General features: G+C 30.9%; 6 protein-coding genes across 13 annotated transcripts; 2 read left to right on the top strand and 4 right to left on the bottom strand.

Moving 5' to 3' along the window:
* Positions 1 to 365: 365 nt before the first annotated feature.
* LOC107416736 (heat shock cognate protein 80) lies at positions 366 to 3547 on the top strand. Its single transcript, XM_016025267.4, has 3 exons — positions 366 to 600; positions 1288 to 1429; positions 1540 to 3547. Exons 1-3 carry the CDS (start codon positions 478 to 480, stop codon positions 3372 to 3374), a joined length of 2100 nt encoding a protein of 699 aa, XP_015880753.2. The 5' UTR covers positions 366 to 477; the 3' UTR covers positions 3375 to 3547.
* Positions 3548 to 4600: 1053 nt separating this feature from the next.
* Positions 4601 to 8463, bottom strand: LOC107416677 (calcineurin B-like protein 3). Of its 2 annotated transcripts, XM_016025203.4 has the most exons (10): positions 8175 to 8461; positions 6913 to 6991; positions 6658 to 6815; positions 6398 to 6480; positions 6128 to 6187; positions 5870 to 5978; positions 5625 to 5677; positions 5431 to 5511; positions 5186 to 5298; positions 4601 to 4895 (listed from the first exon to the last, which is right to left on the bottom strand). In XM_016025203.4, the coding sequence occupies exons 3-10, from the start codon at positions 6782 to 6784 to the stop codon at positions 4838 to 4840; spliced, it is 684 nt and encodes a 227-aa protein (XP_015880689.1). In that variant the 5' UTR covers positions 6785 to 6815; positions 6913 to 6991; positions 8175 to 8461; the 3' UTR covers positions 4601 to 4837. The 2 variants fall into 2 exon arrangements, with proteins under 2 accessions (XP_015880689.1, XP_015880697.1); XM_016025211.4 differs by lacking the exon at positions 6913 to 6991 and having other exon boundaries at positions 8175 to 8463.
* An 8306-nt stretch (positions 8464 to 16769) lies between these two features.
* LOC107416703 (uncharacterized) lies at positions 16770 to 23540 on the top strand. 4 transcript variants are annotated; one of them, XM_048470422.2, is made up of 11 exons: positions 16964 to 17003; positions 18021 to 18113; positions 18251 to 18392; positions 18670 to 18794; positions 19015 to 19745; positions 19899 to 21250; positions 21819 to 21898; positions 22035 to 22127; positions 22202 to 22275; positions 22435 to 22567; positions 23054 to 23540. In XM_048470422.2, the coding sequence occupies exons 4-11, from the start codon at positions 18762 to 18764 to the stop codon at positions 23135 to 23137; spliced, it is 2580 nt and encodes an 859-aa protein (XP_048326379.2). In that variant the 5' UTR covers positions 16964 to 17003; positions 18021 to 18113; positions 18251 to 18392; positions 18670 to 18761; the 3' UTR covers positions 23138 to 23540. The 4 variants fall into 4 exon arrangements, with proteins under 4 accessions (XP_015880716.3, XP_015880735.3, XP_048326379.2 ...); XM_016025230.4 differs by lacking the exon at positions 18251 to 18392 and having other exon boundaries at positions 16770 to 17003; XM_016025249.4 differs by having other exon boundaries at positions 16948 to 17003; positions 18021 to 18392.
* Positions 23541 to 23769: 229 nt separating this feature from the next.
* LOC107416729 (uncharacterized) lies at positions 23770 to 27018 on the bottom strand. Of its 4 annotated transcripts, none has more exons than XR_003055163.3 (6): positions 26355 to 26425; positions 25935 to 26011; positions 25473 to 25672; positions 24895 to 24964; positions 23940 to 24193; positions 23770 to 23839 (listed from the first exon to the last, which is right to left on the bottom strand). XR_003055163.3 is itself a non-coding variant. In XM_048470436.2 (5 exons), the coding sequence occupies exons 2-5, from the start codon at positions 25984 to 25986 to the stop codon at positions 23997 to 23999; spliced, it is 519 nt and encodes a 172-aa protein (XP_048326393.1). In that variant the 5' UTR covers positions 25987 to 26027; positions 26860 to 27018; the 3' UTR covers positions 23770 to 23996. The 4 variants fall into 4 exon arrangements, 2 of the variants coding, with proteins under 2 accessions (XP_048326393.1, XP_024927456.1); XR_003055177.3 differs by having other exon boundaries at positions 23770 to 23833; XM_048470436.2 differs by lacking the exon at positions 26355 to 26425 and adding an exon at positions 26860 to 27018 and having other exon boundaries at positions 23770 to 24193; positions 25935 to 26027.
* A 3200-nt stretch (positions 27019 to 30218) lies between these two features.
* On the bottom strand, positions 30219 to 34136 carry LOC107416669 (farnesyl pyrophosphate synthase). Its single transcript, XM_048467316.2, has 12 exons — positions 33714 to 34136; positions 32764 to 32788; positions 32534 to 32646; positions 32343 to 32429; positions 32112 to 32228; positions 31946 to 32034; positions 31817 to 31868; positions 31563 to 31658; positions 31300 to 31344; positions 31114 to 31203; positions 30950 to 31021; positions 30219 to 30763 (listed from the first exon to the last, which is right to left on the bottom strand). Exons 1-12 carry the CDS (start codon positions 33822 to 33824, stop codon positions 30635 to 30637), a joined length of 1026 nt encoding a protein of 341 aa, XP_048323273.2. The 5' UTR covers positions 33825 to 34136; the 3' UTR covers positions 30219 to 30634.
* A 25162-nt stretch (positions 34137 to 59298) lies between these two features.
* LOC125423007 (uncharacterized) lies at positions 59299 to 59960 on the bottom strand. Its single transcript, XM_048475987.2, has 2 exons — positions 59852 to 59960; positions 59299 to 59771 (listed from the first exon to the last, which is right to left on the bottom strand). The coding sequence occupies exons 1-2, from the start codon at positions 59958 to 59960 to the stop codon at positions 59299 to 59301; spliced, it is 582 nt and encodes a 193-aa protein (XP_048331944.2).
* Positions 59961 to 60948: the final 988 nt, after the last annotated feature.

Raw genomic sequence — 60948 nt, 5'->3', positions numbered from 1 at the left:
ATGTAGTTTTATGCATTAATTTGTTAAAATTTGAGTCTATGTATACGTTTGGGAAATTTTTTTATTTTGGTAAATATGTACGTTTGGAAAATGGCAATAAAGGAAAAACGAAAACCAACGATGGAAGCTCCAAAGTCCATAGACTTGGGTCGTTTAATAGAGGATTCTAGATCCTGAAGCCGTTGGACGAAATCCTCTACAACCACACACGTGGCGGAGGGTAAAAAGGGGTTCAATACAAACCCTATTCCTTCATGGGTAAGACAACAACTCTTCAAATATGAATTTTCAAAATTCAGATCCAATTAATTAGCAATAGAAGGATCTAGAAACCCTAAAGAGCTTTCCTATATAAACCTTCTCTTCCACACACTCTGCGACGACTACCTCCTCTGTTTCAATACTTTGCAATTTCTTTCTTTTACTCTGCAAAACCCTAACAAAGAGCGAGTTAAAGGCTTTTGAGATCTAGTAGCTATGGCGGATACAGAGACGTTCGCATTCCAGGCTGAGATCAACCAGCTTCTTAGTTTGATCATCAACACTTTCTACAGCAACAAGGAGATCTTTCTCCGTGAGCTCATCAGCAATGCTTCTGACGTATGTTCTTCTTTGCCTTTTTTTTATCTTTTCCTTCTATTCTCGTTGGATTATTGTTGATTTTTTTTGTGTATATATATATTTGTGTATTTTAGTTGTTTTTTAATTGGTATTAGCTTTTTTCTGTTTTCTTTTCATTTAAGAAAACTAGATGAAAATTCGATCAATATTTTCTTCTTGTTGTTTATATTGTTTGTGTTGTTCATGGATGGTTATTGTGTTTATTCATACGTAATTTTTTTTGTTGTAACGTTGACTGTTGGTCGTCGATGTTCGATTACAATGTAAATGATAGATTATATGTAAATTAGTACTTAGGGCTTGGATTTACTGTATACTAACGTCTGAAAAATTGAGGATATCGCGTCTTGGTTCAGATTGTGAATATACTTCGATGTTGAATTTTATTGTTGTAATTTAAAAGCTGAATATGATTTGATGACCTTTTTTTTTTGTTTTAAATGTCCATGTGACGGTTCAATCTCTGCTGTTTGTGGTTTTAGTAATTTGTTTTTAACATGGAACCTCTTGGGCTGCCTACCAAGAAACGTTTGCGTTTGGTTATATCCTGCTCTATCTAATGGGTTTTTAATTAATTTTGTAGATTATTTATTGGTTTTCTGTAGTCGGCGATGAATAGAGTAAAATTTGTCATGATTCTTATCTAATCAAGCTTCTAATTTACAGGCTCTGGATAAGATCCGATTTGAGAGTTTAACTGACAAGAGCAAACTCGATGCTCAACCAGAGTTGTTCATTCACATTATTCCTGACAAGACCAACAATACTCTGTCCATCATTGACAGTGGTATTGGTATGACTAAAGCTGGTAAGCATCAAATTGTTTTATATGCTTTGGTACTTCAATTTCATTTTTATTTTTTATTTTTCAAATCATGATTGGGCGATTGTGCCTGACTTAAATGGTGTGTGCTGCAGACTTGGTCAACAACCTTGGTACTATTGCTAGGTCAGGGACAAAGGAGTTTATGGAAGCCCTTGCTGCAGGTGCTGATGTTAGCATGATTGGTCAATTTGGTGTTGGTTTCTATTCGGCTTACCTTGTTGCTGAGAAGGTCATTGTTACCACTAAGCACAACGATGATGAGCAGTATGTGTGGGAGTCCCAAGCAGGTGGTTCATTCACCGTGACCAGGGATACTACTGGTGAGCCCCTTGGGAGGGGTACTAAGATCACTCTCTACCTCAAGGAGGACCAGCTTGAGTACCTTGAGGAGCGCCGGCTCAAGGATTTGATCAAGAAGCATTCTGAGTTCATTAGCTATCCTATTTCTCTCTGGATTGAGAAAACCACTGAGAAAGAGATTTCTGATGATGAGGACGAGGAAGAGAAGAAGGATGAGGAAGGGAAGGTTGAGGATGTAGATGAGGAAAAGGAGAAAGACGAGAAGAAGAAGAAAAAGATCAAGGAAGTTTCGCATGAGTGGTCTTTGGTTAACAAGCAAAAGCCTATCTGGATGAGGAAGCCAGAGGAGATTACAAAGGAAGAGTACGCTGCTTTCTACAAGAGTCTTACCAATGATTGGGAGGAGCACCTTGCTGTGAAGCACTTCTCAGTTGAGGGCCAGCTGGAATTCAAGGCTATCCTCTATGTTCCGAAGAGGGCTCCATTTGATCTCTTTGATACAAGGAAGAAGCCCAACAACATCAAGTTGTATGTCCGCAGAGTCTTCATCATGGACAACTGCGAGGAGCTCATCCCTGAATACCTTAGCTTTGTGAAGGGTATTGTGGATTCCGAGGATCTTCCTCTCAACATTTCTAGAGAAATGTTGCAGCAGAACAAAATCTTGAAGGTCATTCGCAAGAACTTGGTTAAGAAGTGCATTGAGCTGTTTTTTGAGATTGCAGAGAACAAGGAGGACTACAACAAGTTTTATGAGGCATTCTCCAAGAACCTAAAGCTTGGCATCCATGAGGACTCCACCAACAAGTCAAAGCTTGCTGAATTGCTGCGATATCACTCAACCAAGAGTGGTGATGAGATGACCAGCTTGAAGGATTACGTGACCAGGATGAAGGAGGGTCAGAATGACATCTACTACATTACTGGTGAGAGCAAGAAGGCTGTTGAGAACTCCCCCTTTCTTGAGAAGTTGAAGAAGAAGGGGTACGAGGTCTTGTACATGGTTGATGCAATTGATGAGTATGCTGTTGGTCAGCTCAAGGAATTCGAAGGCAAGAAGCTTGTCTCAGCAACCAAGGAGGGTTTGAAGTTGGATGAGACCGAAGATGAGAAGAAGAAGCAAGAAACCTTGAAAGAGAAGTTCGAGGGTCTCTGCAAGGTGATTAAGGATGTCTTGGGTGACAAGGTTGAGAAGGTTGTGGTGTCTGACCGTGTTGTGGACTCTCCCTGCTGTTTGGTGACTGGTGAGTACGGATGGACTGCTAATATGGAGAGGATCATGAAGGCACAGGCATTGAGGGACAACAGCATGGCTGGCTACATGTCCAGCAAGAAGACCATGGAGATCAACCCGGAGAATCCCATCATGGAAGAGCTCAGGAAGAGGGCAGATGCTGATAAGAACGACAAGTCTGTGAAGGACCTTGTTCTCTTGTTGTTCGAGACTGCCCTCCTCACTTCTGGTTTCAGCCTCGATGACCCCAACACCTTTGGCAACAGAATTCACAGGATGTTGAAGCTTGGACTGAGCATCGATGAGGAAGCTGGTGATGGCGATGCTGACATGCCCCCACTGGAGGATGCTGATGCTGACGCTGAGGGAAGCAAGATGGAGGAAGTCGACTAAACGGGTCTCGATTCGTTTTCATTTTTATTTTTAATTTTTAATTTTCCTATTAAAAGTAGTGTTCTCTTAATGATGAAGCATCAGAAGGATTGTTTTGGAACTAAAACTTTTATATCTGTCTTTTTGGATATTATATTACTTGCGGTGAAGTTAGATATTTTCTGCTTTTCCTACATGTTTGTCTATATTGGTCTTCACGGTGAAAGTGAGCATGTTGATGTGTTTTACGCTAATATTGGTCTTTTACTCCTCGAGGTGTTGGGAGGTATGAGTTGGAACAGTTTTGATAGACCTTTCCATGAGTTAACCCTGGGCACAATATTTTATAATGACATTCCATCGGCTGCAGAATGGCACCTTGAAGCCTACAAACCAATGCGAGTTTTTATTTTATTAATTAGCCTTTCTGTTTTGCGGCAGAATGGTTTGACTCCTCGAAATGAGAAGTTAAATTTTCACTATATTTTTGGGTCTGTCTAGCTTGACGAAATTTTTATGATTTTCTCACAAGGGTTTACGAGGACGGGCGTTTCCTATTCTCTCTCGCCTCTATTTTTCCATCCTCTAGTTTCAATTTGTTTTTGATTTTCAATTTTAATTTTGTAGGTTTTTCACATTCAACTTTCAATAATGTATATTACTTAGTTAACCCTTGAAATAAACACCTTTTTTATTTTCTAAGTCGATGAATATTGGGATTTTACAAAAGATTATTTATTTTGATCAAACTTTTCATTATTATTATTATTATTTTTTATCCCCAATATGAAGGTCTCAATCGAAACGATTGAAAAAATTAAAATATAAGAAAGATTTAAACACAATTGAAAGCCAACAAATTGAAAATGGAAGCCAAATTAAAGGGCTTACTAATTTGTAACAGTCTCATTTCTCTTCACCCCATTATGGAATCGTTGCAATTGATGTTCGATCCCGGAAAGAAGGAAGAGATCTTGGGAAAGTGGGTTTTTATGATCTCATAATGGAATCAAACCTATTTAAATGTTTTTGCTACTCTATATTTCCTTTAAAAAACGGCTCAGCCTACAAGAATTGTTCATGATACTTCAAAGAAAGCGGGAAATAAGAGTGCAGATTAAAGGGCTTAAGAAAATAAAAATGGTCTCTTGCGTCGTATGACAATTGGAGGTTGTCTAAAATGGCAAAACTTTTCAGCTAATAAAAAATAATGACTAATTTTAACTCGGTAGAGAAGAATAATCAAATGGAAGACAAAACCATCACACCTTTCAATTTCAAATTCCAATCCAAAAAAGCCACAACATGCACTGAAAGTTCAGCCATTGAAAACAAATACACACAGCCAATAATCTTCTTCAATAAAATAACCAATATGACGAAAAAAATTTCTACGTGGCCGCGTGTATATGAGAGGGCAACATTGTCTAGAAATATACAAAACATAATTAAAATGCCAGTTCACTTAAAAGAAAATTGTAACTTCAGGTATCGTCCACCTGCGAGTGAAAAACAAAACTCGGGAATGTTGTGGTGATGTCCCTGTAGCGAAAAAACAACATATGTAGTCAGATCTTCCTTTTCGGCAAATAGCTCTATTATAACATTTTGGAAAAGAGATTTCAGTAGCATTCTAAACATTATGTTGATAAAGAGAATTCATTCACATGTTTCTATTGTATTTATATCCAAGAAGAGCCAATGAATGCAAGTCATGTTTGATTTTCTTTTCTGGCCTCGTCATTACATTATTGAATGGTTAAGGTACAAGGTCTAAAAATAAAAATAAAAAGGTCTGTTAAAACAAAAGAAATATCACAGTTCTAACTTACTTGAGATATTGAAGCGTCATATTTTTCAAAAGAGATGGGTGTCGCAGAACAAGGCTTCTCCACTCTTCCTTGTCAATCCTTCCATCGTGTTTTGTATCAGCTTCCTCAAAAGTCTAAAACAAAACATCAAAAAGAAGTTAAGCTCAAATAACTTTTTCTAAGGATTCAAACTTCTTGCATATGATATATGAAGGTAATCAAAGTGCCATACAGAAAATTTAATCACATCAGTTTTATAGGAGCACCTTGTCAATTATACTTTCAATCACATCATCTGATAGATTCATGCCAGATTCTGCAAGGGTAGCCACTACCATTTGCTTCACCTAGATACAGAACAAACAGTATATAATTTGAACCGTCTTAAGCATATAAAAAAGAAGCTTCAAAATCCAAATTGGAGATCACAAAATGTTGACCCAGAAACAAAGTATATTACCTCCTGCCTTTCAATAAAACCTTGCTGCTTGAGATCATACAGTTGAAAAGAAACTGGAACATGATAATAAGAAGGTTTAAATACGAAGCAAAGTCCACAGAAAAAGAATGATAAATATTCAGTAGTTAAGTTTAGTCACAAATAGGTGCACATATGCCACCAATCTATGTCTTTGAGAAACGCTTTTTGATAAAGAGGTAGACAGACAATCATATGGATATATCTATAAATTTCAATAAACATACACTCAATTTTATCGTCAATTGGAGCGTTGGGGTGAAAGACAGAAAGGGCACGGGCAAACTCTTCAAAACCTAGTATTCCATTGTGCTTTGTGTCAAACAAGTCAAATACCTGAAATTGACAAGAGAATACAGCTTATTGAGACACTTAACAGCCAAATTTAAAACTACAATGACAAGAGTATGCAACTGATGTGATCCTACAGCAAACTGTCAGATGTGCAATAAAGATATAACATGTCATAGAAGTGAAAAAGTTACCCGATCAGCAAACAGGCTCTCTTTTTTGTTTGTCTTGAATAATGCCAGTTGAAACTCCTCCTTAAAAGAAACGAGTTTTAAGAATAAAAAATGAATTACAGAATACTAGAATCTGTTTGATGGAAAAAGATTACATTAACAAAAAGTAGCACCAAAACAAACGAGATCGATGAAGTTTAGATGAGAATGCCAGTACAACAAAGAAATGCTAAAACTAAGATGTATAGAAAATAAGTAAATGCATAAAGTACAGGATTTCATAAGACAAACCTTGTTGATCAACCCGTCATCAATCACTGCACTGCTAATCTTCTTGAAAAGTTCATAAAGTGCCTCAATTTCACTTACGCTGACTGCACCAAAAAACACAACCGTTTTCAGTATCCGGTTTTGGAGGTTCTATGGGAAAAGTATTTGAATATGGAAAGGAAAAGTGAATTTTCATCTATCATGGCTAAAGAAGATCAATGAATGAAAGAACAGCTGCACATATTTCAAATATTATAAAATATCTTAAGTCAGTAACATACACACGGTCTCCCTAGCTAGAACTTCAGGATCCTCTAGGCCCCTTGGTTGATTAATATACAAGTCAAGATGACAGCACCGCAGTAGAGCAGCAAATAAATGCTTGAGTCCCTCTATGCACTGCAACATGATATTTTCTGCAAATCAAAACACTCCATGCCTGTTCCAAGACCAAGGTCAAAAGAAGAAAAGCAGAAATTATGTTACCATTTCCCTGTGAAATAATGAACCCCAAGGCAAGGAAACAAAGAATAAACCTTTTAACCATTTCTTGTTTCTTCTAATCAAGCCCAAATATTGAGATCCTTAAAAATTTGAGCTGCCAAAACTATCTTTCTGAAAAATGAATGAGGTGTGTTATTGCCAGACATGACATGAGATACTTAAGAAGCCTACGATGAGGGGGAACCTCCAGAAAAATAGAATACTTGACTCAAATAAACAATGTGCACATCATTTTTCATATCACAATGGCTACGTAATTCCAAGTCGCAAATGAAGGTAAAAGAAAGGCTTCCAATCATTCATAAAGTTTCCAGACAATAGGAGAGGTTATATGATATGATAATCACTATAAAATTTAATGACATGTACAAACAAGACTCTAATGTTTTAAAATGCAAAAGGTGGTTGGTTAATTTTAAAGTACATAGCCAAAAGGTTTCATTTCAATCCTCTAGCAGGAAGCCATGTGGCCAACAAATGACTGAAATAAACCTAGAAGAAAAACTAAAGCAACTTGTGAGGGAGGACAAGGGCAATAAAGTTAAGCTTGGGGGAACTCTGCCACAGATTGGCATCGCTTGAACCATACTATGTTAAATCACTTATTATAGCAGTCCATACTTCGAAGAACAAGCGGCAAATACAGTAGACGTCCAGAGCTACTGCTATAGCTAGCTACAAAGCTACTCATAAAGCCAGCAACAATTGCAATAGCGTTGGCAGCTGATATCAATCAAACAGCATTACATGATCAATTTTCGATTCAAACCATGGAATTCCCCCAAAAAAAAAAAAAAAAAAAAAAAAGGGGTTTTTTATTTTTTTATTTTTTTAATTTTCTAAATCGATACACCCAGCTTCCTTCCTAACTACCCTAAAAACCCATAATTCAGATACTATATCACCAGCAAATTTTACAAACTCAATTCGAATACGCAAAAATTCACATAAATTGGGATAAAAAAACTTATAATATCAACCGAAAAGATTGAATTTTGAAACAAACAATACAATCAGAATGCAGAATCATCGACAAACGATCCAAAACCATACACCTATTCAGCAGATTATGTATAAAACATCCATAACATCAATCCAAAATTCACTGATCTCCAAATCCAAAAGCCATAAACTGAAGCCAACCCAAGATCCCAGTAACAAAATCAGAAAGCCATACAGAAGTAGGAAAAATCCCAGACAACAAAAACCTCAGCAAGATTCAAATCATGAAGGATCATAAGATACAAGAAAGAAAGAAAGAAAGATAAATAAATAAATAAAGTTTAGACTTTACCTATAGAGGGAGAAAGAGGAGAAAAGGGTCCCAAAGTAGAGGGGTTAGAGAAGGTGTTTATGGGAGGTGTTTGGCAGTGGCAACACTGGAAGCTTTTGTGAAAGGTGACGAATCCGATGGAGTTGTGAGCATGAAGATGTTGATAGAAAGAAAGACAGAGAGAGCAAGAGGGAGAGAAACTCCTTTTGCCAAAGACGTCTTTCTCCTATCAAACCAATATCCAAAACGGCGCCGTTCCTTTCGTTGACAGATAACAATTATTGCTGCTTGTTATGCATCTGCTTTTTGTTTTGATTTTTCTCAATTGCCTGAGTTAGATAGTCATTTAAAAATACATTTTTTCTATGGGCAACAAACATTTAAAAATACTTTCTTGTCAATATATATCCATAGACATATATAAAATGTAAAAATATTTTTAAATATATACTTTTGCTAAAAGTTATTTTAATTTTAAAATTAAAATAATATTTTTTAGCACACATCCACCCAAAAACTATTGGCACGGAATCCTCCACAAAGTTACAAAAATGATTGATTGCTTAATCCGTATTTTCTTTGCAAACAATGATAGTTATTAAAATTTTTCTTGTGGTATTGTTTATACAGTTTACTATAAATTTAACAATAATATTAAAATTATTAATTTATTTATCATATACTATTTGATAAATATTTTAATATCTATACCGTCATTATAAATTTATAGAAATTTATAATTAAATAATTTTTAAAAATTTTTTATCCATACATGTTTTCATGTAAATAAAGTGTTTTCACTGGACTATTTAAAAGTTTTCTCTTATTTATTTTAAAAAATTATAATTCTTTTTTTCTTCAACTTTAATGGGCTATGGGTTCTTTAAAATGAAGAATTATAGTAAAAATTGGATTTTGACTCTCCAATTCAGAGCCAAAACCATATTTTATATAAAACTTTTAATGAATTTATTTATTGTTATACAATTTTCCATGTATAATTTTAATTAATTTACTAATTATATTTTTATATTTCAATTTTTGTAATATTATTTTTGTATAGGGAGGAAAAATGACAAAAAAAGAGAATATGAATCATAATTATTTAAATTTTAAAAATATATATTTCATGAGAATACGTATTCTTTCGGTCATTAAGAAATAGTTATGTCTTTCAAAAAGATAAAAATTGTTATTCTTTCATTTAAAAAATAAATATTCTTACCATAGGAACTATCTATTCATTTTTAATTTTTTAATTTCAATGAATAAATATTCCTATTTTATATTGATTTTTATTTTTTAAAATTCTTCCAGATCCATTTAATTCAGAAATTATATATATATATTTTTTAAAAAGAACACTGTTGAAGATACTTTAAACAAGTAATTAATCATTGTATTCCACATATAATTTCATACAGTTATATTACATGGGTAAGTGGTCTCCGCACTCTTCAAATTAATATAATATATACATCATGCGAACTTTATTGATTATTATGTTCTCTCCATCTTTTTCTATGTTCTTTTTACAGATCTAAACAAGTCAATAAAAGTTTCAAAGTATACTTATTTAGAATAAATAATTACATTTAAAAACCTACAATGCTGAGTCTACATATATATATATATATATGTTTTAACAAATAATAATAGAACAATTTAAAAAAAAAAAACAAAACAAAAACAAGATTTTAGTAATTATATTATAAAATGTAGTGAGAATAGATATGGAGGTCATGTATAAAGCGACACCAATCTTTAAACATTGACAATTTTGTAGGCTCGACAATATAATTTAACTATGAAGTAAAAGAAATTCTCAGTCCACTCTATGGGCCCTTAGCCCAAGGATAAGACAGGGCTAATGCTTCGGTCATTTTTTAATGCATTCAAACTCAAAGGCTGATATAGATGTTATGGGTCAATTTTTTTTTAATTTCATTGATATCTGGAAATGTATTTATTTTCCATAAAGAAGCCGGATGAATCAACGTCGACTATAACACCTAGCCTTCTAAGCTAACGATGTGGGTTCGATTCCTGCTATCTGCTTGTGCTTATTTTTTCTTATCTCTATTCGATATCTTTTAATATTTCTTTTTTATAGTCAAAACCTATAAATCTATATATCTAATAGATATTTATATCTAATATATATATTTATATATTTAATAAATACCAAAATATCAAATTTCTAATAAATATGTTTTATAGAAATATAAACAAAATGAATATAATTCAAAAATGAATATAAAGAGACACCAATCTTTAAACGTTGACAATTTTGTAGGGCTTGACAATATAATTTAACTCTGAACTAAAAGAAATTACATTTTTTTAAAAATTATATAATTCTTTTCAGACAATGGTTGTGGACCATATACCATTTTGAGCAAGGCATTGCATCGAAGCCCGAGAAACCACTGGAAAACTAGTAAAAAAACCAAGAAAATCACTGGAAAAACCTATTAGCACTTTGACACAATGGCTCAGCTTACAGCCATTATGGTCCATGTAGCATGTACCCAATCTTAACGTCACTAAAAACATCTATGAGGATATAAAAGAGGTCGCTGATGATGATGAAGACGATGGTATGAACGATGCAAATGATGATGCCGACGTTAATGAGAATATGGTAGTGGAACACGGTACAGAACATATATATATATATATATATATATATGAGAATATGGAAGATGGCATTGAGAATGAAAATGTTGTAGACAATGACAACATGGTGGTTGTTCACAAGGTCGCTCAAGAACCACCTAGTCTAGGAACACCTGGGATGGTTGATGCACATATAAGTCCTTCAGAGTCAAATCCCTCCTCCGAGCACGTGGAATATAATGCATGTCAATGAATGCCAAAGCTGTTGGACAGCATTAATTTGGTGGTCAACATAGGCACAACTTTAATATGATTCTTTGCGCTGCATATTTTCATTTGAATATATATGAGGTTGCATAATTTGCTAAAGGTAAATTACACTCTTTGGTGAGTTCAAGATGGACTTTCTTCGACGCTTTACAGACATAGATTGAATCTATTATATAGTCATGATCAGGGGCAGAGTTAGAAATTTTTATTAGTGAGGTACAAATATAAAAAATAAGTTTATAATGAAATTTATTAATTCTATCATGACAAATGTGTCTAGCAATATATTTTTAGTTTGTACGCAATATGCTCTTTAAAATTTCACAAGAAAGTTTAAGTTTACTGAGGAAAAATGAATAAAGTTTATAAATAAAAAAAATGTTTTTTTTTTTTTTTTACTATGGTGAAAGATGTGAAAAACAAACAAAAATGAAAGAGACAGTGAAAGAAAAAAGGCCTGGAAAACGTGGATTTTAAAAATTTTTAAATGAAATGTCTATTTTACCTATAAAAAATGACAAGTGTTTGAAAATAGTGGCACAAAAGAAAAAGCTACAAAATGTAAAAGCAAAAGGTTTAACAGTAGTATTACAATTCACAAGCACCAACATATTTATCTAAGAGCACTTAATATATTCATAAAAGAACATGTGTTAATATATTACTAATTGACATATTCATACAGCTTATATATAAATATAAGAACAAGCTAATGAATAAACAATAATAAAAAATAAATAAAGTAATTGAAAAAGATATAAAAGAGAGAGAGTAATTGCTAGATATTTAAATGCTAACATTTAGTTTTGCAAAAAGAAATGCTAACAGTTATATTCCTTTATTGTAGGAGAAAATTGAGGGTAGAAAATAATTTTTTTTTTAAAAAAAAAAATCTAAATGACTTCAATAGACCTGGGCGAGAAAATTAAAAATTTGAGATGCAATTATAGAATAATAAAAAAACTTAATATTTTTTGAACTCCATACTATTGATGCATATTTGAAACTAGCGTGGCTTTTACAGAGGAATATTGCACATATTGCATGAGAGTTTTGCTGGCTTAGATAAGGATGATGTGCTTTCAAATAAGGTTGGCACAGCAACAGGTTTGAAGGCCAAGATTACATATTACTCAGCGTCCGACTCAATTTTGTTTTATCAGCATGTACGGTCTATGGTAATGGTTTGGTTTTTATTGGCTATGCTGCTACAGTATAAACCTACAGATGAAGAAAAAGGCTTTGCAGGAGTTTAATTTTCCCTTTGGAATTCCTACTTCGATATACAAAGAGTCACCACATTGATCGTTGAATGTTGCTTCGTTACTAAAGCATTGTAAAATTTTTACCGCATTTGTAAATTTTTGGACCAAGCACATTGAAATCTGAACAAATGCCTCTTTGTTGAACAAGTTTATATAGCTGTTAGGTATCAATTTGGTAATCATTCCCAGAGAAAAAAAAAAAAAAAATTATCCGAAAGATTTATTCATTTCAACTACATAATGTACTACAACCCTAGCTAAAACAAGTTTATATGACTGTCAGGTATACAATTTGGTAATCATTTCAAGAACAATGTTAAACTAAGAAAGAGTTTAACAAGGTGGAAATTGTTAATTAATTTTTTTATTTATAAAATTGTGTGTAATTTTTTTATAAAATTGCATAAATATATATATATTTTTTTGTATAGTTAATAATATAATCACTTTCTCCTCTATGATTTAGATTATTACAATTGGGAGTTAATAACTAACATAGATAATACAAGATAAATTCCATCTTCTTAAAAGAATAATAGACATTCACAATCGATAATTATCATAACAAGAAAATATATTTTTAGTGATAAGTACAAAAAGTCAACCATTTGTTTAGAAGATAATACAATCAACTAAAAAAATAATCTGATTGGTAAAATGTCATGTATTACAGAACAAATTAATGAAAAATGAAAATACTACAAAATATTACCTAAAACAATTACGAAGCACAAAAGCAAATAACATTGATATTTTCCATTCAGACATAAATATACCATAAGTAATAAAATAATATGAAAGTTTTCGTTGCTTAAATAGAATTTCAAAAAAAAAAAAAAAAAAAGAAGAAAAAACAAGATTTTCGAATTAATAACAAGATAGAAGTAAATGTATAATTTGTAATAATAAACTATTTAAATAAATATAATACTTTAATTTAGGAGGGGCCACATATATTATTTTAGATAATTATGCTACTTTTCTAAAAGATTCAAAAAGCTAATGTATGTCCAAAAAAAAAATCCTTAGGGGGCCATGACCCTGCAGGCAATAGGGGTGGTCCTGCTCTTGAACAACAACAACCCAAAAAAAGAGAGAGAGAAAAAAAAAAACAAACAAACAAACAAACCACATTAGCCACGTTATCCACTATGAATTACCGTAGCTAAAAACACTTTTGGCAACATTCAGATACAACAATTAATTTTAGTTAGAAAGATTGTTATTGCTAAAATCGTGGTTATGCATTTTTAACCACATCATATCGTGGTTAAAAACTTTTTAACTACAAAGTTATCAGCCACAACCTAATAACGATTTTTATTGTTGCTAAAATCATTTAGTCTAAAATGTAGATTGTTAGCCACTATTTTTGTTGCCACGAATATTGAGTGTTTTTTATTTATTGCTTGATTGGTATATTTCTTTCTTAGAATTAGGAGCTGTCTATAAAACTTTGCAAAGCTCCAGTACTCATTTGTTTTTGTATTTGTGTGGCAAAAATCCATTATAACCAAGACTGGCATACTTGAAGTATATGGTAGAAATTTAATCAATAGCATGCATGAAGAATCTTTTGGGCTTTAATTGATGAAGTATATGGCTTGAATTTCTATGTTGAATTCATGGATCATGCATGCATCTTTTAATTTACATATTTCTCAGTGCTTCAAAACTGAACCAAAGGATCAGACAAATCATCCTACTTTATTCAGGAAATTAATCTAACCACCCTATAATTACTATATTTGGAAATAAATATTTCTCAGCCAATTCAGATATAGTTGAACAAAAAACAATCAAGATAGAATCTAATGCGCTACACTCAGAAAACAATAAAATTGAAAGCCGTTGTTGGAATTTTATCTGTGAACATGGTGAATTAGCAGCTGCAAGTTAATCCATATAGATATGGATGGTTCCATCATCCCATGGCCAGAACATATAATTAATATGGTCAACAAGAATTCATCTCATTCACAAGGAAAGGAAACATTTACTTTTTATATGTAATAATATAAGTAGGAAATATGAATCACAATTACAAATATCAAATACCAAACAACAACATAAAATAAAATTTAGAATTACCTATTTAGCTAGATTGAGGCATGGAAATGTTCTATTTTAAAAGAAGATAGGCTTTTTTTTTTATGCTAGATTGTTCAAACGTTTTTCTTCCAAAATACAATTATTTTTCATAAAATCTTGTATGCAGTTAATAATTCCAAAATTTTTTTTAGAATACTTGTAATGCTCTATATATATATATATATATATATCAAAAATATATTTGAAATAGTAAAATATTTTTAGTAATTTTGTAACTTGAAAATATAAAGGATTTGAGAGAGAATTCTTTGAGAGAAAACGAGAAATTAACTGATTTTTCAACGTTGTGAGTTTCTAAATGGACCTTTTTATAGAGATTGGAGTAAGAATTCATTATCCACCGGCTGTTTTTTGGAATAGAAAAATTGATTTTGCAAAACTTAATAACAAAACAAAATAAATGTTAGAAACCAAATTACTAAAGTATATATGGCAATGAAATATCACTGGTTAAGCTAAAAACATGCTAGTAGACTTTTATTAAGAAATAACAATTTTAGTCATCATATTAACATTAATAAATATATAAATTAATAGTAATATATAGAAAACTTAAAAGTATAGGTTAATAATAAATAAAATAGAAACTAACTTTTATAAAACATCCAAATACAAACGTTAGATAATATAATATTTTATAAAAACAAACCAACCAAATCTTAAATCAACTAAATAACTAATATATAAAATATGGATTTAGTCAAAACAAATTAAGACTCCGTCTTCTTCTAAGAAAAACTGCTTCATATAATATAAAAATAACAATAATCGTTTGAAAATCAAATATAACACTATACACCAAGAGGAATTTTATCCATCATTGACCACTCTCTACCTCATATAATTAGCTCGAGGGCTTTCAGAATAAGTGATAAACAGAAAACTAAAACATTATTCCATTGATTTTCCTCCTGATGAGCCCAAGATCTGTATATGAAGGGCTAGCTTAATTTTTAAAGAGTCAGTCTGGTGCAACAATCTTCGAAATCGAGTTTAAGTTTTATTATATTTATTAATTTATTTTTGAAATTGAGTGTTAGTAGCAAGTAAAAAGTTGTATACATGCTTCAAAGCCTGCAATTGAGCTGCGTGATCCTAGTCATCTTCTTTCTTTAATTCATATGCTTGATTCCGTGTTCAAGATCTGAGCAATGGCGAAAAAATGATTTTAAAGATTTGGGTTCATGATCATAATGTGAAAGGCTAACCATGTTAATGAAACTTATTTGGATGTCGACAACATATATGAAATTGAAGCTTCTCAATAAAAATTCAGTCAAAACCATTTAGGTAAGCTTTTTTTAATTTATTATTTGCTATTTAGAAGCACTGAATTTTTATTATTATTTTTAATAAAAAAACGTTTTTTGGGGGAACATTTTTAATAAAAATTAACGAAGAACGTTTACTTATCTCCATTCTCTAGTATAATGATCGATTATATAACTAAGTCTCATAGGATAGCGTTAAAGCAATTAATCTTTATTATGTAGTTAAGAATAAATTTATTTATTTATCCAATTAGAAAAGAAAGTTTTGTGTTGATTAATAGATGATGGAGATATTATATTGACTGTGTTGACATCTCTATAAACAGCTAGCTTTTGATCATCCTGCATAGGGAAACCATACAATTATTCTCATCTTTAATTATTATTATGTATCTTCTTCTATATATCCCAGAAATAATAACCAAAGAGTTTATTTACTAAATTATTTTTAAATTAACAGAACTGAATAATGAATCAGACGTATTGTACAGATAGTTAGCATTTATAAATAAATACTAATCGTAAAATACGTGCAAAATGAAAAAAGTCTTATTAGAAGAAGAACAAACTTTTTTAAAAAAGAAAATTATAAAAAGGATTAATAAACTTAATTTGGGTGCAGAATGTCAAAAAGAAAATAGTTTAGAGTTTTTCTATGAATATGATATTAATTTACTGTAAATTATTAATGCAAAATGCAGATGAAATCCAATTTTCATTTAAAATCATCCATAACTTTTATATTTATTATAAATAAATATTAATCCTAAAAAATATGTGCAAAAAAAAAAAGTCTTATTAAAAAAAGGAATGAGGTTCTTAACATTTAAAATTTTAATTACAAATTCCAATCTAACATCTAAGAATAAAAATTTTAAAACTGTGACCCATAAATAATTTATTTATTAAATTTTGAACTTGAATCAAGGAGGCTGGATCACAGGCAAGTGTGGGGTTGCGTGGCAGAAGAAAACAGTGGAAAGTGCATTGGAAAGCAAGCAAGCAGCCAAAACGAACCGTTTTGAATTTATCGCAGCCGGGAAATCCCTCTATATATATATATAGGGAAATTCCCAATCACCCAAAACCCGATAGAAAAAAAAAAAAAAAAATAAAAGAACCCTTGTTTGAAGGAATCGAAAATCAAAATCCACCATCAGAGCGAAAACGAAAAGAAAAGAACGAAAACAACCAAAAGTAGTTGAAATCTCTCAAAGACGACCAAACCATGGGGAAGAGGAAGGAGCGTCGCCTCGCAGCCATGAGCAACGCTGGCCGCAGAGTCAAGCTCGATCTTTTCGCGGAACCCTCTGGTACTCTCTCTTTCTCTACTAGTTGCGAAAATTTTAACCTCTCTTTAAGAAATATTTTTATTTTATTTTATTTTATTTTTTTGGTTTTATGGTCTAGTTTCTATACCCCTTTTTTTGGAGCTGTTTGTGTATATTTCATTGGATTTTGTTATTTTCTTCAAATCTGTTAAAATCGTTTATTAGATTGCAACCCCCCCCCCCCCCCCCCCCCACCCCAAAAAAAAAAAAAAAAAAAAAAAAAAAAATCAAACTTTGTCGATTTACAATGCTAAAGACTTTGTTTTTTTTTAAGTGAACATATCATTTGTTTTCTTAGAAAATCGACGGAAACTTAATGCTGCTTTTATTTCTATGGCACCCTCACATGAGTTTGGACTATATTTGAAAATGGCTTTGATCTTTTGCTTTTACCAGTCATCTGTTGAGACGGGTTGTTTTGGATTTTTCTTGAATGAAACCCAAAGATTTCTTCTTTACAGTTGCAGCATGATTGATTTTTTATTTTTTTTATTTTTTTATTATAGGCCTGTTATTGGTGAGAAATGTGATCTTTAGAAAAGGGGTAAATGATTGAAGTCTTGCTTGTTTTCTTGTTTAGCATTTATAAAACTGGAGAACTCATTTTAATGCTGCTAACCATTTCATATAAGTTCTCTGTATTCTGAGATGCCGATTGGAGATTTTCTGGCAGATAAAAATGAAGCTATTTTGATTCTGAAAGCTGAAGGATTTCAGAATCATCCTACAGTTTTTACTATGTGAAATTTACCAAGTTTCTAGGCTCATAGAGCTATAGCTAATAATATGTCTTTGATAGGAAAAAGAATTCAAAAAAATTATTTTTAATTTATATAAGAGGCTTCTTTGATATGTTTTCTTTAGGTGGGTTACGTCGGTTATTTTGAAAACTGATAAGAACCCAGCTGGCGTTGGTTGATGTTTTTTTTCACAGGGTTTTGCCCCAGTGTATATATATATTTGGCAATTTAATTTTGAGCATATTGTTTACCTTTGTAGGAGATTTGGGTGGCTCCACAGTACATGATGAAGTTGGAGCAGATGTGGATTCAAAACATAGTGCTGGGTTACCCAAGTCACCATCATCTTCAGGTGGGTTCCATCAGTTTTCTTCAAAAGGACTATGTAGAGAGGACATTTGTGCTCAACATTATGTTGGTGGAAATATGGAACTATATTTACAAGACATGTTTTGTTGTTTGCCCCAAGAATTTGTTTTCCGACTGTAGGGTGGCTGTGGTCTTGAGAACCTTCATTGTCTGATCAGGCTGGGCCCTGCCACAGTGAAATTATGAATCACTTCCAATCGTTATGTCCTTTTTGGCAGCATCAAAGCTTTTTGGAGATTTCAACAGGGATATTTAATTATCGGTTCGTATGTCTCTGGCTTTGTTTTGCTCTGATACCCCACTGACATCTTGCTTTGATGTGTAACAGGTGGTTTGATGAGCATATTCTAAAACGCTCATTTTAAACATTGACATTACAATTTTATGAAACTTTTTCCCTCTACTCTCTCTAGAGTCAATTATTTAGATATTATTTGTATAATCCAGGGCATCTGCTTTCTTTGTTTCTGATATATTTCAGATGTAGAAAAATCTTATATTTTGGTAAGTTCTTAAATTGCTATTTTTCTTGTTTTCAGGTCTGCAACCAGAAAATCCTCTTCTCTTACTTGGCCAATATAGTGATGATGAACTGGAGGAGGACTCAAATGAGAGACCTAATAATGGTGCCATGGAAAATTCCTCACCCGCAAATGATGAAAATGTAATCAAAGGATTTGATTGTGTTTGTATTATACCCATTTAATTAAGCTCAGCATATTTTGTTTTGTTTATGCCTTAAAAGAAGTATTTTGTTGGGATGTGAACTTTTTTAACTGATATTTGTGGAGATATGTAATTGAAAGTTACAGTTCCCATAACAGACTTCAGAAATTGGAATGGCAATATGGACTGATTCACATGTTGATGGCTGTGTCTTGCAGGTTATGGGCCCCCCTGGTGAAGGTAGTCAACATGTAGATGTCAATGTTGGAGATGACCATGCTACTTCTAAGGTCAAAGAACGGAAAGTAGAGAAACATTCTGCTTCACCTGATGTTAACCAGAATCATGAGGGTGGTGATAAGGAAGAAACTGATGCTACAACATCATGTGATTTTCACAAAGATTTGGATTTCACAGAGCAAGCTGGAACATCTTATACACATCCCCTTGGAGATGTTAGTTCAGGTTGGCAGATTGTGATGCACGAAGAAAGTAACCAATATTATTACTGGAACACTGAAACTGGAGAAACTTCGTGGGACATTCCAGAAGTATTGTCTCAGGTAACTGAAATGGCCAGTGAACAGAAAACTCCTGCAGTTTCTGCAGGAATGGAAAAAGCTTCTGTTGATACAAAAAATTCCAACTTGACTTTGAGTGTAAAATTAGACAGTTCAGCAGCAAAAACAACGGAGGGGACTTCTAATTTGATGTATGGACATGAGTACCAACCCCCTCAGTGGAATGCAGAAAAAACTGAAGTGGGTAATGATGTCATCAATTCCGGTGCTTCTGCCTTCGATCCTCTTTCAGGGGATGGGAGTTCAACAACAGCTGGTTCTGAGAAATTTATGAGTGATACTCTAGGTTGTGAAGAAGAGACCGACCTTTCGTTGAACCTTGTGAAATATTGTGAGTTTTTGTTAGAGAGATTGAAGTCTTTGAAAGGGTATGCTTATGTGCTTTGCCTTTTCCTTAAACTTTTTATTTACATTATTATGGAATGTCGTTAAATTTTTGTCAGAACCACATTATGCACATTTTTCTTTTGCCTTTTCCAATCCTTTGATTGCTCTCTAATTGCTGTGATTATATGTTTCAGGTCGAAGGCCCGGCCAGAAAGTCTTGATTGCATCTCAAAGTACATTTTAGAAGTTGAGATTAGGCTTGCTGATATTAAGTCGCTTTTATTGTTTGGATCATCATTGCTGCCATTTTGGGTGCATTCTGAAAAGCAGCTTAAAATTCTTGAGAGCTTAATTAAAGATGAAGCAAGCAAGATTGCTAACGCTGCCCAAATTGATAAAGTCGAGGCGAATGATATCTCTTTATTCAGGGAAGAGGACAAATTACAGCGAAGCTCTAGGCATGAATCTCAAGTAGATGGAACTGGAAACAATGTGTCTTTCTCTACCCTGGAAAATTCTCATGTTTCTACCACCAGCGCTGACATAGTAACAGTAATCCCAAAGGACCCAGATGCTAATGCTTCTTCTGCAAATTGTGAGCTGGTTTCTTCATTGGGATCTCCTACTAAAAATATTGAAAGGTTTTCTAGTGAACAAGTCAGAGGGGATGGTTGTCCTTATGAGTCAAAGGCTGGGGAAGATGTTGACATGGATGTGGACATGGAAGTTGAAGATGCAAATTCTGCAGGTAATGAAGCTATTGGAGATGTGTCTGGGGCCAAGGAGTTTTCTCAACCAAAGCAACCAAATCACCCTAATCCACCTGTAGCTAACACTTCCATAGTGGTAGATGATGCATTTCCTGCTCCGCCTCCCCAAGATGAGGAGTGGATTCCCCCTCCACCACCAGATAATGAACTGGTTCCTCCGCCTCCGCCTGATGACCCACCTGAACCTTTGTATCATCTGTCCCAATCATATCCTGCGACTGGACAACCTTCATATGCAGAACAATACAATATGTCATATCCAAATACTGGTTATGAATATTATGGTCATTCTGTTGTTGAATTACCAAGTGGTAGCTTTTATGGACATGCTGATGGAAGTCAGGTTGCAATTCCCCAGGCACCAATATACTATGGTGCTGTTCCTAATACCTACACTGAAACTGCTCAGGTTATTGTTAACCCTGCTGATCCAGTTCCTTATTATGAGATGCAAGATGGAACTCTACCCCCTGCTCCCGTAGTTAGTTGTGTAGAGGCCCCTCGGTTTCACACTGAAGCTGCTCCAGTTAGCAGTGGATTTGTTGTCTCCTTTGTTGAAGCAGGCCAAAATTCTTTGTCAACTACAAGTGGTGATAATTCTACTGTTGGTGGTGACACTGAGAGGGCAACCATGGATGTCCTTTCCAGCACAGCCACCATCCAAGCATCTGCAACGGTTTCAACAAAAGAGGCTGTTCCAGTGCTACAAAATAATGCTGGCTCTTCTGCTGCAACTGTTGCCGGAACATCTGCAGTTACCAAGGTTCAGTCTAAAGGTAAAGTTTCAGAATTATGTAAGTTAGTAGTTGCATTTGTGGATAACTAGCTTTTGATATGCTTTAGCTCAAACAAAGCTGATAAGCTTTGCCCCTGAGCTTAACATAGCATCTCTGAAGTTAAAAATTTACGAATGTAATTTGCTATACTATTCTGATAACATGTATGTTGATGGCTACTATTTGTATGTGTAGATAACTATGATGCGTGTTTGTTGGTTTGGATAACTATGATGCCTTCTGAGTGTATGAATAGTAGCGAAATCTTCCTTGCCTTGTGCAAAACTTGTCTGCCTATGTATTTTAACTTGCATCTTGGAGTTACAACATGTTTGACAAATTATTACATATATGATTTAAGGAAAGCTTTGATTTCAATTTGGCCTTTTCCCTGGCATTGGTGTTAATAATAGTATTGATGGTTATCGTCAACCTTTTTATGTCTATATGTAATTTTACAACAGAGAGTGCACTTGATGTTACCTTCATTGTATGATACGTGTGACTACTTGTTTTAACTTGTAACATATATGTTTGCATACTTGAGCCTGATTTCTCTCTTTCTCAGTTACACGTAATAAAAAGCGGACAGTTGCAGTTGCTCCATCATTGAGATCTAATAAGAAAGTCTCCAGTTTGGTAGACAAGGTATGTCTTGTAGCTTCTGGCTAGTTTGTTTTTAGTAGTTGAATCCACATTTTGACTATACTGTTAATTTCCTGATTTAATAAAAATGGTTAATATCTTCTTGAATTGTCTAATACTGGTACGTTTATTTAAGCAGTGGAAGGCAGCAAAAGAGGAGTTGCTTGAGGATGAGAAGGAACCAGAAAATGCTTACGAGATGCTAGAGAGGAAGCGACAAAGGGAAATAGAGGTGTGCAATGGAAATCCTTTCAATAGATTCTGATGCATTGATGGCTTCTGGTTCTTACATTTCATTCATTGCAGGAATGGCATGCACAACAAATTGCTAGTGGAGAGGCCAAAGATAATGCTAATTTTCAACCACTGGGCGGTGATTGGTATGGGAGCCTAAATTATTTTACTATTGCAAGAAGTTCTCACTCAGTTTTCCCTCCATTTATTCTTGCATTTCTTCCCCCTCTTTCGCTCTCATATTTGCATTCTGCACACACATAAACAATTCATACCTAACTTCTATGTTACTTTTCTATGCATAGGCGAGAGCGAGTGAAACGCAGAAGAGCTCAGTTAGCCAGTGAAACTGCACAGACCCAAACTGAGGCACCTAATGATGAAAACCAGCAACCTGATTTAACTGAAATTTCAAAAGATCTCCCATCTGGATGGCAGGTATGTTTCACTTAAGAGCACACATCTTATTAGGTGAATTCTGTTTCTTTTATGGGGGAGAAAAGAAGAATAAAAGATAATTATGTACTTTATTTTAGAAAACTGTATTTTCCTTTTTTAATTTGCTATGAACAATAAAATCTCTCGGATATGGTGATTTAGTCAAACAAACTGTTGGACATCAATGAGATGAGAAACAGTGATTGGACTACATTACTTTATTTATGCTGAATTGCAGAGAATATATGACCGTGTGTGAAATCGTGTAGACCAGGTTTTAACTGGGACAAAAGATTTTATGAATTGCCTCCTTAGTATGAATTGTGAGATGCAAAGATCTATTTAATCTGACATGACATAGGACATGATTTTTAACCGTGCAAGTTGCATTCACTGTGTGAAAAATTCTCTTTATCTGACATTGAAGAATTGCCTTGCATTTTTCGTTCTTAATATGATGTTTTTGACTTTTTGAACTTCTTTCAGGCTTTCTGGGATGAATCTTCAAAGCAAGTATACTATGGAAATGTGCTTACTTCGGAAACAACATGGACAAGACCATCAAAATGAGCCATTTTCCAATTTTGGAAGATCTAATGGGAAACGTTTTTTTGTTTATTAGCATGTAGTAACAGCTTATGTAAAAGAAGCTCATACAAGATACAGAACTGGCCTGGCCGTTTGTCATCTAAATATCCAATTAGATACTTAAAAAGCCTAGAAGTAGATCATCCAACTTGTTTTGAGCTGAATCCTATTGTATCTTTCATTTTATTGCCTTGCCAAAAAAAAAAAAAAAAAAAAAAAAAAGAGAAATGAGATACGCAGCTTTTTCCTTGTCCATCTCTTTCTGGTCTAGGAAAAGAAATGAAACCTTGTGTCGTTATGACTCAATAAAATCCTTCAAGACATGCCATTTGTTTTGGTACGCCATAAAAAAGTATCAAAACGAGTCTCTGCATTGTGGTTTTAACTCGGCTGTTAAATTTTCGTGAGCGCAGTCCATAAACAAGGATATCAGACAGATTTAGAAGAAATCATCTTTGATTTATAAATTTGTAAACGAATTTATCCGCCTGTGTATAAATAGTAAAAATAATGATATTATATATGTTATTAAACAGTGTCAGAAACCCTAGAGCAAATAAAACTTAAAATTACAAAAATAGTACCATAAATTTGCATTCGAAAAAAACATAAAATATAGAACGCCCCTGTTGTATAACATTTCCACCAAGATACCAGTACAACGTTGGAGAGCACAGCCTGCAACTGCAATTTTCTGTGTTATTACCAGTTAATTAGTGCAAAAAGAATAAAGCCCAATTAATTAGACCTCAAAAAAACAATAATAATACATGCCCATGATGACCTTAAATCAATGTAAAGCTAAATCTCGAATATTTATATTGTTCTTAAATTTTGTCTCTCATCTTCTCCTATCATCTCGATAAGGTCCCTCACTTTCTTTATCCTTCAAGAAGCCTAGGAAAAGAAGAAATCCAAAAAAGAAGAATCCGCCCGACCAGTTGCCCCCGCCGCCGCCACCTCCTCCACCACCATCTCCATCATCACGAGGTGGAAATCCGGTACCACCATCATCAAGTTGTGGTGACTTCTCCTTGGCTGTATAATCGATATCAGCAAAAATAGTAGAATTACAAGAAATACAGATCCATGCATTTCAACACACACTTGTCTTGTATGCAATTTCCAGCACAATTTCAAATAATCATTAAAAAAAAAAAAAAAAAAAAAAAACTGGTAAGAAGGTTGCAGAGAACCTCTCAGGTGTAGTAAGTAAGATGCTGAGACTCAAAGTTGCAACTTGTCAAACAATTTGAAGATAATGCCTTGACTAGATTATTGTCTTAAAACTACCTAGTTTGGTATATATCTCCTTTTTTATAAGAATTTTGGTGGGCCCACATTTTAATTAAACTTTGTTTATAGTATACATACTTACTAAGAACTTAGCAAGTCAAAGTTCCTCTCATATTTTCACAAGGGATACCTATGACAATTTATACTGGAAAAAATGACCTTAGGTTAACCCATCCATAAACCAGAGAACAGAAAATGAGCACATGAGATTATTCAGTAGGAGAGAACTACAGGAAATATACAAATATCAAACACCAACTACAGAAAATATTCAGTAGGAGAGAACAATTAAAGTGCCAGATCATGTAGTGTTTCCCAATTATTAATTTCCAATGCTACATCTTAAAGGGATTCCCTCCAAACCTCCAACTTTATCTCACTATACAACAGCACATGCAGCAATAAACAATAAGTATTGGCTAAATGGATTACAGCTATATTACCAGGCATATGAGTAATTGTTGGAGCCTGGCGTGTAACAGTTTGGGTTTGTGACGCAGAACATGTTGCACTCTGCCAAAACAAGAGCAAAAATCAATAGATTATGGGTATATAGTAATCTAAAATCAAAAAGATGAAATCAGAAGCATAAATGATATATGACTTCATTCATTATTTGAATTACACTGCATTTTTAGATAATGAAATTCTCTTGTTAACTGAAGGATCATGCACAATGAACTATTTGCATATTAGTGGTAGCAGTACAATCAAATCCTAAGTGGGGAAGTCCCAAACAGGTGATTGATAGACTATTTGAAGTCCAGCCTTAGAATACTGAATCTATACATCCAACTTGAGTGACATGAATTTCAAAAATCCATGTCCATACCCATCCCTGGGAAGCTCTCTACTTCAGCTTCCCCTACTAGGGGACAATAATAGAATCCAATGACCAAGATTATCATTATAAAATAATCTACAAGATAAAAGACTCAACACAAAGAAGATATAAGTAACATTGTCAACTATATTGACATGGATAGCAAGTACAAATAGAGTCATGGAACAACACACTTACCAAAGCAGCAGCGCAAATGATGGAATTTGATTGTCTTCTAACAGAGTGAATGATTGATTTTCTTCTCTCTATAATTGGAAACTGTGCTCCCAGCCCAACTGGTCCAAGATTAGCCATTCTTTTGTCGAAAGTTCGAAATTGGAGATGAACACTTCCTATATCAGATCCAGCAAGTTTATGTTGTCGCCTGCTTTCAACCACTGTTATCACCATGTGCAAATACATAAAAGTTGAATGAGAGGATGCGGAAAAACAAAAGCAAAACCAAAGGACTGAAAAACTTGAAAGAAATACTAACAGACACATTTACTAAAGCTATTCCTTTCAAAATTAGAAAACAATAAATCCTAATTCCTAAAAAAAAAAAAAAAACTAAGAAATCGTTACTAATCGAGCAAACACATGCCAATTAGGATGTTTATCTGCTAACTCAAAGAAGTTCAATATTATATATCCATTTACCTGGTGTCAATAGAGGTGACTTAGCTACAGTACTTGCACCCAGCATAGACATCTTGCGGACAATGAAGGAGAATGATCTGAAGATGCAGTTGTCTGTGTTAGAACAAAATATAAGATACAAGTGATCAAAAAGGATAAAAGTAACTAAATAAACTTTATAAAGCCGCAAAAAGGATGAAAATAAACCCACGTAGAACGATCAGAAAGCAGAATTTTCATACTAAGTGTAAAAACCAGAGACCAATGCTTGTCTTCTATGATTCTATGAACGGTACATAACAAGTTTCAGAATCCAAATACGCTTCAAACAAGTAACAAGTAATTTTCAAAAGATTTTTTTGAACTAATCCAACACTCGCATTTGAGATTGTAAATTAGCTATCTCTCCCTCATAAATTTCAATGTTAAACTACATATCACCTAAACAAACTAAAGAAACATTGGAAAGCTCTCCAGCCTCCTGCTAAGCCTTCCATTTGCCATATTCCAATACTGACTCAGGTCGAGATAAGCACACAATTGCACCATAAAAGGATAATGAAAAATAAATGGATTAGCAAAAGAGCTTTTCAACCTACCACAAAACCTCTATTCCACTCACTTACTCAACTTACAAACGTATATACCGAACCGAGGCAATTTTCATCCGTTTGGTTGCCGAGAAACACCAAAGATGAGAAAAATGAACAAGAAAAACATATTAAGACGATAATTTAGGAGGTGGGCTTTTGTCTTAGACAAAAACCCAGAATTTCTAAACCCCCATCTTTTTCTTGGATTTCCCGGCAACGACACGAAGTTGAAAACAAAGCAATAGAAACTGAGATAACGAAGAATTAAGGTTAAAAATAAAAAATAAAAAATAAAAAAAGGTCAAGAAAAAGAAAGAAAGGAAAAGGAGCAGAAAGAGAAAAAATTCTCATACCTATGCAAGCACTTTACGGGTTGGAAGTAGGGGACACCAAAAGGATGAAAAAAGGAAGAAATTTTGACGATGCTGTGAAAGACAATGGAAGGGAAAGACAAGGGAAGGCGGTGATCAAAATCGCCCCCACAACAACTGACGGCTTCGTTTTCTGTACTTTTGACTGGTTAGGCTCAATTTTAGGTCCATTTCTTTCAACTTGGGTCCAATGGGCCCAACATTAGTTTCTTTTATTCTTTCTCCATAATATTATGATTCTATTAATCTTGCGTATTAATTTGCATTTCTTTCTTCGTAAATCCTGTATAAGAAGCGATCCAAAAATAGAAAAAAAAATTAAAAATCTCTTGTATAAGAACAATAAGTTATCTCGTAATAAACAAATATATAGAAAATTCAAGTGAAGTAGGCATTGGAGTTGCTTATATGAAATCTTTATAAGTTTTGCAAGAATTGTTGCTTTGGATTTTGCTTTTTCCTTTCTTTCTTTATTGTTTTTTTGTGTGGTAGAAAATGTTAGGTCCAAGCTATTTAAAAATAAAAATAAAAATAATAATCATATAATAAAATTTATATCCATTGTTTTGATATAAGTCAACAAGTTTTTATATCAATTTTTTCCTCCATTTAAATAACATAACAACAAATATGAAAAATCTAATACTGCATTGGTTAATGGAAAATGCCGCTGCAAATATGTCAAATACATGCACTTACTTGGAAGCTAGCTAATTCCTTATTCAAATTCCATGGATAAAAGAAAAAAAAAAAAAAAATAGAAGCTCTTCTTTAATTTACTAGTCTGGAGGTAAAATATGGATGGTTCATTTCCCACAAATATAAGAAATTGATGTCCACGTCTGTAGGTAGAAGTTTCAAATTTGTATCCTACTGTTTTTTTTTTTTTGTTTTTTTATTTTATTTTATTTGAGAGTATAGGATTTAAATTCAATCTTATTATCCAAAAAACAATAGTTTTGTGACCGAGCTATCCAAAGAAACAAATCTATATAATAGTTAGAAGCTAATTCCTCATTATTATTGTTGGTTATAATGTACAAATCCCATAGAAAGTTAGAAGCTCTGATTTCGTTGCAAATAAGTTTATCTGGATCTCACTTGCGAGCTAGTTTCATATATGATTATTGTTGTTTATAAAAATAAATTCATGAAAAGCTTCATAAACTCTTCTTCCATTGCATTGAACTTTGAGCAAAGTCCTACAAACTTAGAAGTACTTGAAAGGGGGTCTTTTAAAAAATTTGTATGTTTTGTGTATGTCTATCACGTAAATTTTTGGAGTACTTCTCCCACAATACAAAACCTAGAGAGAAAATGAAAATATAAACTTGGAGAAAGAAAGAAAAAGCAAAATATTAATTGTAATATAAAATGGAAAATTATTGTCAAATTCCTATATAAGTACAAACACACAAAGTAGGAGAGAATGATTAGGAGTAAATTGAACTTACAAACATGTTTGTTCCATAACCAAAACAAACTGGATGGAATCCTCTGTGAGAGAATATATCTCACAAATGTAGAGAAAGTACAATTGAAAAATGTGAATATAACACCACACATTATTGCAAGTATGTTCACTCAACATTTATATCCATTATATAAAAAGCCTTACGGACACATTTTTTTTTTTTTTTTTAACATCTTCAACTCATGATTGAGCTTGAAGTGAGTCATTACTGGATTTCCGACCCAACTCGGAGAGGTTGGAACCGACAGAACCGCCACGGAACATGCCGCCGATCCTGTGGTGCCTGCACCGGAAGGATCCAGCATGTGTTGTAGGCGAGCAGAGACAATTCATTTTTGTACTTGTAGATTTTGTTAGGCTTTGTGATGTTGGTGATACACCTAAATGTGCATGCTTTTTGAAATCCTCCAAATCAACATCCGGTATGTTTAATTTGTGATTTGTAGCCTTAAAGTTGATCATCCTTGGGGGTTTTGGCTCCGATTTGTCGTCCATATTTTATCTGTTGAAACTATATATCAAAATATAAGAATTGTACAAGTAATAAAGAAATATAAAGAAAGGGAAATAAAAATGGTTGAAAATTGAGCTCACAACATATTATATACGCTTCGTTATTCCAAGAATTTCTTTACCAAGATGACATGATGAATTTGATGTATATAGATCCAATAGAAAATTGGGTTTTGATTAAAATATGAAAAGGGGATTAAACACTAAAATCTCTAATTATTACCAAGAAATAAAAAACCATAAAATCTCTAATAAAATTTACAAAAATATTATGTATCATCATTTCCTATGGAATATCAGTACTATGATTGTCTATATAATATTAAATTCTAATATCAAAAGTTAATTGAAAATAAAATGAAAAGAAAAAGAACATTCAATGCTTATGACATAAACTAAAATAGCATTGTCTATGATTATTAGTGACAAAAATCTATGTTCCTCACGATACTTTATATGTTAGCTATAATGGTGGGAAAAAGAGAAACATATGAAAGGAAGAATAGAAAATGATACAACAATATTTGGGGAAGAAAAAAAGGGGGTAAAATTTACCTGAAACAAAAAGGAGATGGTAGTGCTTGCAGAATTTTGTAAGGCAAACCGCCACCTAAGGTGCTCTTCCTTTGGTTCTTGCAAGGAGAAGGGTAGAAGGGGGAGGAACCTCAAAATCAACAATTGATTGACCCCCCAAACCAAAAAGGAACAGATCCAAAATGAAGAAATAGGAACAAAGTTTAAACCAATTATAGCTTTTGCTTTTTGGTTAAAAGTTTCTAACCACTTCCATTTTTATTGTCTTAAATTTGTGGCTACACCAAAAGCTTCATTTCTCGCCACTAGTTTTACATTGTTTGACTTGAAAATCAACTGTCTATAATATGAAGGGTACTTAGTTACGATGTTCCACTTATGCCTTTGAGAAATATTAAGCACCCCTAGGGCCAAGAATAGCTACAATGCAATTCTCAAAATACCATTTTTTTGAAACATTTTTTTAACATCACTCTTATAGGTAGACAATATGCATTCCCTATGGCCTCATGATTACATCATTTCTTGTATACCTATAGGTTTGTTTCTTCTTTTTTTGTTTTTGTTGTTCTTCCATGAGAAAGAGAATAAATAGATTTTATTGTAACAAACAATATTTTTAGATACATGCACAAAAATGATCCTACTCCATGCAAATCCTTTTTTCTCTTTATTGATACATATAAAAATGGAAAAGACTTCGGCTTCCTGTCACAATAATTTGTTTTTCTTTTAAATTTGTACACCCCAATATGGTAACTTTGTACTTCTGAATATGATAAACTCAAAATAAAATAAATAAAAAAAGGGAGTAAACAAATAAAAGAATAAAAAAGAAATATTTCAGAATGAAAGATAGTGCAAGTTCCCTGTGTTTCTAAGAGTTATAAACAACATTTGAGAAAGCTAAAGATTAAGCGCTTTTATTCTCTCTCAACCATAATAAGTAAATGGTTAAAAATACACCTTACAAATATCAAACACCATTAGCGATCGCACATAGCTAGAAAACATTCTAAGACACAATTTTCAAATTTTTTTTTTTTTTTTTTTTTTTTTTTTTTTTTTTTACTTTGTTATCCTTTTTGGCACTTTTGTTATCATAATTATCCTTATTATCTTTGACATTTAGTACAAAAGAGGAAATGCTAATGCTAACAACTATGGTTGTCCATTACTTCTGCCTCCTTTCTTGTTTCAGCTATGGATGTCTATTTCATCATTCCATCTCCTTTCTTATTTCAGCCTCTTGTATATCTTTGCCAAGAACGATTTCAACACTGCTTGTACTGCTTTGCTTGGATGAACTTCGATTGATGTTACAAGCTTCTGATAACTGTTGCTCTCGTACTCCTCAAAAACGCCCTAAAAAGGACCAAAAATATTATATTTATACAAATAATTACATTGGCAAAGCAAATTCTTAGTACTAAAATATTGTTGTTACAACCCTTTGAATATTGGCCAAAGCAGTATATCTTTTAGTCATTATTGGTGTTAAAGAAGGGAAAACTAGTTGTATCCTTTAAGAGAAGGTTAAGAAGATAGAACCTGTAGATTAAGGACATTATATAACTCTTTCACTTTTGCAACACATGCTTCATCTGTCTTCCCATAATTCTCCTGATAATAGGAAATTTAGATCCGTAAGCAGTTGGAAACTATTTCAAACAAGAAATGGGAAGACATGGATAGAATGAATTCTTTTTTCTTACATATAATAACTTCTTTTGTTCCTCATTACTAAGTTCTACTGCTTTCACAACCAGCCAAGAACACTTGAAGTCTTCAATATCTGTGCCAACCTGACAGATCAAAAGGTTGTTAGGGAAATCCAAAATACTATGTTAAAACAGACAATTAATTAATACTCGTCAAAAGCACAAAATTCCACAACATACCTTGCCAATCACTTTGGGATCACCAAAACAATCCAGATAATCATCCTACATAATACATCGGTTCGTTATGATAGAGATAAAGTTGAAATCTGAAAATTATCAGTGGAAAATAGAAAAATGAGACATCATGCTAGTTTGATTGCAGATGAGACATGGTTAATGAAAAAAAAAAAAAAAGGTGATAGAAAGTTGGTTTCAGAGCTATGTCTGCGTTTCATATATCTTTCTACATTTATGAGCAATCAAATAAAGTTAACAATTACCTGTACTTGAAAATAAGTCCCCATTTCAATAAGGATATTCTTCACATCAATATGGTTATCAAGATTTTCACCCTTCATCAGCAATGCACATGCAACCTGGGATAGAATAGAGATCAGAAAGAATGATAATGGATTTCAGGCATTGAAAAAGGATATAATAGTAAAGATGAAAAGAACTCCACTAGTAAGGGATTCAACGTAAAGAGGAAAAGTTATGTAAGCATCATCAGTAATGAATTCCGAGTTTTACTCACTGGGAGATAGAATGAATAGTAAGCCGTTTTATATTGAACGATCCGATGGTGACTGCATTACAACATAATTTAGTACGTTAAACAAAGAAAAGACACAATTTGATTTAAAGTTGAACCAGCTACACTTACAGTGGTAATGAGTATTTTGATAGATCTTTCTCTCCTTCAATTGTGGTGATTAAATCTATCATTTGTCCAGAGGCAGTTTGGAATTCAACCTGCATATTAATAATATTACATGAGAACATAAATAAATATTAGTCCAGATCTACAAAATATGCAAATACAAGCTTACCTCATTAAATAAATCCAGAAGATCCACATAGTAGGGCTTGTCTCTAAAATGCTTTTTGAGAATCCTTGGGATTTGGTTACGAAGTAAAATGCCATCATTTGCAGCAATCATGCCAATCTTGGATTAATATTTTACGTAAGTTAGGAAATAATAGAAATAACACAACCACTTCACCGGCAAGTTTTTATTGATAATATTTTGGAAAAACTCCTTAACGCTAAAGATTCACACCTTTGGTAGTCTAAACCAGCAAGGTTGGCCACGGCGGGTAATAGAATTATCCATTATATCATCAAGAACAAGAAAATATGCTTGAAGCTGCAAGATTTAATGTTTAGCAAGGTCAAAATTCTGACACAACCAGTGAGCTAATTCATAAGAAATGCTCTACTTGAAAAACCAGCAAGATTAAGTGGTCATACCCATTCAATGCACCAACCAAGAGCACAAGCAAGAAAAATTTCATCATTTGTCAATTCCCCTCCTTTAAGTAATTTGTAGCTGTCAATAACAGACAGGCCTCGATTCAGCTTTCCTGCCAAATCAACACATTTAAGAATTGGTTAAAGTGAGATGAAAAACCTAGCAAATCCTTAAAGTTCAGGAGCTCCAGCACAAACAAGTAATATATTAATTCCATTTCTATCCACACCTCCTGGCACATTGTAGTCCAGCATCTGCAACCAAAGACACACAACAACTCAGTCAGAACCTTTTTCTTTAAAAGATAAGGAAAATAAAAAATAAAAAAAATGCTTAGAAAAGGAAAGGATAGCATATAAGCCATCAACAGTTGGAATTTACATTTGACATGAATCCAATAAAACAAAACAACAGATAGATATAGATACACACAGAGACAAATATTACTATGTCCCCAATCATACATCAGAGATTACTATGTTCTTATCTTATTTTCACAAGCATATCAAAGAACAACTCGCAATGAACTACCGCACAAAATAATTTTTTGAGAATGTTTACTGATATTCAACAAAAAGTGAACATTATTCCATAAAATTCAGCCGGTTCACCGGATATTACCAAAGTCAAATACCAGTAGCCCACCATAATTTTCAGCCAAAAGAATTTCAATATTCAATACCAAATTATTGTACAAATTCATCCCTGCCCTAACATGAAATTTGGCCAAGCACTACCCAATTCTATAAACATGGAAGCTCAGTTCATGCCAAAACCCCAACACAAACCCCTCGACCCCACCCCACCCCACCCCCCCCCCCCCCCCCCCCCCCCCCCGCGGGCGGCCCCCCCCAAAAACGAAAAAAAAAAAAAAAATCTAGTAACTTGGATAACCTCTTCAGCTCCACAAGCACAATTAAAACAAAATTCATTCTTTCTGCAACGCAAATCCCGAAATTGACATAACAAACTAAATACAATAGATAAGCACAGAAAAAAAAAAAAATTACAATCCTTCGTAAGTCATGCAAATTAATACATATAATAGTTCACCATAAATACAGATAAATATACATATATATATATATATATATATATACATATATACATAAAGAAAGGTATGAATAGAATACATATATTTACATAGATAGAGAAGGGGAGAGAAAGATAAGTAAATACCCGCTCAACCCATTGACGAGAATCATCGGTGAACTCGAAAGCAGGGTCATTGAGGAGCTCCGATTTCAAAATCGAGTAAACCTCCATGAATTTGGTCCTTATATCACTCATTTTTTCTCTTTCCTGAAAAAAGAAACCTAGACTGAAGATAGAGAGAGAAGAAATTAGGAAGTGAATCTGAGAGAGTGTGTGTGTGTGTGTGTGTGTGTGTGTGTGTGATATTGTTGGCCTCCGCTTCCTCCAATAGATACTACAAATATAGAGCGAGAGACAGGGATTGCGCCAATGAGAAAAATCTGGGTTTGAAATTGGAGGACTCGCTCCAAAAAACGACGTCGTTTCTAGCTTTGCCTTCCACAATAGCCGCTTGTTTCGAATAAGGAACGAACCGCTGAGTGTGCTGCCATTCCCAGTGCTGTTAGGGTGACGCTTACGCACTTCGTTCAACCCTCTTATTACGAAAATGCCAGTCTGGCATGTAATTGTGTGTGTGGTGGGAATACGCTAAATATGAAACGGCCAAAACAGGTAAATGATTATTTATTTAAAAATATGAAAAGAAATTTGACCAAAAAATATATAAATGGAAATTTATAAATTTGATATTTACACGCATTATAAATTTTAAAATATGGAACAAAAAATTTGCATATTAATTATATATTAAAATTAGTTATTTTTAGTATATACGGTAAAAATTATAACTATTGGTAATATAAATAAAATAAAATATAAAAAATTTATACACATTTTTTATTTTGTCATAAAAAAGAAAAATAATTGAAATTATTTATCTTTTCAAAAATATGTATTTTTTTTTCACTATATTACGACAGTACATTTAATATTCTTTTTAAATATAGATATATATTTTTAAATAAAACACATACTTTTTGATACATTTGAAATCGATATGGAAAATATATTTTTCTTTTAATATGTTCTTACGAATATTATACATATACTATTCTCAAATTTACTAACCAGGATGGAAATATAGTTTTTAACGAAAAGAATAATAAAAATAATCTTACAATATAAATGGCTAAGAATGAGAGAATTATACAATAACAAGTTTAAATTACTTGACAATATATGAGTTTTATTTTTATTTTTATAAATTGATTTTGTTTTCTATGGATCTAACATATGTTATACATACATGCTACGATCTTATATACATAAAATAATTTCCTTCTTTTTCTTTTTTTTTTCTTTCTTTTTTTTTTTTTTTAGCCCCAAGCATTTTTGTAATATAGTATGTATGTTTGACTAGTTTGTTTGGTAATATAAAAAAAAAAAAAAGAAAAAGAAGAAGAAAAAAAGAGTAGTTTCTTTTGCTTGGCAAAAATAAAAAATAAAAAATTACTGTTTGTTATTTTACAACAAATCAGTTAATTTTGTAATGCATGGGTTTCAAGTATGTAATTTACAAACTGTAAAATTTAAATAGAAAGAAGATTCCTTTTGTTTTTACATTATGAAAGAGGCTTTATGTTATTTATTTATTTATTTTTGGTTATTGGAGGAGGAGTGTAATTTGAACTTGTGGTATTGGTGACTTTTCCCTCTGGATTTTCCCACTAGTGATTCTTATGTTATTCAATAGAGTTTAATTTTTTAATACAAGAAAATTCAGAATAACAGGTAGTAGAGGAGCAGCATTCTTATTTTGCACTTGAGGCTCATAAAATGGCAATAGACGACATTGTAGTGAACAAATATATTCACGTCAAGATAGAGGGGCCACCATTTGTTTCCACAAGTCAAAACTCAACGACTCACAGCCACAACAATCAACAGCTCTCTATTGCTTGCACTCTAGGATGTCGCATCTATATCTCTTTTTCCAAGACATGTGAGAAGCTGTGATCATGTAAGGGCGGGAAGCCACAACTAAACACAAAGCTTCCTTTGGTTGCTCAGAAGTTGATAAGGTGTGCATGGCTTTAATATGTTGTAAAAGTTATCAAATTAGTTGGTTGGTCCATTGCTTATTGTAGGTCTGAGTAAGAATATATATATATATGCCTCAGTTATTTCCATTACTTAGTTATGTCCTGATCATCGCCTCAACAAAAAATGAATAAAAAAATTGGTACAAGTCCAAAATATCAATAGAATGGACTGGAAGGCACAACAAGAATAGGATAAGAGGTTAAACGTGTAGTGGTCGCTAACAAGTCTAGCTGACTTTGCAAGTCAAGCAGCCTTTTCAAGACCAACTACTGTTGCATTTCAAATATTGATAATTGAATTGTTTTTGTTTTTCCTTGCACTCTCTCCTGTGCAAAAAATAAAAATAAAAATCAAAGGGGTGGTTCTTGATCGAATGGTAGACACGGCAGTTGGCATTGCTATTGACCACCTCGTTGCATTGCTGATTGAAGAAGCAAACTTGTTAAGAGGCGTTCATTCTCAAGTTTAGGGAATAAAAAATGAACTACAAGCCACTCAGTGTTTCCTCAAAGATGCAGATACGAAGGCAGATGTAGAATATTCCCAAGGAGAAACAAGTAGGGCCACAGGTGTCAAGTTATGGGTGAAAGAAGTAAGGGAAGTGGCGCTCCAAATCGAAGATATCATTGACGAATGCACAACTCACTTGGAGCCACATCTCGGCCGTGGTGGTGGCTTCATTGGTTCCCTTGGTAAAATTGGTCGCTCCATCATCAAGCTTTAACCACGCCACCATATTTCATCTCGCATACAAGAAATCAAAAAAGCAGTTGTTGAAATCAAAGAAAGATGTAAAAAGGTATGGTTTTGATTATTCCATTCACCAACGACATATGAATGCTATTACTCCTCAATATGTTTCAGGATATGGTCCTCGAAAAGGATCCATGTATCTTGAGGAAGATGATGTTTTGGGCATTGAATATGCTAGAGATGAATTGGTTGATTGGTTGTTAAATAGTGATCAACAACCCCGATGAGCTGTGATTTCAGTGGTAGGGATGGGGGGACTGCGCAAGACAGCTCTTTACAGAAAGGTCCATGATTTTGTCAAAAATGATTTTGATTGTCATGCTTGGATAACAGTGTCTTAATCATACCTCTAGGAGGAGTTGTTAAAGAATGTCTCAATACAGTTCTACAACGGAAACAAAGAACCTCTTCCTTAAGGAATTGATTCAATGGATGAGGAGGCACTGACAAAGAAAGTAAGAGAATATTTGCTACATAAGAGGTATGGTGTTTTTTACAATGATGTTTGGAAAAAAGAATTTTTGGGATACAGAACATGCTCTACTCAATAATAAAAATGGTGGGAGAATAGTCATCACTACACGAAGCAAGGAGGTTTTTAATTTTTGCAAAATATCATCGTTTGTCTATGTCCATGAGCTTAAGCCTTTTGGATCCAAAATATGCTTAGGAATTCTTTTCCAAAAGAGCTTTTCAATTTGAATTTGAAGGACTTTGTCCCCTAGATTTGGAGGATTTCTCTCTTAAAATTGTTGAAAGATGTGGAGGACTGCTACTTGCAATTGTAGCCATTGGTGGTCTTCCATCCATAAAAAAAAAGAAAAAAAAGACAGTATATGAGTGGAAGAAATTGCTTAATAACCTTAGTTTGGAGTTGGAGAATACAAGCATAACAAAATTTTATCCCTCAGTTATTATTATTTGCCTTACCACCTCAAATGTTTTTTCTCGTACTTTGGCATATATCCAGAGGATTATTCTATTAAGATATCAAGGTTAATTTGACAATGGATTTTTGAAGTTTTTGTGAAACCAAGGAAGGATAAAACATTGGAAAATGTAGCATAAGATCACTTGATTGAACTAAAAGATAGATGTGACGATCGGTGTGGATGGGTACAAGAGGTATTGGTAGATCATTTAGTGTCCAATCCCATATTGTCTCGATGTAGAATGGAAATGGTTCAAATATAATGATAGTCATTTTCATAAAGGCGAGGCCTCTTCAAAACAGTTGGCTTTAAGGTTTGAAAAAACTTCATAGTTAAGTGTGCTTTAGTGAGAGTATGTGTGACCTTTTGAGAACCCTGAACAAAAGCTCCATTCCAAATGCGATGAATAAATTAGGAATAACATCGGCAGAAAGTGACAGGTCCCCAGCAAAAGTAGAATGTTGCAAGTGATATCAGAGCATGTACCTGGAAGGAAGTGCAAAACCCCATACGAAATGCGGTGGTTAAAGTCCACTACTGTAGACAAGGTGTTGCAAATGATATCAGAGCTTGTACCTGGTTGAAAATGCGGTGGATGAATTGGGGATAATATCGATGGCTAAATTGGAGACAATATCGATAAAAAGTGACAAATCCGCAAACGAAGACAGGATGTTACAAATACCAAATGCAATGATTAAATTGGGGATAATATTGGCAATGAATGACAGGTCCACCAATCGATACAGAGTGTTGCAAAGGGTATCAAAGCTACAAATCGAAAATGCAAAACTTCATACCAAATGCGGTGGTTAACTTGGGAATAATATCAATAAAGGGTGATAGGTTCACTAGTGGAGACAAGGTGTTGCAAATTGTAACATAGCTACAAATGGCATAAGAGCTTATACCCAATTGGTAAAATGCGATAGATAAATTTAGGACAATACTGATAGAGAGTGACATGTCTACTAGTGAAAATAAGGTGTTATAAATGATATCAGAACCTGTACCCTATTGGAAGTATAGTATTGAGGATGTGGGCCCTAAGGGATGGATTATGGCAAACAATGTGGGAGGGTGCAAAAGGTACTGACAGGTTACTTGGTATCAATCTCACATCACCAAGGTGTGGAATAGAGATAATTCAAAAGTAATGATCGTCACTTTTATAATATTGAGACCTTTTCAGAATGGTTGACTTCGGAGTTCAAAAAAATTTTAAAGTTAAGTGTGCTCCAATGGAAGAATGGGTGACTTTTTAGGAACTCTATGTTACATAAGAGTCTAATTCAAAGTGATAGTAGTGAGGATGTGGGCCTAAGGGGTGGATTATGGCGAACAGTGTGGGAGGGTGCAAAAAGCACTGGCAGGCTATTTGGTCTCACATCACCGAGATGTGGAATAGGGATAATTCAAAAGTAACAAAAATCACTTTTATAATATTGAGATCTTTTTAGAATAGTTGACTTCGGAGTTCAAAAGAATTTTGCAGTTAAGTGTGCTCCAATGGAAGAATGGGTGACCTTTTAGGAACTCTATGTTACATAAGAGTCTAATTCAAAGTGATAGGTTCGTGGAAACAAGATGATTTAAATTTCTATGGAAATGGGGTGATTTAAGTTTCTATCACATTTTGTTTGAAAGTGAATCAACATTTAAAGGACCACTAGTTGCACAATGCCTATCAATTGGCAATGGTTCATGTAATATTATTCACAACATTAACTAAAGCTATCAGGTCCGTAGCATGAAGAATTTAAACTTGTAGAAGTGCAATACTCTTCACAATGTTAACCAAATCTATCAAGTTCGTAACATGAATAATTTCAAACTTGTAAAAATGCTAGATTTTGAAAATGGTATGTTGGATTATATTCACAAGAATATTGGAAATTTATACCATTTAAGATATTTAAGTCTTCGTAACACGAAAGTAAATATGCTCCTAAAGTCCACAGGAGAATTGGCAAATCTTGAAACCTTGGATGCAAGGGACTCATTTGTAGTTGAGGTATCAACTGAGATTAAAAGGCTTACTAAGTTGCATTATTTGTCAATCTGCAATCTAAATGATTTCGTTATGGACGATGCACAATTTAATCCATCTCAAATAAAAGGAATAAAAGTGCATAAGGGGATTGGATATTTAGAAGCCTTGCAAAAGTTATCATTTGTGTAAGTGGGTAAAATGGGGTTTTGAAGTAATAAAAGAATTGGGAAAGTTACATATTTGAGGTCGTTGGGCATCCATAAGCTCAAAAATGAAGATGGAAGACTTCTATTTGGGGGTTATTGAGAAGATGACCCACCTAAAAACTCTGTCTGTAACTACAATGAGTGAAGATGATACCATTGATTATGAATGCCTTTCATCCTCACCACAATCCCTTGATACTTTCAACTTAGCTGCTATCTTAAAAAAGTTGTCAGAATCGATAGAAAGACTTCAATATTTGGAAGAATTAGTACTTGGTTGGTCAAAATTGTAGGAGGATCCAGTAAAAGCCCTTAAAAATCTAGATAATTTGACAAGTCTGAGGATAACATACGATGCATATAATGGTGAGGACATGCAGTTTGAGAAGGAAGTGTTTCCAAAGTTGAAGCATCTTCAGATCATGCATTTGAGTAGATCATAATCAGTAGTGATAGAGGAAGGAGCATTGTCTAATCTTCAAGACATTTCGATTAGGCCCTGCCCAAAATTACTGAACGTGCCCATTGGCATCCAGCAATGGAAACAACTTGAAGCTGTTTTTTTTCACAGTATAACCATTGAATTCTAGCAAAGTTCGCAGCCAAGAGGAGACCTCCACCACACTGTCCAACATGCGCCTCGCTTCCACATGTGCGATGATGATGGGCAAACTTTTGTAACCTCATAATTGTTTTGATTGCTTTATCACTGGAAACGCGTGACAAATATCCATCTAAGTGTTTAATTTACTATAGTAATTTAACAATGGAAATTAGCATCTTCTACTTTCACGTTTTTCAATTTAGAATTTGTAAAAAAAAATTTTGACAGATAATACCTTCTATTATTTAAACCATTAAAACTAAAAGTTTTTTATTAAAAAATTGATCACGTGAGTATCATGTGAAAAATAAACAATTTTTTTATTTTTATTTTTATAATTTCATATTTTTTCAGAGAAATTTATAGTGAAAAATGGAAATTAGCTAATGCTAGTGCTAGTGTGTGTTTAAATGTCAAGTAGCATTTATATATTAGAAGGAAAACATTAAGTCAAGGAGAAGTCAAGTCAGCGTGATAAGGAGAGGAATGGAGAGAGACAAACACAGGAATAAGAGTGAGGGAGCACCATAGTGGGCATTCGGAGAGGGACAAAAGTTCTGATTTTGCCGAGAGGCACAAAAGAGATAGACATAGAAATGATGGGGAAAAACATAAAGATAAGACATGCAGTTGGGATGGTGAAAGAGAAAGAAGAATAGAGATAGAGAAGATATTGAAAAGGGACATGGCAAGAGAAGGTGAATCTGATGAAGAAGAAGAGCCACTGTCTGGCAGACCACAGACAGATAGGGAATGTGCGTCCATGGGGAAGCGTGCGTCCATGGGGAAGCTAATAATACCGATAAACAAGTAAGACACGCAATGGCCTCCATAGATTGGCAGAATGGAAGTGCTCTAGCTTTAATGCAAATTGGAGAATGAGGAAATTAATCGATTAGTTGCCCCTTTTTTTTCTTTTTCTTTTTTTTAATGAATTCTATGGTTTTACATCTCCAGAGTCCAAAGCAACTACAACTTCACTGCCAACTCCTATTTGCTTCTGCCCAACTGCTTCTCTGCCAGGTGTAATTGGTCTGACAATACCACAACAGCTACTGTTGTGCCTGCAACTGGGCCACCTGTTTTTTCCAATGATGGGGCATCCTAGGCTGTTTTTTTGTTAAATACCGTCATAAGTACTATAACACTGAAATAACAATGATGACAAAAAACTATTGCATTATAAACGGCCCCTATATATATATATATATATATGAGTAGGGTTCCTAGCATAGGCAGACCCACGTTGGAATCAAGGGGCACATGCCCCGCTTCAATGTTTTGTTCATTTAATTTTTTATTATGTAAATTTATCTATTTACTCTCTTTCTTTTACATTTTTTGTTGTTGTTTTAATTCTTTTTTAATTTGTTTGTATATATTTTATTCATATTTATTATATAATTATAACTATTTTCTATAATTATTGTATTTAACTATAATATTTTTAAAATATAATAGTTATTTAATCAAGGTTCTTAATATGATAGAAATGTAATTATATAATCCAATAAGTTAATAATAAAAATTTTTATTTTAAATTTTTTTTAATATAATTCTTATTTAAATCTTGTATTAATTATAGGGAATTTAAGCTATATTTTTTCATTCGTTTTATTTGCATATTTTTGCTGTTAATTTTTTCCCTACTTTTCAATTTCTTTAGTTGTTTAAATCCTAAAATAACCAAAATTTTATTTTTTGTTTTGCCTCAGGGAGTTTATATATATATATATTTATAAATTTGCAATCAATTTCTTGTGTATGGAAAAAGTATTAAAAATCATATTTTCTTTAAAAAAAATGGAGAAAAAAATTTAATCCTTATTCTTTGTGAATATTTTAATTAGTTAGACTGCAACATGTAAAAAAAAATTTGCATTTTCATATGTTTATATATATATATTTTTTCAACCATAAATTAAAAATGAGTCAAAAGGTAAAATATAATGGTGGCCTACAAAAGTTTTCTAGGTCCAGCGCTATTGGTTCCTGTATCAAGATTTTTTTTTCAATGTTTATGATGAATCAACATGACCATTAAATGATCTATTGAAATTATCTAATTCAATGTTGGATAAAACCTTATTATGTTTTACCTTAATTTGATTAGTAATAGCATGAAATTTGTTATTATACTATTTTTTTATTTATTTTATATTAAGGCATATATATAGTTTCAATTCCTGCAGTTAATATATATAATTTCTTCAGTATTGATACCGTATGATATGGTTTTGTGAATAGGTAAAAAAAAATAATTGAGCACTCAAGCAGTTTTGTACTACCATCTTGCTGGATGCAAGTATCACTCCAAAGCTCTCATTTTACTTGTTCCACCTAATTTTAATTTTTTATTGTTTACGTCATGATTTATTGTAGTTTAATTGTTTAGCTTTGTCTAGCAACATATGAAACAGTTCAGATTTCTTATTTCCTGTCCATTCGAAACCTGAAAATATAAACAAGGATTTATTTTATTCCGTGGGGAAATTCTAAACACTTTTTCGTACTTAATTAATTAAACTCCTGAAAATTCTTTTACATTGTTTGAATACAAATGGAAATGAAAGTTGAAACTAAATGACCATCAATAAAAAATATACGAAATCTCTTGCTTCTTTAAGATGCTCTCAATGACTAAAAAAATTCAAATAATATTTTGGTATATGTACAGGGTTTAATCTAAAGGAGAGGGCTTGTGTGTTTTAAAACCGTCCCCCCCCAAAAAAAAAAAAAAACACACACACACACAATTAAAGGGCGTTTCTACATATGTTACTCAAAAATGTTGACATAATACACCTGCTAATTGCAATTAAGAAAATTGTATCATTTTTGGTGCAAAAATATGACTTATATACATAATTTACGTACCCAATACCCATATGTAGATATATCTATATATATATATATATATATATAGATTTGGATACTGAATGTATTTTACATGAAGGATATAGATTTGCTTTTATTATTTTATTTTATTTTTCTTTTTTGGGTCTTCCTCCCAAAATATGTACTTTCAATTAACACTTATAGCTAATTTGGACCGGTTCCAAATAGGCTCTTCTTGAAGTGGTCATTAGTAAGCCAAAGGAACTGATTGACCCAAGGCAAAGAGTTCGTTCAGCCAAGAGCGATAAGCTATCTATAAAATCTAAAAAAAGAAAAAAAAATATTATTTATAAAATATATCATTTTATTTATTATATGTATTTTTATATTTATATTTTTATTATTTGGAGAAAAAAAAAAGATACATGTAAGATTTTCTAATATGTATTCATTTATAAAATATTTACTTTTTAAAAAAAATATATATATTTCAATTTTTTTGTTGGTCTTTATTTTTATATGTAAATATTTTAATTTTATTTTTTAAAAATTAATTTATAATTTTTTTTAGGTTTTTTTACAAACTTATTTTAATAATAGTATTATTTATTTTTTTGTATTTTAATTAATTTTTTATTTAAATTGTTTTGCATTTTGCATCCTAAATTTTAAAAAATTGCTTTTTGCATCTTTATTTTTGGTAGCATAGGTCAATCATGTGATAACTCTATTAACAAGTTAACAAAAAAATGAGTAGCAACGTGCAAGATAATAATAATAATAATAATAATAATAATAATAATCATAATAATAAAGTTCAAAAAGTAAAATGTCAAAAACAAAAATTTAGAGTGTAAAATGTCAAATTGTATATAGTTTATAGGTGCCTAAATATCAATATTCCTTAGCTTTATTCATTAATTTTTTATATTCTTTATATTTAAAAATAGATAAAAAAAAATCATTAAATGAAAGATAAATTGGTTAAATTTTAACTATGTTATTAAAATTTTAAAAAAATAAAGTTATATTGAAAGGAAAGTAAAATATAAAGAAATTTTATTGTTATTTTTTTCGTAATAAAAATATAATATTAAAGAAATAGTAAAATGATAAATGTTATAATGATATTTACCTTTATTTTTGTTTATTTATTTTTTCATAAAAAAGGAACAACGTTCATGGTCAGCTTCTTGTTGAGATTCATGGGTATCTCAGCACTATAACCATGGAAGTCGCCAAAGAAAAAACAGAAAATCTAATAGTTGTGAGGATATGATACATTTTGACGGATGAAATCATAATTTTGAACCAAAATCAACTAGATATAGGCTAGACATTAGAGATAGATGACCGAGCTATAAGCGGCCTTAGCCATTTTGGAATCTCCTCGGCCTCGTTATGCATTTGGACCATGGACGAGGTTTTGTTTGGTAGTTATATCCTCAACTTGGCTGAGAGCCCATACGTCGAGCGTACTATGAGGCTGACCCAAGCTTATATCTACTTGAGTTAATTGTGCCTGAGATAGCTTGTCACTGAATTTTCGAGACATGCGCCCGAGACGTTCGACCAAGATGGCTTTCAATATTGTCATATGACCCCATAATGGTTCATTCGTACGGTTCTGTGGTCATTCGATTAGCCGGTTTGTTGTTCCTAAACAAATTTCATATCGAAGCAAATAAATACTTAATTACGAATAACATATAAAGTATCAAAGTATATAAATATTTAGTTATGAGTTACACATAAGACATGAATGCCAGTTCAATCTGCAACTTTAATTTCACTTTAAAAATCTAATAAACTTCTAGAAAACTTAAAATTGTTTTTAACCCATATCAAATTTAAAAATGATAAAAAACCCATTGAGTTCGTTCAGGTTGGGTATGGGCATAACTACTTGGGTTTTGCCGTGGGTTCGGGTATTTCAAAGTAATCCCGACAGAGGAATTATTAAAAGTAAATGTGGCAATTCAAGTCATGATACGGCAATACAATTCAAAAATGATACGAAATAAATGGATTTGGGTTTATCATAAATGGGTTTAGATCATAATCTGGTCAACCTATTTAATACGATTATTAATCGTGTCATTTTCAGGTTGATCCGTTTAATTCGAAATTGACACGCTATGATTCATTTAAATTTAATTTTAAATTATAATTTTAGCCATAATATATTATTTAACAAGTAAAAAATATTATAAATTAAAAAACTTTATAAAAGTAATTTTTTTTATTATTAATTTTTTAAAGACAAATTTTTAAAAGTAAATTTTTTTATTAATATATTAATTTTCAATAAATAGGTTAATTTTTAGGTTAATAGATCAATATTCAAGTTAATAGATTAACAGTCAACATGATCTATTAAAGTAATCGTGTTAAATGGATCGTGTCGGGTTGACCTGTTTATAAACAGATCGGATTAGTGTTTTAGATACCTGACACGATTAATAACGGGTCGGATTAGGATTAAGCATTTTTGATACGATTATTAAACGGGTCGACACGAACCCGATACGTGAACATGAATTGCCACCTCTAATTAAAAGAACAATTTTCCTAAACTTCCTTCCCTCTCTCTCTCACTCTTTGTTTATTTGTTTGTTTGTTTGTTTTTTTTTTTCAAATGATTTTCTTAAATCTACCTCTTTCTCTCACTTTGTTTTTTTATTTTTTTTAAAAAAAATGATTTCCCCAAACTTGCCTCTCTCTCTCTCTCTCTCTCTCTTTATTATTATTTTTTAAATGATTTTCAAATATGCCTCTCTTCCAAAAAGAAAAAAGATGATCTTTCTAAATATCTATCTGTCTCTCTCCCTGCGCAAAGAAACCATGAAAATTCAAGGCCTGTTTGGCCATCTGTTTTTAAAACAGTTTTCTGTTCTGTAAAACAGAAAACTGTCTTCAAAACAAAAGATTACCTGTTTGGCTATTAGTTTTCAAAAACAGTTTTAGAAAATAAATAAAAAAAAAATTTTGGAAAACAATAAAATGATATTTTCACCTCTTTTGAAAATAATAAAATATATATTATTTTAATTTGTTTTCTTCATTGTTTTTCTATTTGAGAGAAAGCTGTAGAGAGAAAACATTATTTTAATTCTTTGGAATATCTTAGAAAGAGAAAGTTATAGAGAGAGAAAAATATAATATTATGCCTCGATAAATGTATCCAATTAAATTCTTTTATTCTTTTATTTTAGCTTCCTCTTTTTTTTAAAAAAAATAGTTATTCCTTTTTTTTTTTGGTTAATCCTTTATAAGTTACATAAATTATTTTTTTATTATTATTTTTTATTTTCCTTTCCTTCGTTATATACCTACTAGTTTTTTGTTTTTTATTTTTTTTATCTTACTTTTTTTATCAGTTTTTTTTGACAAATATTTTCCATTATTTTTTTCTTATTTTCCATTATTTTTTCTTATTTTCCATTTCTATCATATATATATTTTTTTAATTTTTTAATTTTTACTTTTTCTTTTTCATTATTTTTTTATTTTTCTATAAGTTATTCTTTTTTTTCCCCTTTATCTCCATTTTTTATTTTCCCTTATCTCCCATTGTATTTATTTTTGTTTTTATCTTTCCTCTGCAACAGTATTAAGAAGGCCTAAACATGTGGCTTGACTATGTTGGTAACATATAAAAATTAATAATTTTATTATTATGCTGATATGAGATTTTATAGATGTTTATAGTTGGAAAAATTATGTTAGACTTGTAGAATTTAATTTTTTATTAACGCAAAATCTCAAGTCCCAATAGTTATTTTATTTATGTATACACATGATTTATTTGCTTGAAACTCACATGAAAGAATTAATAACATATATTATATAATATCAATAAGGTTTAAACATTAATTAATGAAAAAATAATTGACTGATAATGTGAAACATTTGTTAGCCATACAAGAAGTGGAAAGATGTAGCTCTAAAAGGTCAACTATAAATCAATGAAAAATTAAATACATATAATTAAAAAAAAAGTCATTACCTCCTTTCAGGTTTGAAACAGTCTTCATTTTTATTTTTTATTATTTCACTTACACCTCTCAAAATAATTTCATCTACATCTCCTATAATAGTCCCAGTTGTAATTTTTAAAATTTCAGAGAATAATTGAAATTAATGCAAACCTGTGAGTTTAGATGAAATATTACCAAAAAAGTATATAGCTATAAGTATTATATATAATGTTAATCAATTAATAATAATTAAAAAAAGTTTAATAGAAAATAAATGTTATATTATATTTTGATATATATTTTATATATATAATTTATTAATATGTGAATGCATTATAGCTATATCTATTATATACAAGGTTCCTTGTATGTTAAAAAAAAAAATCATTTTATTAAAAAAAATAGAAAAAAATAAAAACTTTTTAAAAAAATTTAAAAATTATTTAGCCAAACATATTTTCTATTTTTAATTTTAAAACTTTTTTTCAAATAATAATAATCAAATAATTTTAGTTTTTATTAAACAGTAAAAAAATTATTTTTTATTTTAAAAACAAAAAACAAAAAATATGACCAAACAAATCTTCAATCTCTCACTATTCTTTTTTATTGTTTTGGTTGTAGTGGGGTCTTTCCGTTTTAACTCTCCATGGGCTTCCCACCCAATGCTATGATGTGGCATCGAAAAAGTCAAAGACTATGCTACGTGTCAAACGTTTAGGTATGTGGCGGCAGGAGAGTCGTGAAAAGGGTGGCGTGCTTCCCTAGAATGAAAGCTCCTTGAAAGTTTTTTTTTTTTTTAAAATTATAAATTAGCCAAACCCTGTAATTTATCTCCTATGACTATCCATGCGTTCATACCATACATAAAAGTAGTCAATACTTTCTTCGTCAAAGCTCTTTGAAAGTTGAAAATGGCTTTTAAGAACAAAAATTATTTTATGTGGGATTTAACTTATGTTGTCTAACTTTTATTTTAGGTGGGATCCATGTATGCATAATTTTAGTACAATGGACTTTTTTTTTTTGGTTGGTAAAAGAATTAGTACAATGGACTTGCTTATTTTACAGTGGTTCCATCCAGTGAAGCAAATGTAGCCGACACCCGCGAAAAGTCGGTGACAATGTCGGTTGTTGGCCACCTTCGACACCAAGAGATTGGGGGGGGGGGGGGGGGGGGGAAGTTTCCGTCACGAGTGCCGGCGGAATGTCTCCGGAATCGAGGGGTTTCGGGTGGAAATTCAAAAGTTGGTTTGGATTTCATTTTTTGGGTGGATATGGTGGAGAAATCGGTGGGAAGTCAGGGAGAAGTCGTGGGGTGTCGGTGGAATTATCGGGGAGATGTCGGAGCAAGATGTTTTGGGTTGTGAATTTGTGATCTGGTCGAGAAGAGAGGGAAAGAGATGGTTGAGCCGAGAAGAGAGGGAAAGAGCTGATCTGGCCGAGAAGAGAGGGAAAGAGACGGACGAAAAAGAGAAGAGGAAGAGATGGCTGAAGCTGAAGGGAAGAGGGGGATACCCAGAGACGGCTGAAGAGAGGAATTTTTTTTTTTTTTTGGGGTTATTGATTTTTGTTTGTTTTTTTGTTTTTTTAAGAATTTGAATGAAAGTGTAAAATGTGAATGAAATTATGAAAGTGCCGAATTTGAAAAATAAAAATGTGAATGAAAGTGCAACTGTGAATGAATGTGCAGGAATTATTGATGCTTTTGATTTTTTTTTCAAAGTGTTAATAAAGTAGGAGTAAGACATTGAAGGAGAAAAAAACAAAAATTTGAAATGAAATGATCAGAACGAATATTTTCATAGGCATCTTTTCTGAATTTTGATAAAAATTTTAAAGATTTTACATGTTAACAGTAACACGTTTTGAAAAAAATAAAGCTGAAAAGAAAAAATCACGAGAGAATTGTGGGGAGAAATAATTTAATAAGATTATTGTACTTGAAAAGTACAAACATTCACGAGAGGAATTTTTTTTAAATGATTTATAATACTGAGGAAGTAAGAAAATGAGTATAGTATAAAAATACGTGTGTAGCAGCTCAATCATATTTTTATGTTTTGCATCTTTCTTCCTCAGCGTAGATCATAGAGAGAGAGTTTAAAAGTTTGGCAAAAAAAATGGGGTGAGTGCAAAGTTTTCATTGAATGTAATTAGTTTCCAATCTTCTTTTTTTTCTTTATTTAACACCTATATTCACAAAAAGAAGAGCTTTTGGAAGATCCACGTTAGTAATAAAGTCTCAATTCATAATTTTTTATCTTCAAAAATAAATATTTTAATAACAAATATTGTTAAAATTGTGCTTATTATTTAATATAAAATTAATTATATGTATAAAATATACACCAAATAATTGATTTAATATAAAATTAAGTGTGCTTTTATTTATTTATTTATTTATTTATTATTATTATTATGGGTTAGTTGCAAAAGGAATGGATATGGGCCTTAGACTAGCCCAAACCTAATATTTTTTATCTTGAGCTTGAGAAAATAAATTGGGCCAATCCATATTAAAAAACGAGGATTTATTATTATTATTATTATTTTTTCAGTGATTCCAAGTGAATCATGTACAATTTCATTCTTTATTTGCTGCCAATAAAATATACAAAATTTCATTCTTTATCAATTACCAATAGACCAATAAAAGACACATTTTTTTTTTTATCCATTTCTTTTATATAAAGATAGGGATAAATTGCTCACACTTCATATTAGGACAAACTCTTCTTTTACTCTTTCATTAATGAATCTAACATAAATCACCAGCATGAATTTGGAGGTAAATCTACTCACGTAGTCTAGTCTAATCCTCGAATTGACATGTTTTCCAGCCATCTTGTGGTCATGAATTTATTTTTATTATTATTCTCATTATTATTATTATTATTATCATTGTTATTAATATTATTATTATTGTTGATGTTATTATTATTATTAATACTGTCGTTAATATTTTTTTATTAATAATATTATTATTGTTATTCTTATTAATATTTTTATAATTTTTATTCGTATTATTATTATTATTGTTATTATTGTTGATGTTAATATTATTATTATTGTTATTAATATTGTTATTATTATTGTTGATGTTGTCATTAATATTGTTTTATTAATAGTGTTATTGTTGTTATTTTTATTAATATTCTTGTAATTGTTATTATTATTATTATTATTATTGTTATTATTATTATTAATGTTATCATTATTATTTTCATTATTATTTTCATTATTATTATTTTATTATTATTGTTACTACTCTTATTATTATTAATATTGTTAATTTGTTATTATTGATGTTGTTATTATTCTACTTATTATTATTATTGTTATTTTTTTATTATCCTTATTATCTTTGTTATTATTAATGTTGTTATTATTGTTTTTCTTATTAATATTCTTATAATTCTTATTATTATTATTGTTATTATTATTATTGTTATTAATATTGTTATTATTATTATTGATGTTGTTGTTATTATTATTATTATTATTATTATTGTTGTTGTTGTTGTTGTTGTTGATGATGTTATTATTATTATTGATGTTGTCATTAATTTTTTTTATTAATATTGTTATTATTGTTATTCTTATTAATATTTTTTTAATTGTTATTCGTATTATTATTATTGTTGTTATTAATATTGTTATTATTATTATTAATGTTGTCATTATTATTATTATTAATATTGTTATTATTGTTGATGTTATTATTATTATTAATACTGTCGTTAATATTTTTTTTATTAATATTATTATTATTCTTATTCTTATTAATATTCTTATAATTGTTATTCGTATTATTATTATTATTGTTGTTGTTGTTGTTGATGTTAATATTATTATTAATGTTATCAATATTATTGTTATTATTGTTGTTGTTGTTGTTGTTATTAATATTGTTATTATTGTTGATATTATTATTATTATTGATGTTGTCATTAATATTTTTTTATTAATATTGTTATTATTGTTATTTTTATTAATATTCTTGTAATTGTTATTCTTATTCTTATTATTATTGTTATTATTATTGTTATTATTATTATTAATATTATCATTATTATTATCATTATTATTTTTATTATATTAATATTATTAATATTATTATTGTTACTACTATTATCATTATCAATATTGTTAATTTGTTATTATTGTTGTTGTTATTATTCTACTTATTATTATTATTGTTAATTTGTTATTGATGTTGTTGTTATTATTTTACTTATTATTATAATTATTATTAATTTTATTATCCTTATTGGAATTAATGTTGTTATTATTATTATTATTATTGTTATTCCTATTAATATTGATATTATTATTATTGTTATAATTCTTTTCTTGTTATTAATATTGTTATTTTTTTAATTCTTATTATTGTTCTTAATATTATTATTAACTTAATAATTATTAATGATTATTGAAAGGAAAAATGGAAAGTAATAACGAAAGAGCAGATCCAGCTTGGGCACATTGTATTCCAATTGAGAGTAATAAATATGGTACAATTTGCAAATATTGTAACCATAAAATGTAAAGTGATGGAATAACAAGATTAAAATATCATTTACCACATTCTGATAAAAAAAGTAATGTCAAAAAGTGCCCTAAGATACCTCCATAAGTGAAGAAAGAGATTTATAATTACTTGAGGAAAAAAAAACATGCAAAATTGAAAAAAAAGACAATGGAGGAAGATATTTGTAATGAATTACAGGGTAACTTAGCTCCATCTCGGAGTAATTATGATGATGATGATGATGATGATGATGATGGTGATGATATATATATATATATATATATATCCAGCTGATATGCATCCTGATGAAAGAGACTCATATAAAGCTGCAGTTTGTGCATCTAAATAAGACAGATGGGAAAAAGACCAAGGTAGAAACTTTTTTAACCGTAGAGGTCAAGGATCAGGATTTTCTCAAGAGGGTGGTAGTTAACCATATGCTCAATTCCATCGTGCAACAAGTGTAAGGGAGCCCAATCGTAGACAACAATTTCAACAAGTTCCTCTAACTGCACCTTCGTTATATAAGTCATCCGGTGCAAAAAAAAAAAAATATAAAAGATATGTTGACAAAAGGTGGTATGAAAGACACATTGGGAAGACTAGTGGAAAAATTCTTTATTTATGATAATGTCCCACCTGCAAAGGCAAAATCACACAATTTCAAAAACATGACCGTTGGTGCTCAACAAACACGTATGAGAGTTCAAATTCCATCTCCATATGAAATTAAGGAAAAATATCTAGACATGGAGTATAAAGAGATGCAACAGCATATTGAAAAGTTCAAAGAAAGCTGGAAGATATATGGTTGTACAATTATGTGCGATGGATGAACAGGCCCAACTAAGCTATCCATATTAAATTTTATGATTTATTGCAAAGGGTCATCAGTGTTTCTTAAGTCAGTTGATACCTCAGATAAAATTAAAAACTATAAGTATATATACAAGCTTTTGGAGAATGTTATCCATGTAGTGGACAAGAACAATGTTGTGCAAGTCGTCATGGATAATGGTTCTGAATTCATAAAGGCTGGTAAGAAATTGATGACATAGTACAACTTGTATTGGACACCATGTGTTGCGCACTGTATTGATCTTATATTTGAGAATATTGGAAAGCATGAAAGTATTGCAAGGATCATTCAGCGTGCAAGAATGATAACCAATTATATTTATAATCATAATTTGTTACTTTCTTTAATGCGAGATATATGTAAAGGAGACATCGTTCGACTAGGAGCAACAAGGTTTGCAACAAATTATATTGCTTTAAATAGTCTCCTTAAAAAGAAAGCTTCTCTAAAACAAGTCTTTACAAGTGATGCATGGGCTGAGCATCAATTGAGTCGAACAAAAGCAGGTAAAGAAGTGGAGAAACATATCCTTGATAATCATTTTTGGGATTCTATTACTCATATTGTTAATTTATATAAGCCATTATATAATATTTTGCGAATTGTTGATGCTAAGTTCATACCTATGATGCCAATATTGTATGATTATTTTAAAAAAATGAGATATGCAATCAATAACCAAAGAGGAACTCAATGGGTTATGGACATCATAGATGTTCGATGGAACAATACACTTTCTCATCCTCTCCATATGACTGATAATTTTATGTTAATTACTTATTATTAATTATTATTTTGTCTTATAATTTATATATTAGATTTAATTATTATTATTATTTTGTAGCATACTTTCTGAATCCACGATTCCAGTATAAAGAAGGAATTGACACTGATTCAGATCTTGTACAAGTTGTTCATGATGTCTTTGCAGCATTAGATCCAAATTCGGATCGTATATCTCAATTTGGAAATGAAGTAAGCTTTTTGTTTATTATTTTTTTAAAATAACATATTAATAACGTTTTTTATAATTTTTTCGTTATTACATATAGATAATATGCTTTAGAGATGCACGAAAAGAGTTTAGTAATCGAGCAGCAGTTGCCGTCAGAGCGGAAATGATACCTGGTATGTGCATTTTAATTACTTGTTATAAAAAAATAATGTGCTTAATATTAAAAATTTTATTAATATTTAAAAATTTATTAAAATTTAATATATTTTGATTTATAATGTTGAAATATACAGCTGAATGGTGGACAATGTATGGTAATAGCACTCCAATGCTCAGAAATTTGGCAATGCGTATTTTGTCACAAACTGTATCATCATCCGCATGCAAGTATAGTTGGAGCACCTTCGCTTTAATACACACAAAACAACGAAATAGGCTCGCATATGAAAAACTTCAAAAATTAGTTTTTTGCTACTATAGTATGAAATTGTGGATCCGTGATATGGAATTAAAAAATCAACCACAATTAGATTCAGATTATTTGGATCTTTTTGAAATTGAAGCTAACCCTGGTGAAGATGAAGATAATCCTATTATCCAATGGGTTAAGAATTCACACTTAGATGATGATGAAGGCAATCCAAATCCTCGAGTCGCAATGCATGCTTCACAATTAGGGATAAATGTTGACAATGTTATTGCTGAAGAAGTTATGAGCAATGATAGTGGAGGAAGTTATTCGTTTGAAGTAGTGACAAGGCCTTCAACTAGACGATTTAGTCATCGTGTAAAAACATTTGATGGTGGTTATTCTCAATCAAATGAATATGAGGATGAAGATGATGATGACGTCGTTGATCTTGATGATGATGATGATGATGGAGGTAATGGTTATGGTGGCAATAGAGGAGGAGGATATAATATAGGTAGAGGTGGGAGTGGAACATACTATCGAGAACTAAGCCAACAACCATTAAGTCCATTTACTGGTGAAGATCAATATACACATGCAACACAAGATTTTTATCATGGAGCTCGAACAGCAGGCACTGGTTCAAGAAGACACTATGGCATTTCCATGATGAATCAACATGATGAAGATTATCTTTCTAACTCTTTGGATGCAATGAGTTTAAATACACAAGTTAGTTCTCAATATGGAAATTCTGAGATTCCAATTGTGTATTCAATTGGTCAAATGAGATCACATAATCCTCACAGTGATTACGATGTTGATATCTTCAATCATCCCATGTCTCAAAATGAATGTTATACTCCTCATTAGATAAATCCACATTACCCTCCATTTGGACAATTGGTTGGGATTGATAGAGAAAGATATACTTGGCACATCCACAATTATATGGAAATTTTCTCTAATATGATGAGTTGGAATGCCTATTGTTATACACGTGAAACATTAAGATATGATCATCAATTTGAAGAACCAAGGAATTCTTTTTAGTATTAATAATGTATTAGGGATTATATTTGAGAATTTGTTGTATCTTACTATTATCTTTTAAATTTTCTATATTTTGGTGCTAATTAACTTTATATTTTATTTACTTATAAATAATTTGTAATATTTATAGAATATTTTATGATTATTGTATTTTTTATATCATTTTACTATATTAATTATCTCATATATAAAAATTTGTATTCTAAATTAAAAATTTATAGTTTCTGTAACTTTATCGATATTTCCATCGATATCAATATTTTTATCGATATTTCCATAAAATCATATCCTCGACATTTCTATCGACATCGATATTTTCTTCAATAGTTCCATCAGCATTTAACATTTCATTGAAAAAATTTATTTAATCTTTTTCAATTTTATTTTAATTATAATTATGTTTCAAATTCTTGAATAATCATTATTTAAATCTCATCTATTAATTTTAACAATTAACATCATAATATATTTTTACATTATTATTTAATTATAAAATATTAATTTTAACATTCTTTTAATCTTTAATTATAAAAATTTACCCAAGTAAACTGACAAATGAATATATTTTAATAAATATAAAAAATTAAAAAAATTAATGATAATGTTTCAAAAATAAAGGATTTAAGCGTATTAATGTTAAAACTGAAAAGATTTAGATAGAATGTGCCCAATAAAATGAGGTTAATTTTTTTTCTACTACATATGATAGGATATTAGACACCCATCACAGAATAAATATATAAATTTATTATAATAGAATTTTATAACTGCAACCATGAGTTTCAAGTTTGTAAACAATACAATAAGTAGAATATTCTTTTTTTTGAAAAAAAATAATTATGAAGGAGCTTTTATGTTTTTTTTTTATTTTTTTATTTTTTTTTTAACGTCGACTTATTTTTATGTTATTCAACAGTCTATAATTAAAAAAATAGAAGGTAATGTCGAGGGGCAGCATTGTTATTTGCAAGTTTATAAGATAGCAATTGATGGACAAAGTCGCGAACAAAATTGCAAGAGGGGCTGCTATTTTTTTTTAACAAAGTCAACACCTGACAACCCACAGCCACAAACAGTCAACACCACTCAATTACCTCAACAAAATCGAATTGAAAAGTGAGTTCAGTATTAAAGCACGTGCTGCTGAATTTCAAAGATTGTGTGAAAACCCAAATTAAACTCCCCCCCCCCCCCCCCCCCAAAACACTTCAATTTCATACCTGATCTCGTTGAATATGAATTATTACAAGTTTTAAACATACCAATTGAATGGAATGAGAGCCATAAGAAGAATAGGATTATAATAGCATAAAGCAATTTGATATCTTGAACTTTTAAAATTGGAAGATTTCAATTTTAAACTTCTAATTTGGATAAATTGAATTTTTAAATTTTAAAATCATTGCGAATTAATACCAAAGTAACAATATCATTACTCATATCATAATTATTTTTTTAAAATAAAAAAAATATTTTTTAAAAAAATTGAAAAAAGTACAAAATTGTTATTTGCATTTTATATTTATGATTTTTTATTTGAAAAATTGTATTCATTCTTTTTATTTATTTATTTAGGTTTAGATATCCATAATCATAATTAAGTGTTTCTGAACCTCAAATTAGACCAAATAATAAAATTAGAAAAAAAAGACCAAAATTGACAGAACCGCTCCCAGGGCCATTTTTTGGACATTCTCGATGGTCCCGCTACGAAAACCCCACTAATTCGGTTTTGAAAGTTCAATGGGACCTCCATATAAATAAGAGATAATCTAATAGTAAAATAAAGAAAAATAAACGCTTTTAATGTGATTTCTGTAAATCATAGTTATACCTATTAATGGTTCCAACTCAAGATCTAAGAGAAATAAAAATAAAAATAAAAGCATACATATTAGGTTAATCTACTGGAATATAATAAAGAAAGTAAATGAGCCCGAAAATAAATAAACAATGTAAACATGTGTCTTATAAGAGTATAGTAAAAAGAGAGTATATTACTACAGGAAATGTAATGAAAATGAAAATGCAAAAACAATAGAATATATGAAGGTGATATGAAGGATACTAGACGTAGTATGCACAGACTATTAACTGAAGCATAGGGGAATAATTTAAAAACACAAAACTATAAGACAAGGCTTAGTAAATGAAATAAAATATAATAAAAGTGAGATGAAATGCCATTTCATATGGCTGTTACAAACATGTTTTCCAATGCCAATAAAACAGAACAACATATATATACATAAACATATATATACATACAAATATTACTATCTTTAATGGTGCATGCTTTAGATATTAAACTTTTTTATCTTATTTCAGTTTGAGTAATACTAGAAATATCAATAATTTGTACCAAAATAATATTAAAATGAGCTAAAATCTAATGTGGCATCCAACTTAAAAATCCACATCATTGCCATGTGAATTTTACTAACAAAATTGTTCATTCTTAATATTTTGTTAGGTATATGTCTTGTTAGATTATTTTTTAACAAAAAGAAAAAACAATCATAAATAGGTATTGCATTTGCATCGCTGCCACACCTCCGCTTACAAACCTCTTTTCTACCGGCCACAACTATAGAAAGAAGAAAAATATGGTCTTTCACGGTGGTTTCTCCCAAATGGTTATGAGCATTTTCAATTCAAAAACAAATCAATAACAACAGCTAGGAGAAGAAGAAGAAGAAAAATGTTGAAACCTGTAGTTTATAGCAATAAGCTATTCATAAAATCTTAAAAAAGAAAAAAACATTATTTATAAAATATATCATTTTATTTATTACGTGTATTTTTATATTTATATTTATTATTTGAAAAAAAGATGCATATAAGATTTTCTAATACGTATTCTTTTGTAAAATTTTTACTTAAAAAAATAATTCTATTTTTTTGTTGGTCTTTATTTTTATATGTAAATATTTTTATTTTATTTTTGAAAAATTACATTTATAATTTTTTTAGGTTTTTTTACAAACTTATTTAAAAATTAATAGTATTATTTACTTTTTTTGTATTTTAGTTAATTTTTTATTTACAATTTTTTGCATTTTGCATCCCTATTTTTGGTAGTATAGGCTAATCATGTGGTAACTCTATTAAAAAGTTAACAAAAAAATGAGTAACAAGGTGCAAAATAATAATAATAATAATAATAATAATAATAAAATAAAGTTCAAAAGCAAAATGAGAACAAAAAATTTAGAGTGCAAAATATTAAATTGTATATAGTGTAGAGGTGCGTAAGTGTCAATATTCCTTATTTTCATCTATTAATTTTTATATTTAAAAATGGATAAAAGAATTTCATTAAATGAAAAATAAATTGGTTGAATTTTAATTAATTATTAAAAATTTTAAAAAAATAAAGTTGCATTAAAAGGAAGGTAAAATATAAAGAGATTTTATTGTTATTTTATGCAATAAAAATATAGTATTAAAAAACAGTAAAATAATAAATGTTACAATGATATTTACCTTTATTTTTGTTTATTTATTTTTTCATAAAAAAGGAACAACGTTCATGGTCAACTTCTTGTTGAGATTCATGGGTACCTCAACACCATAACCATGGAAGTCGCCAAAGAAAAAACAGAAAATCTAATAGTTGTGAGGATATGCTACATTTTGACTGATAAAATCATAGTTATGAACTAAAATCAACCATATGTAGGCCAGACATTAGAGATAGATGACCGAGCTATTAAGTGGTCTTAGCCATTTTGGAATCACCTAGGCCTGGTTGTGCATTTGGACCATGGACGAGGTTTTGTCTGATAGAGATATCCTCAACTTGACTGAGAGCCTGCTATGAGGTTGACCCAAGCTTATATATTTTTTTTTAAAAAATTACAAAATTATCCAAAACTCTTAGGCTATGTTTGATCATGTTTTCTATTTTTTGTTTTTGAAATATTGTTTTTAGAAATGAAAATAGAAAATTGTTTTTCTTTATTTAATGAAAATAAAAAACATTTGGCTATTGATGTTTGAAAACAATTTTCAACACAAAAAAACAGAAAACATATTTGGTAAAATGGTTTTCAAAATTTTTTTAAACAATTTTTGGTTTTTGTTTTTGTTTTTTTTTTTTTTTTTTTTTCATACAAAGAACCTTATGTATAATATATATAGCTATAAAATATTTTTATATATATACATAATATTAATTCTTTCATATATTAATGAATTACATACATATATATATATATATATAATATAAAATATATATTAAAATATAAGATAACATTTTTTTTTTCCATTGAATTTTTTTTCTTCTATTATTATTGATTCATTTTTTTTCCCATTATTACTGATTCATTGATATTCATTTTTTTCCATTCCATGTGTGCCACATTAGCAATCAAGTATTTTTTTATTAATTAATTATTAAAGTAATTGATATTATATAATAAAATAATTATTGCTAATAGGAAATTAAATTTGATAAGTCTAATATAAAATCTCCAACTATAAATGTCAATTAAATTACTAATTTTTACATATTACTAACATATTCATGCCACATTACTTGTGAAAGCTGATTTCGATAAGCTACCATAGCTGTTGTTGCTTCGTCTGACAAATCTATACTATTGTTTGATCCACTTGTACCAGCTTCTTCATCTTCAATCTCTTGTTCTTCTTCTTCCCATTGTCTAAACATAACATCATTGTATGCCCACTTTCGAATGAAATTATGTAGTGTACAACAAGCTATAACTGTCAAAGGTTGTCTACTTTGTTTATAAGGTGGCATCATTTTTAAAATTTGAAACCGCACTTTCAACACACCAAAACAACGTTCAATAACATTTCTAAGTGAAGAATGCCTATAATTAAACAATTCTTTTGATCCTCTTGGTTGGCGACCTCTACCATGGTATTCTTGCAAATGATATCTTTCACATCGAAATGGAGGAAGAAAACCCACGGTACAGGGAAATCCAGAATCAATAACATAATATTCACCTAAAAAGATAGTAAAAATGCAATCATGTATTATACAACTAAAAAAATCAAATAATACTATAAATTTTTTTATGTTCTACCTTCTTTAGGTAATGGAAATTTATTCTTAGATCTTGTAATTGCATCAAGAAAAACTCTTGAATCATTTGCAGTGCCCTCCCAACCAGTATAAAGGAAAGTAAACATCATGTCGAAATTTCATGTACATAAAACATTTTGAGTCACTATAGATTTTCTACCTCTATAGCTAACTTGCTTGTCAGCAGGAACATGTGCGCTTATGTGTGTGCCATCAATTGCACCAATACATTTATGAAAATACCAAAATATTATAATATTAGTTTTAAAAAAATAACTGAGAGTAACAAAATTCATAAATTATACTTACAAAAACAAGTATTTACCTCAAACCATGGCAAATATTTTGGATTGTTGACGACATGCAAAGGCAATGGAGAGTTTGTATGACATATCAATTGTTTTCCAAGTCTACATGTTGCCTTAGTGTCAAAGTGAAATGTCTATCCACAATTTTAAGGGAATATTGAAAACGATCCGCTATAAGTCTCATTCCCACATTGTGACCAATTATTATAAGAAACATAGCAAGTGCTTCTTCAATTCTAACTTCTTTAGTATCTTTCAAATATTCATGTTGCTTCAAACAAGTACAAAGAGAAAGAAAAGTATTTTTGTCCATTCAAAACAATTCATAGCATGTTTTTTCATTCCCATTCAACAATTCTGTTATAAAATTTTGATCATTCAACATTAAAGTCCTCTAAGGTATTTTTTTTCTAGAAAACGTTCAGTGTACTCACATACATTAAGAAACATAATAAAATCTTGAAAATCTTCTTCTGAACTAGAGGAAGAAGAGCTATCTATATCATCCATAGATTCGTTTTAACTATTGTCCTTCCTGCATATAATATTAAAATATAAATATATATCAATCCGAAAGAATTAAGAGATCTCAACTTCGAAAACAAATCCAACTATAGCATTCATTTGAACATATCATCTAAACATATAAAGTCTAAAAAATCCAAACATATAAAACATAAAAAAATCTAAAAAAACCAAAACATATTATCCAAAAAACATTAAACCGACAAAATTAAATCCTAATATATCAAATCCAACTAAAGATATAAGTATTATATATGATAATCTA

Source organism: Ziziphus jujuba, chromosome 1 (assembly GCF_031755915.1).
Source record: "Ziziphus jujuba cultivar Dongzao chromosome 1, ASM3175591v1".
NCBI classification, from domain to species: domain Eukaryota; kingdom Viridiplantae; phylum Streptophyta; class Magnoliopsida; order Rosales; family Rhamnaceae; genus Ziziphus; species Ziziphus jujuba.
This window is presented reverse-complemented; position numbering and strand designations above follow the sequence as displayed.

Excerpts from the sequence above, each read along its gene's own strand:
- LOC107416703 (XM_016025230.4), top strand. The coding sequence starts at position 16,919 with ATGGGGAAGAGGAAGGAGCGTCGCCTCGCAGCCATGAGCAACGCTGGC. Across the intron at positions 18,114-18,669 it reads CAAGTCACCATCATCTTCAG|GTCTGCAACCAGAAAATCCT; the intron begins GTGGGTTCCATC and ends TCTTGTTTTCAG. Across the intron at positions 22,568-23,053 it reads ATCTCCCATCTGGATGGCAG|GCTTTCTGGGATGAATCTTC; the intron begins GTATGTTTCACT and ends AACTTCTTTCAG.
- LOC107416729 (XM_025071688.3), bottom strand. The coding sequence starts at position 26,410 with ATGGAAGGCTTAGCAGGAGGCTGGAGAGCTTTCCAATGTTTCTTTAGT. Across the intron at positions 26,012-26,354 it reads TGTTTCTTTAGTTTGTTTAG|ATCATTCTCCTTCATTGTCC; the intron begins GTGATATGTAGT and ends CTGCATCTTCAG. Across the intron at positions 25,673-25,934 it reads GTCACCTCTATTGACACCAG|TGGTTGAAAGCAGGCGACAA; the intron begins GTAAATGGATAT and ends TGGTGATAACAG.
- LOC125423007 (XM_048475987.2), bottom strand. The coding sequence starts at position 59,960 with ATGATGTTTACTTTCCTTTATACTGGTTGGGAGGGCACTGCAAATGAT. Across the intron at positions 59,772-59,851 it reads ATTTCCATTACCTAAAGAAG|GTGAATATTATGTTATTGAT; the intron begins GTAGAACATAAA and ends CTATCTTTTTAG.
- LOC107416736 (XM_016025267.4), top strand. The coding sequence starts at position 478 with ATGGCGGATACAGAGACGTTCGCATTCCAGGCTGAGATCAACCAGCTT. Across the intron at positions 601-1,287 it reads TCATCAGCAATGCTTCTGAC|GCTCTGGATAAGATCCGATT; the intron begins GTATGTTCTTCT and ends TCTAATTTACAG. Across the intron at positions 1,430-1,539 it reads TATTGGTATGACTAAAGCTG|ACTTGGTCAACAACCTTGGT; the intron begins GTAAGCATCAAA and ends TGTGTGCTGCAG.
- LOC107416677 (XM_016025211.4), bottom strand. The coding sequence starts at position 6,784 with ATGTTGCAGTGCATAGAGGGACTCAAGCATTTATTTGCTGCTCTACTG. Across the intron at positions 6,188-6,397 it reads ATGACGGGTTGATCAACAAG|GAGGAGTTTCAACTGGCATT; the intron begins GTTTGTCTTATG and ends GTTTCTTTTAAG. Across the intron at positions 5,512-5,624 it reads GTTTTATTGAAAGGCAGGAG|GTGAAGCAAATGGTAGTGGC; the intron begins GTAATATACTTT and ends TTCTGTATCTAG.
- LOC107416669 (XM_048467316.2), bottom strand. The coding sequence starts at position 33,824 with ATGAGTGATATAAGGACCAAATTCATGGAGGTTTACTCGATTTTGAAA. Across the intron at positions 31,345-31,562 it reads GGACTTATTTTCAAGTACAG|GATGATTATCTGGATTGTTT; the intron begins GTAATTGTTAAC and ends TGTATTATGTAG. Across the intron at positions 30,764-30,949 it reads ATAATGTCCTTAATCTACAG|GGCGTTTTTGAGGAGTACGA; the intron begins GTTCTATCTTCT and ends GGTCCTTTTTAG.